At 34.3% G+C, this 69,340-nt stretch overlaps 6 protein-coding genes across 9 annotated transcripts in view; 1 reads left to right on the forward strand and 5 right to left on the reverse strand.

Annotated features, from left to right (window-relative positions):
* LOC134242150 (E3 ubiquitin-protein ligase TRIM23-like) overlaps positions 1 to 893 on the reverse strand; it is a 1,773-nt gene extending 880 nt beyond the window's left edge. Inside the window, exon 1 of the mRNA XM_062724192.1 lies at positions 1 to 893. This exon is cut by the window's left edge and continues 880 nt beyond it. Coding sequence (XP_062580176.1) covers positions 1 to 831 — 831 coding nt within the window. The 5' untranslated portion in view covers positions 832 to 893.
* A 5,416-nt stretch (positions 894 to 6,309) lies between these two features.
* Positions 6,310 to 12,087, reverse strand: LOC134242195 (uncharacterized). Of its 4 annotated transcripts, none has more exons than XM_062724295.1 (3): positions 11,853 to 12,087; positions 11,262 to 11,533; positions 6,310 to 6,379 (listed from the first exon to the last, which is right to left on the reverse strand). In XM_062724295.1, exons 2-3 carry the CDS (start codon positions 11,527 to 11,529, stop codon positions 6,351 to 6,353), a joined length of 297 nt encoding a protein of 98 aa, XP_062580279.1. In that variant the 5' UTR covers positions 11,530 to 11,533; positions 11,853 to 12,087; the 3' UTR covers positions 6,310 to 6,350. The 4 variants fall into 4 exon arrangements, with proteins under 4 accessions (XP_062580279.1, XP_062580270.1, XP_062580261.1 ...); XM_062724286.1 differs by lacking the exon at positions 6,310 to 6,379 and adding an exon at positions 7,149 to 8,999 and having other exon boundaries at positions 11,880 to 12,087; XM_062724277.1 differs by lacking the exon at positions 6,310 to 6,379 and adding an exon at positions 7,149 to 8,999 and having other exon boundaries at positions 11,874 to 12,087.
* A 1,889-nt stretch (positions 12,088 to 13,976) lies between these two features.
* On the reverse strand, positions 13,977 to 14,360 carry LOC134242167 (uncharacterized). Its single transcript, XM_062724231.1, has one exon. The coding sequence runs from the start codon at positions 14,358 to 14,360 to the stop codon at positions 13,977 to 13,979; it is 384 nt and encodes a 127-aa protein (XP_062580215.1).
* Positions 14,361 to 25,431: 11,071 nt separating this feature from the next.
* On the reverse strand, positions 25,432 to 26,592 carry LOC134242172 (uncharacterized). The gene has a single exon (XM_062724245.1). The coding sequence runs from the start codon at positions 26,590 to 26,592 to the stop codon at positions 25,432 to 25,434; it is 1,161 nt and encodes a 386-aa protein (XP_062580229.1).
* Positions 26,593 to 37,455: 10,863 nt separating this feature from the next.
* On the forward strand, positions 37,456 to 60,091 carry LOC134242182 (Bardet-Biedl syndrome 1 protein-like). Its single transcript, XM_062724255.1, has 9 exons — positions 37,456 to 37,534; positions 37,700 to 37,764; positions 38,186 to 38,349; positions 48,415 to 48,586; positions 48,975 to 49,133; positions 55,780 to 55,913; positions 57,600 to 57,734; positions 57,871 to 57,957; positions 59,936 to 60,091. Exons 1-9 carry the CDS (start codon positions 37,458 to 37,460, stop codon positions 60,089 to 60,091), a joined length of 1,149 nt encoding a protein of 382 aa, XP_062580239.1. The 5' UTR covers positions 37,456 to 37,457.
* On the reverse strand, positions 51,070 to 54,617 carry LOC134242155 (tripartite motif-containing protein 2-like). The gene is made up of 2 exons (XM_062724206.1): positions 54,589 to 54,617; positions 51,070 to 52,764 (listed from the first exon to the last, which is right to left on the reverse strand). Exon 2 carries the CDS (start codon positions 52,750 to 52,752, stop codon positions 51,070 to 51,072), a length of 1,683 nt encoding a protein of 560 aa, XP_062580190.1. The 5' UTR covers positions 52,753 to 52,764; positions 54,589 to 54,617.
* Positions 60,092 to 69,340: the final 9,249 nt, after the last annotated feature.

A 69,340-nucleotide genomic window follows, 5' to 3' on the forward strand; every position in this document is an offset into this window, starting at 1 on the left:
CATGCTGTAGCCATGTTTTTCTAATGTCATGAAACTTGGGGCTAAGACGCCGAAAAGTTTTCTGATCTCTTCTCCTAGGATTTTGCCAGGTGTAAATTTTGGTAACGACGGCAAAATTTTTTGCGGAAGATTTTTATATTTGTCTATTGTGGTTGTAAGATTAATTGCTAAGAGCTTTGTTATGTCATTAGAATCAACAAAAGCTTCAATCCAACTGATTTCATTCTTAATATCAGAAATTGTAACGGTTATTTCATCCAGATGTTTCTGCAAAGTTTTCAACTGTTTGATTTTCAAATCATGAACTTCATCTTGAAGGTTCGTCACATGTTTCCTTATTTCTCTGTGCAAGACATCTCCCTGTTCTTCTATGGCAGCTGAAAGATCTTCACAATTCTTTTCTATCTGACTTATTCTGTTTTGTATGTCAGAGGCAATGTCCATATATGTTGGACATATCGTCTCCTTTAGTTCCATTTGTTTATTCATAATCTTTTCCTTTCTTTCATCAAGAACTTGTAGGATTTTTGATAATTTATGGCCTAAATGTTGATCTGAAGCAACGCATGTGGCACACACAAGAATATCACATTGATTACAGTACATTTCACATTGTTCTTTGACATGAGATGCACATCCAGGGTAGAGGGGAGTGGTTTTGCGCAGATTGCTTGTAACAATTTCATGTTTCTTGGACTTATCAGAAATCGTATGTTCTCCCACACAGGCCTTACATAGGTTGACAAGACATGTATCGCAGTGCATCTGTACCACAGCGGTCTCACACAGGTCACATCGCATCACATCCTGGGCACTGGTACGGGGGTCCATGATTCAATTTTTTACCTAAAATTGAGGAAATAAATAACATCGTTAGGGCGTTAAATATTCTTATATCACCTTAAAAAATGATTAAATTAAATGACTAAAAATTGAAACGGTCTTTTTGTCTGTAACAATGTCTAAGTTGCATTAATACCTCCTGGTATATGTGCAAATTGAACTGATAAATGTAATGAAAAATTCAATAATTAAGGGTGTAGATGTTATAAACAAAAAAATTATTTACAGGGTATATGTTATGAACAACCAATTATTCATGTAATTCACAAATGTAATTCACTTAAATCCCTTCCAGGTTAAGAATCTGATAAGGAAAGTACTAGTCACGATTAAAAAGTACAGTTTCACTTTAACGACGGAAATCATTATGAAGAAATCAGCTGAGGAATATGAACCAAATCCAACCTCTTTCTAATTTGACATTCCTGTGAAATATTACAAAATCATTATATCCTCTCGAAAGGGAGTTGGAGTGAATAAATGATTTAAATTTGTGTGTGCTAGTTTGTGTGTGCTAGTTTGCTCTTTTACTAAACGGAATAGCCGTCATTGGGATCTATGGATATTTGCATTTAAGTTCTTTGGGATATTAAAAATGATCAAAATTGACGTATGATTTTGAAAAATTTCTTCATTAGGAAGGGAATTATGAGTATAAGTTTGATTACCACTTGTAGAATAGAATTAAATCCAATTTCTTCTAAAATACAATTTATATAATGAGCCTTACAAATGAAGACAATGTTGTTTCCTGCTTTTTTTTCAGTAGGGACCAGTACGTACTGATCATGTAATCTATCTAATTCTTTTTTCACTTCTGGATTATTGAATACAGAAGGATAGATTGTTTTCATTTTGCTCCTCAGTCTTTTAAAACATTATTTTAACATGGATCTGATTCATTTAATCCATGAACGATTTGTGAAATGAGCCCTAGGAAATAAACAAAAATGTTTGTATTTTTTATTCAGCTTTACTTTGATATTATATTTGAGAATAGCACTCTAAATCTCTAAATTAATTAAGTGATCCGCTAATCGCCATTGCCTTTGCTTATGCGGTATGAAAATTTCAGTTCTAGTATTTGAAAAAAAAAATGAAACGAGAAATAATGCTATTCATAGTGAATGAAACATGTAGCCACATTAATTTTCCTTGAAAGGTTTCAGAATGTTTATATGACCGTTGTTTAGAAGTGCCTTGTTCAGAGAATCAGGAATTTAATTTGTAATATATGCTTTGGTGTAAACTCCCAATTATGTTATTTAATAAATAATCTAATTTTTACATAAGAATTTAGAAACGCCTTTTATTAATTTAATTCAGTACAAGTGGCCTATTATATCACTTTTCAGTTTACAAAGTGTGGCTATATATGTACATGTAACCACTAAAATGTGCTTATCATAGACCAATTATGTCACTAAATAAGTTTAATTTGCTGAGAAAATCAAACTGAACTTAATCATTCTACATAAATATTTTCCTAAATTTTCCTTCATATTAATCGTAAATAATTTGTTATCTGATTTAAATTGCATTTTTCGCTTATGTATCCAAGACAGAACATCAAAAGAAACATACTGGCAATCTAGACATCGATATTTTTTTTTTAACCAAAACAAATTATCTGCACCGATTATTCATCTACACCGATATGTATTTATACTGCAATATGACAATTTTAGAGGTATTGGGTAAAGAAATAAACTTTGTCAATAATTCCTAGACCAACCTAGAGGATCAACTTTTTTTGAAATTTCTAAATAAGTGACGTCTTACAACTTTCATCAAAAGAAATCTCTAAGGCAGAAATACAAAATATATGGAAAATGTCATAATTTGGCGCTTTTCCAACAAGCTTTCAGAGTGTCTCTCAACAAATTTATTTTAAAACAAACTAGAAATCGCAATAAACATTCGATTTTTAAGCCAAGAAATTCCATTCAAGTAGAATTAAGATAGGGACTATAATTTGTGGCGGAAGGTTTTTTTACATGAAAATGATCAGGGTTTATTTTTCCATTTTGAACTATAACAATACTGTTAATTTTGGATTCCTATTTTTTCCTTCCTGTTTGCACAAAAAGCTGTTTTTGCAGTTAAATGTGTTATGCTGGTTCTGAAAATATCTATTAAAATATTTATGAATTCTATCAACAAAGTGTGACAAATATAGTAAATATATTCTGAAAATCCGGGAAATAATTGAACCAATATTAACGTAAAAATTACACTTTTTTAGTGATATCTGAAAATTTACATCATATACATGTACCCCCGCTTTTGATCTTTTCTAAATATTCAAGATAAATTTGGCTTCTTTGCTTAAAATCAGAAAAAGTTTCAGACTTTAAAATAATTTTCTTGCTTATTAAATTTTCAGTGCCAGAAAAATCACTTTTTATTAGTGCAGAAAGGTCAAATTATTGATTGTGCGAAGCAATTTAAAACTTTTTCTTAGTCACAATTTTTAAGTGTCTTTTCTAAACAAACTTAGAGTTCATTCTGTTTCATGCTTTAACTGGATAAAAATATTGGAAAGAAAACGTCAAAAATTTGATTTTTAATTAAGACACAAATTTCCGTGCAAAAAGGTCATATTAAATGTACTGTAGGGCCAAAAGAAGCGTATTGACCCCCATTTTTTGATTTGAATTTTAATTATGCTATGTATGTAAAAACTAAAAATATACTTGGCAAAAAAAGTTTAAGACTTTAAATATCAGGATTGAACGTCGTTAAATACGAGTGAAAGATTTCGAGAGGAACATTAAACAATAAAAAATACATTTTAGGGATTTATCAATTATGTCATTTCTATTCAAAATTAATCAAAAATATTATTTTTCTTTATTGTTCCAACTATCTGATTGGCTCAAACTGGATCAAATGACCAAGTATAAAAAGTTTTACAGACTGAATGTTTCTATTTTAAAAATTCATTAACCTGCTGTTTCTAAAATAAGAAACGTTCTTCTGTGAAGCAACAATAGTGCTGACGTCACAATAGTCTTTATAAACTGGATATTTCTAAAAACAGATACTGCAGCTGGTTTTCATGATTGTGACGTCATAATGCAAATGACATAACAATTCCTTGTATGAAAGGGTAATGTACTGAGTATTAGAAAGAAGGATTTTAAGACATTTCTTATTTACTGATAAAAAATAATAAAACAATTGTAGCCTTTTGATTCGGTACAATCCCTCGATATATAGACCTTAGAGAAAGCATGTCGACCGAGCACGGTCGATATGCTTTCTCTTAGGTCTATATATCGAGGGATTGACCTCAACAAAAGGCTATAATTGTATATTATACATAAATCGCATGCATGAAATTTCTTTGTGTTATTTATACACAGATAAAATTCCACATCTAAAACATTCTCCATGGCACCTGTTCCAACCTCTGATGTTTTGGAGGTCCGTGTTTGCTCTGCTCCTGTTTTGTATTGTTTTATGGACTTTTGATCTTGAATACCGTTCGTTATCTCCATATGTTTCACCCATCCTCAATTGTAAAATTTAAAATGCATATTGCTACTAACAATATCATCCAAAGGAAAAAAGCAAATTTAGATCAAAAATTATTTCAAAACTACAATAAGTATGAATTCCATTGCGGAAAAATTATTAATGAGTCAAAAAAGGAAATGAAATTCATGCTTTAAAATTAAACACATTTTAAGTTTTAACTTCCAAGTAACATTATACTCAAATAATTATATTTGAAAAAAAAAATCTTTTTTAAACTGAAAAATGAGCAATAATATAAATAATCTTTTAACTATTACCTGATTTTGATGTCTGCGTGTCTATCGTGTTCGTCAAGCTCTCTTTTCTCTTCACATGACCCACAAACCTACATGTATTTTTAAACTTCCTGGTCTATGAGTGGCTATTTAACATCCGAGTCACAAAGCAGACTTCATCATTTAATTTTTTACAGATTATAATTTATGTACTTATTAGGAATGCAAGTATGTGTTTACAAAGTAGCATATTCCGCTTCTGTAATATTTTAATATATAATTATGATATAAATTTCCTTGTACAGAGTTTATTTTGCTTTCTTTATAATTTAAAGACTCTCATAAAATTTTCCATTTTATGCCATTAGCGAATGTGCTCAGCCAAATTAAATAAAAACGTCTTGTTTTATCTTTTTTAACCCAATTGTAACTTCCTCTGAAAAACTGTTATGTAAACACCTTGAGATATAAAAGGGCTGATACCAGACGAAATTTCAAAAGGTTATTTATTTCTTTTCCTAAATTAGGATTGAAAAGACACTGTTTGGAAATTTTTGTGAATATTTTTATTTATATAAAAATTCCAAGGAACTTTTGGACCATTTAAAATCTCAAGATTTTTCCAAAATCAGCAGCTTAAAAACGACTTTTCAACTTTTTTATATACACAACCATTCCCAACGATAAATTTAAGTCCAGACTTTTCGATATCATTGACAGCTGCTTTTTCAATAAAAATAGAACTTGTAAATTTACCTACATTGTCATTCGTAATTTTGCAAAATTACAATGTATTTTGTTAAATACATTCTGATTGTACACACAAGAACCCTAAAGTTCACATCAGAAAGATGCTTCAGTTTCTGATTGACAATATCTATGTGTATTTTGAAATGTGACCAGGTTTTCCAACAATCTATGGAATTCCCATGGGTACCCAATTGCGCCCCGTTATTAGCAGACCTATTTTTGTATTCATATAAAGCAGAATTGTGCAAAATCTTATGCGTGAAAAGAAGAAAATACTTGCTGTGGACTTCAACTCGACATCAAGATATAGCGATGATAAATAACAATTGTAATTTCCATTCTTATTTCAATGATATATCCCGGTGAGAATGATATAAAAGATATCACAGAGTCTGACACATCTGTTTCATACTTGGATATATTACTTGAAAAAGACGTTAATGGTAATCTCGTAGAACAACATGACTTTATGATAAACGTGATGACTTTTATTTTTCTATCGTCATTGACAACTTCCCTTACTTATGCAAGTTTATTCATCTCATTTGATTCGATATGCAAGAGCATGCTCTACGTATGAACAATTTCTAAAAGGAGGTATATTATTGACAAACAAGTTGATGAAACAAGAATTGCGGCAGTTTCGTTAAAAGTCATCATTTCGTAAGTTCTATGGCCGATGCAATGACCTTGTCAGCAATTACAAGTTATCTCGAAAGAATAAGCAATTCAGAATGGCAGTATCTGTCATGGCTTTATTTTGTTTAAGATAGGTTATTACATAATAAATCAATGGTATCAAACAATGGACAATGATCAAGTATTATTGCAAGTGTCAATGAGTAAGCGCCGATCCTCAATCTGGCATTTGGCGCCTACGGTTTGCAGAAACGGAGCCATATGGTGCTGACAACCCTGGAGGGTAAACAGAAGTTGCCAGCGATGGCTTGTTGCAAAATTCTGAAGTTCGTCGGCATGGATTGCAGCCTGGAAGGATCTCTAAAGCCATGACGAGGGACGATGTTGCGCTGGAATCAGAAATGATAACAGCAGAAACACAGGAGAAAACTAACAATAATTGAATGCACAATATTTATGCCCTAACATACCTATGATAAAAATACTATATGTATGCATATCCGCGTACGTAACTGAATAGGGTGATGTATATATGTAAGCAGTTTTTATGGATGACTGGTATATGTAAACAAGTTTTATGGATGATCGGTGTAAAGGAAAAAAAAAATGTGTGGATTAGATGAGGAATATTAATCTACATAAAATGGTGGGGGCGGTTGGGTGATCAAAATCGTCGAGCGAAGAGGATGTGTGCGCAAGCGCATTTAAGGCTTGGGGCTATTTTGGAAATTTGGTTGAGGACAGGGGAGTTATCGCGCTTAGGCTATTCTTCTTCGATAACTGGCATTTACCGCACATGGCGGTAAATGCAATTATCTCGAAAGAATAAGCAATTCAGAATGGCAGTATCTGTCATGGCTTTATTTTGTTTAAGATAGGTTATTACATAATAAATCAATGGTATCAAACAATGGACAATGATCAAGTATTATTGCAAGTGTCAATGAGTAAGCGCCGATCCTCAATCTGGCATTTGGCGCCTACGGTTTGCAGAAACGGAGCCATATGGTGCTGACAACCCTGGAGGGTAAACAGAAGTTGCCAGCGATGGCTTGTTGCAAAATTCTGCCAAGTGGATTGCTGTGCACGAATTTCGAGACAGCAATCCATCCGCCAACAAGTGGCGGACAATTTGGCAAACAAGACATCATGTCTTAAGCAACGCAATGATTCTCAAAGCAATACAAAAACAATATGCAGGGTATCATCAATGAATAATGTGGCAAAGCAATATAACACAACATATCAAAGCATCAATCAGCATAACTGGGGGGAGGGGAGAGGGAAGGATGCAATGCAACTCAGTGCAATTGCGACTACTATCATGAATATGGGATGGTGTGAAGGTGTTTCTTTTACAAGCCATGCACAGATACTGTGTTTTATGGGAGTGTGGGGAAAACCTTTTGACTGGAAGTCAGAAACTTGGACAATGCCGTTTGAATTGTAGTTGTAAAAATAGAATTTCCAAGATCTGATAAATGAACACAATCGAGGAATAATTTGGGCTGATCAATTCTAATATCTGGGTAACGAATGAGGGCCCCATTTAACTTTTGCACAACAAAGCAACCAATGGAATTATTGATTCTTTTTCTAGATTTCTCTGCAGCTTCGCTCGAAATCATGTAACGCCAGTATTTGCGAGGAAGTATGTTTGACCATACAAGAAGAGTGTTTGGTAATTTTCTATGAATGGAGTCTAATAATGATTTCATGGCTATTTGTAATTTTTTAAGGGACTGAATGCCAATACTGTTGCCACCACAGTGAACTATTAGAACTTGAGGAATGATTTCATTGTGGCGATTTAACAAACTAGCAATGTGTTGATCAAGTTGCTCCCATTTTAGTCCCCCAGATCCGGACCAGGTTACATCTATGTTTAAGTGCTCCAGAGACAAGTTTTGGCCAATTGGTGAACGTGTGCAGTAATCTTCGGCTCGTCTGATGATGGAAGATCCAACAATCCATACCTTGCAGCGAGTTCCTGCAAACTTAGCTTACAGTTAGTAAGACTGACTATCTACAAGACTACAGTATTAGGGCGAACATATGACTTAAAAGCGTTGGATTTCCATCTACCCATGGTTTTGATTTCTTGCTCTGGAGTACCTTGCATATACAATGAAGTTGCAGCCCCTATGCGAAATGAATGGGATTTGAATGTTGATATATCAAGTTTGAGGAATGATAGAGCTTTCTTTAGTATTTGATTGAATTGATAGTAAGTCAAGGGTGAGCCATCCATGTGGCACAGAAACTGTGATGTTTGAGTTTGTGATGGTCTATGGGTCGCGTACTCTAGAATGTTGTGGAATAGGACTTGATTGTGCTTTGTACTGTTAATGTGCATTGTTGTGCCCTTGCCATGCTGATCTGTTTTAGTTTTCCCTAAAGTGATCTGAATGGATGATTGGGATATTGATACATTTTCTATTGATAATGGGGAACTGTGGGTATTTGCCCTAGTGGTGGTTATTTCACCAACTCGAAGTAAAGCAAAGAATGCGAGCCCATATGCTGAGGAGAACAGTAATTTTTCATAATAATTGCGACACACATGTTGCAGCGAGTCTATTAACTTGACTAATAGGGGAAATGTTATCGGGCTTCTTGAATCTTTTCTATGTTTTAGTTGTTTAAAGCCATTTAGCATTTTCTTGACTATGAAAAATTGGCATGGGTCTGGGAAATTACCAAGTTTTATGTTGAAGCTTAAGCCAGCTAGGTAGGTTTTGGCTGTAGAGTATGTTGTCCCCTTTGAGGATAGGTAAGCAATATAGTTAATTAATTGGTCTATGGGAGGGGGCCATACTTCTGTTAAGTTAATTTTTTTTCTAAATTGTGCAAATGAGTCAAGACCTTTCTGGTATATTTCTTGAGTGCTATGAGAGACTGATGCTGAGAGTAGTTGTTCTACGTCCTGCTCAAATGGTTCCAGAATTCCAGAGGAACTTGGCAGGGATAATAGTCTGCATGGGGGGCCAGCTTCCTGAACTTTTGCCACTGAAAACGAGATATGGCATCAGCTATAGAATTAGAATGACCTGGTACATGTTCGCAGCGGACTTGGATATTGTATTTTAATATTTTATAAAGAAAAGGCCTGAGGAGGGACATAACTCTTGGTGACTTTGATGTTTTTTGTTTGATTATCTCGACAACAGCCATGTTATCAATATGCAAGATTATTTTTCTGCCTTGTAGTTTGTGGCCCCATATGTATATTGCAAGGGCGACTGGGACTAACTCCAGATAAGTCAGATCTCTACAATCGTGTTGTGACCATTCTGAGGGCCATTGTAGGTAGGACCATTGTGTACCAAATATGACCCCACACCCAAGTGAACCAGAGCTATCAGAGGATATGTGAATAGTGTCTTTATCTGACCAGTGAATATCTGGGAATACAGTTGTGCCATTAAAGTCGGACAGGAACTCAAGCCATATATCTACATCTTCGCGAAGTGCCCTTGAGATAGTGATATAATGCTGTTGTTTGTATCCCTGTGATAGGCTGTCATAAAATCGCCTACAAAATGCTCTCCCTGCAGGTATTGCCTTAGAAATAAATGCCAAAGATCCAACTAATGATTGCATTTCTTTAAGAGTAATTTTGCGACGCGAGGCAACGTTTTGAAGTTGGGCTTTAAGGGCGTCGACTTTATCTTTAGGGACAAATATAGTTTGGGTGATGGTATTAATCCCTAACCCTAGAAATGTTAAACAAGTTGTAGGACCTTCAGTTTTTTCCTCTGACAGAGGAACGCCGAGCGTTTCACAAGTTATGTCAAATATTTGCATGAGGTTTTTGCACACAAGGGTGTTTGCAGGGCCTGCAAAAAGGAAATCATCAAGGTAGTGTACTAATGTGTCAATATTGGCTCGATCTTGAACAATCCAATGGAGGGCTGTGGCAAATTTTTCAAATGTAGCACATGCTATAGAGCAACCGAATGGGAGGCACTTATCGAAATAATAGTTGTTAAAATAAAAACCAAGCAAGGAAAAATCCTCGGGGCGAATAGGAAGGAGTCTGAATGCACTAGAAATGTCTTTTTTCCCCAACAAAGCTCCCTTGCCTAGTTCTTTTATCATTCTTACTGTCGAGTCAAATGATGTATAATGAACGGTGCAGAGATCTGGGTCTATAAAGTCATTAACACTATTTCCCTCTGGTGCAGATAAGTTACAAATCATACGCCACCCCCCTTGCTTTTTGGGAACAATGCCTATTGGGCTACACTTGATATTTGACATGGGGATATTCTTGAACGGCCCAGCTACTCTACCTAATTTAACCTCTTGATCAATTTTTTCTTGGAGCTGCTGTGAATTTGTTTGTGCAGATTTCATGTTTTTAGATTTTTGATATTCCCGTATACCCGAATAACAAATGTTGAAACCATATTGAAAACCATTGATTAATTCATGAGCAATATGTTGCAAGGGGTAGTCTTTTAGCATTGATTTTAGGATGTTAACGTTGACTGGGGTTGGGGCCAAGTCCCAGAGGCCTTGGTTGGTTTGGGGGGAACCCTCTACTCTGAAATCTGCTTGGGGGCTGGCGGGGATGTTCGGCTTGGGATGGGCGAAAGTTTTCTGTGCGAAATGCCTGACTGTTGTGCCAGCGGCAGTTTATGAGTGGGTGATTATTGGAGCATTTAATGCAAGCATGTTGATAAGAGCAGTATGGTCTTCCGCATGTGCCTTTGTAATTGAAGTCAAAGCATTTTGGCGATTTAGATGTATAATTTGGGGTTTGCTGTGATAGAGTGTTGTGGCCATGAGACACATACAAGAGCCATAATTCTGCGTCGACACACCCCCAGTCGAGAGTATGGTTCCTGGAGCGCTTTAGTCTAAATTGTATGTCATAATTGAGCCAGTTTAAGTTTGATGATCGCTGTGCAGCAGTGCGTATGATGTTAATGTATTTAAGGATTGATTGAATGTGTTCAGGGAACTTAGTCAAGTAAATGCTGCTGAAAATGAGGAAAGCATTTGTCCATGTTTCAATTGAAGTTATTTTGATTTCTTTATGCTTAGCCTTTAGCACTAATTCGCCGGCAACAAATGCGAGCTGTTGCTGGGGCTCGTCATTTGGTTTGAGAGGAAGTAATTTATGCAAGTGAATGAATGCATTATCATATATGTTTTGTCTCAGGTTGTCTGGGACATGGACGCCCAATGCGTCTGAAACGCCACATAATGAATTTGGTGTTGTTGCACTTGAATTAGATAATGTATTAGAGCTGCCTGAAGTACCTGGAGAAAGCATTGTTGGCGATGCCTCAAACTCTAAGGGGTCAGGGATGTCTATTCCTGAGGAAGTTGTAGGCTGGTTTGATAAGGCTGGAGGTATGGCGTCAGGAGTGACCTGGTTCGGTTGAGTCACGGTGCTTGTAGCAGTGGTGACCTGGTTCGGTTGAGTCACGGTGCTTGTAGGCCTGGATGCTTTGGCCTTTTTGGTGGCAGCTGGAGCTCGGCCGGGCCTGGCATATGGAGACTTTGTAGTCCTTTTTGCACGGAGCATGTTTCTATAAAACAAACAACTGTGTAACTTGTGTTTAACATGTACATAATTCATTATTATTATTATTATTTGCTTATATAAATTTTTACTATTAATTTTTTTTTGTTTGAATCTGAGATTGTAAGTTATTAACATCGTTTACTAATTATGAATGGTCAAATTATATGTAGAGTTAAAGCCCTTTTGTTTAACGTTTGGCATGCCGCCATTAACGGATGGTGATGATGAATATTGATCCAGCAAAATCTGCTGACATCTTAAGTGCTGAGGCAAGGGAAACGCCCAATTCGCTTCCAATGCTTCACTAGATGTTTAATACATACCGATGACCGGTGGAACGATACCTGTACAATATAGTAATCCACGTAATGGGTTGCAACTTGGAGGTGATTTTTCTGTTGATGCTGTCTGATCAAAATCGTCGAGCGAAGAGGATGTGTGCGCAAGCGCATTTAAGGCTTGGGGCTATTTTGGAAATTTGGTTGAGGACAGGGGAGTTATCGCGCTTAGGCTATTCTTCTTCGATAACTGGCATTTACCGCACATGGCGGTAAATGCAATTATCATTGGATCAAATGTTGATTGACGTTTTTCATACTAATTGTTAGTCCATTATTTTGAAAACTGAATTGACGACAGATTTTGCCGTTTTTCCCAAATCATGACAAGGAGCACACGGCGGTTGTGACCGGTAGGCAGGGGATGCTCACTCCGCCGTGGCACCTGATCCCATCTCTAATGTTTTGGAGGAAGAAAGAAAAAGAAATTTTGTTTAGAAAGATGTGTGAGTGCAAGATCATTTAAAGCTACAGAACTGTAGCACTCTGCTTGAGAATACTCTGAATGTGAATTAAAAGGGTATTATGTAAAATCAACCTGCATATAAATCTTTCCTTACAATTTTATTGAGTGATGTGTACAGCTTTTCTGATACCTTTCTGACAGCTGATAAATTTCATTTAAAGGTAACCCCTATTGATGTTCTAAAAATCAACATACCCGGTATTTGTAAATAGCTTTTCTAAAAATGTTTTATAACAGACTCTGGAAATATAGGGGACATGAACTCCATAAAAGGAAGCTGGTGATAGAAAAGCTGAAGTATACCAAACACACCTTCCCTCTTGTCCTTGGGCACATAGATCCATTGTGCCTTGCTTACAGCTGATGTTCTTTGAATACACTGGTATGAAATAATTCCTCCTTTCAATTTCCTGGCATTAAAAAGTATTATCATAAAATATTGTTAGTTTTGAATATACTAGTACTTGTTCAATATTTCCCAGAAAATAATTTTAATGTATCATTTATGTGTACAGGACTTTTGTAAACTGAATGTTTCTCCACACATCTCTTGCTCTGGATCTTTAGCTTGATTCAAACAATAATCAAGCTCAAAGTCCATGAAAACACTGAAAATTTGGAGTAGAGCAAACATGGGCTTAAAAAAAACATCAGAGGTATCAGGTGCTATAGAGGAGTGAGCATCCCCTGCCGACTGTTTACACTCGCTGTGTGCTCCTTATCATGATCTGGCAAACAAAAAAATCCGTAAATTCAATGTAAAAATAATGGCCTAAAACATTGTATGAAAAACGGTTATCAGCATTTGACTTAATGATAAACTGTATTGACCATTGTATCGACCATAGAACTTCCAAAATAATATTTAAAAAAAAACAGTAAATATTCTTATTTCATCAACTTATTAGTCGAAGGCTTGGCACGTGTTTGAAATTTTTTCGTCCATGGAACATTTTTTGCACATTGAATCAATTGAGAAACATTAACCCCATATAACAATTGAATGGTACATGTATATTGTTTCATAACAAAAGAACGTTGACGATAGAAAAGTTCAATTGATTAACGAATATCATAATTTTTTTTTTATATTAAGGTTGGATCTTCTTTTGTTTCTGACTAGATGAAACATTCAAAGTAGATTTGCTTAAATGTCTTATATATTGAGGTGTAAGGAATTTAAAAGACCATATTTTTTTTTCCTCGTCACAATTGTACAACTTTAAATAGGAATGGTAAACTGCGTTTGAAAACTAGCAGAGACTATATCAAGAAAACGTCTGGACAAAAAAACATGCGTACAATCGCAATATGTCGTTCCCGACTTCGTCTGGGGCGACATAATTAATTACTTCATCAGCAAACAGTGCTTCCATTAAATGGTAACATTTTCTTATGGTATTAACATGATTTAATGTTTTTTCTTTGTTATGGTTTCACAGCAGATATTTGATTTTCTTCACTTTTCCATTTCTAAACTGAGCAACGAACAGATAATCATTTGAATCTATACACAGTCCCAGGGGATCAATCAGACTACATTTTATATAATAGAGGAACTGTCAATCCTGGTCTATGATGTGGACACAGTGATTGTTATCATCAGCTGTAAGGATGTGACTCTGACTGTCTGTGGTGATTCCTCATGGACTGAATGGTCTGTTCTTTGGAGAAGGAGTATGTCCAGTGTACCTGAATCTCAGTTTCCCTGTCTGATTGACTACCACTATTACTTCAGCTTTATGGTCAGATACACAGATATCCAGGTTCCTGTTCTCAGTTATATGTCTGTAGTAAAAACCCGTGGAATAGAGAGGTTTACCTTGATCATCAAACTGAATCGTTTGCTTCTTTGTGGAGCCGCAGTAACGGACAACCTTTGATTGTTTTTCTCGAACATTATTCATGTACATGATAACCAGCAAATCAAAAGAGAGCGTTATACAGCCACTGTAAGGACCCCATTTCTGTGTTTTGATTATCCCTTCTATTCCTTCATTCTTCACAATATTCAATGTGTTATCCATGTGATCGGTATAAACTAGATCTCCATTTTTCGTTACTTCTAAGTCATAGAGTTTTTTTTCCTGACTTGGTTGTGATTGACTTGAGTAGTGATCCTTCGTTGATGCTGAAGAGTTTCATGGTGTTGTCAGTTCCATTTGCCCAGATTTCTTCATCAATCAGACAGGCCACATTGAGTAGATTTTCATATCCAGTGTGTATGGTGGTGACAGTCTCTGGTTTATCAAGCAACTGAATGACTGGAGAAGAGGATCCAGCTTCTGATGATTTCTGTGTTGTCCTCATGCTTTAGTCATGTTTTTCTAATGTTAAAGAACTCGGAGCTAAGACGCCGAAAAGTTTGCTGATCTCTTCTCCTAGGATTTTGCCAGGTGTAAATTTTGGTAAAGAAGGCAAAATTTTCTGCGGAAGATTTTTATATTTGTCTATATTGGGTATAAGATTAATGTCTAAGAGTCTTGTTGTGTCATTAGAATCAACGAACGTTTCAATGAAACTGATTTCATTCTTTATATCAGATATTTTACAGGTAACTTCATCCAGATGTTTCTGCAAAGATTTGAACTGTTTGATTTCCGTCTCATGAACTTCAGCATGAAGCTAATTTTTCTGTGCAAGGTATCTCCGTGTTCTATCACGGCGGTTGAGAGATATCCGTAATCTTTTTCTAATTGACTAATTCTGTTTTGTACATCAGAGGCAATAGCCATGTATGTTGGGCATATCGTCTCCTTTAGCTTCATTTGTTTCTTGGCAATTTTTTCCCTTTCTTTCATCAAGAACTCGTAGAATTTTTAATACATCATGGCACATTGTTTTTTTGATATGAAAATTACATCCAGGGTAGAGGGGAGTGGATTTTCGAAGACTGTTTGTAACAATTTCATGTTTTTTGGATTCATCGGAAATCGTATGTTCTCCCACACAGGCCTTACACAGGTTGACAAGACATGTATCACAGTGCATCTGTACCACAACGGTCTCACACAGGTCACATTGAATTACACTGGTACGGGGGTCCATAATTAAAATATACTTAAAATGGAGGAAAATTGTGCTTCTAAATATTCTTAAAGCCCTTCAAATTAAATGACTTAACTGTTTATTGAATCACTGTCTAATTTGTAGGGTATGTTAGGGTATTTACCATAGTTTAAAACGTGGGATAATTTTTATATCAAGCGAAGTTAGCATTGATATGTGAAATAAATTGTAGAAATAAAGGAAAGAATGTTAAAAGATTTAAAAAGTAAACACGAATAAACACAGAAAAAGTTAGAGGTACTGTGAACAGTGAGCTCACTAAATGATAACCCCCACCTCTCATATTACGCGGTTTATAACTGCAAAGTCCATTTTTTGACCTCAGAGACCCGAAGCAAGTGGCACACCAACAAGTAAAATAGGAGGTGCATAATAGCATTATGTAATAAAGAACAAATGCTTGTGAAGGTTTCATTATAATTGATTCATTGGTATAGGATGCGGATAAAAGATGGGTACTCTTCAATATAATTATTACAATATGGCAGTGTCGATGTTTTGAAATCGTAAACTCGAAATATGTTTCTGATTAAAAATGTTAAATAAGAGGTGCACAATGGCACTATGTAATAAAGATTCTCTAAAAATCTCATTCGAGATTTAAAATTATTTCACTAAAAATGAAAAATCAAAAAATGACATACAAAAAGAATTCTTTATGAGTCTAATAAAAAGGAACTGAAATCCATGCCATAGACCTAATTTTTACTCATGAAGTTAAATCTTAATGTTTAATTCAACGAAAAATAATATTTAAACTAATCATTTTTTATGTTGTTTTATTGAAAAATAAACAATAAAATGATAAAGCTTATAACCATTACCATATTTTAATGTCTGTGTATCTATCCTGTTCATCAATCTCTCTTTCTCTTCGTAATGGAATTACGTGACCCACATACTTAAAAGTATTTTTTTCAAAACTTTCCGGTATTTTAATATATCTGAGTCACAGAGCTGTCTTCTCCGTCATTTTAGATTTTTTTACAGACTTTGTGTACTTATAAGGATGTGTGTTTACAAAGTAGCATATAAGAGAAGGAATTCAAACACTTTATATGATTCATTATTCCGCTTTTTTTAAATATTATATTACTAAGTCATATATTTCCTTGTACAGAGATTATTTTGGGTTCCTCTATATTTTTAAGGAGCCTCTCATAAGAACCTGGTTCACTTGTCACAAAATTCGGCCCCGTGTCAAAATTAATTATATTCCTCTAAAGAGTGTATATTTTTATGAAATTACCAATATATACCTGTACAGAGCTTTATCTATGTTTTATATAGCTGTAAAGGTAGCATTGTTTAGGTTAACGTTGCGATATTTTGACGTTGATTTACGCGACGTTTATTTTCAAGAATAAGAATTGGATATAATATTTCAAAATATATCCAGCTAATGCCTAGGTCACATTTCCCGGCCGGTAGACGTAGATCGGTGGTAATCGGTAGTAATCCGTGGTGTTAACGATGCCCGAACATCGGTCCACATCGGCCAAGTAGTTCTTAAGGTATCAGTCACATTATCCAGCGATGGGTATACGATGGTCAACCAATGCGTTTTATGAGAAAAATGACGTGGTTGCCGACCGGACTTACAAAGACCCAGCAATGCAATGCTAATCATAAAACGATGTTCCAGGATAATCGGCCGATGTATATCACATCGCTCACACATTGGTGAACATTGTTCGTACATCGGTCGACTACGGGCCAATGTTTGGTCGAACATCGACCGATGATCGGTCGTTATCTGTTGAACACCACTAAACTCCCCGATGACCTCAGATTCAACGTATATTGGACGATGCTCGGCCATACATCGGCCGATCCTTGAAAGATGTCTTAAAGATGGGTTGCCGATGAGGAGCGATGTGAGGCATCGTTGGAGACATCGCTGAATTTTAACTACGAATTATTCCCTACCGATGACCCCACCGATTCGCAAAAAAAGACTCAGTCACCGTCCGATAACTAGTGATGCCCGGCCGGCAACCACGCCATTTTCATCAAAAACGCATCGGTTTCTCATCGTAAACCCCATCGTTGGATAATGTGACTTATACTTAACATGCATTTTTCATTATGTAAGTTCATGAAATTTTTCTCACAAACGCAAAATGCAATTTATTGTTCTACATGTGATAGTATACCATACTTACTAATTTATTTTTCATTATTAATGGCAAATATTTGATTCGTATTTTTGAAATCTTTTTTTTTTAAATCATATTTATTAGAGAAAATAGTTGTTTATTGGTGGATTTTCATATGTTAGTGGACTGATGCCATGAGATTCATGCCGCTAAAATATTTAAAAGAACTTGAAACAAAAAGTTACAGGAAGTGTTGAAAAAAGAAATCACCATCATACTTTAAACAGTATGCTATTTTATCGTTAGTTTGATGACCCTACTTTGTTTGTCGCCTTTGTTTGATGACGTCATTGCTTCTCTATCTTTCGTCCCTCTGCTCATTGCACTTTTTAAAAAGATATATCGTCGTGTTATTAAATACTGATTGAAACCAATTTTGCTTCTATGACTTTATCATGAACAGTCGACTTAACAAAATATTGAAGATGGAACTACGCCTAAGGAGAAAGATCCTCATTCAATTTTGTCGCTCGTTGAATACAATTTCTTATGTTGCGAGTAAAACTTTTCAACGTAACCGACTTTGAGATTTGAACATCCGGACTGCGAATCAGCACAAAATTATCTCTCCTCTACCTTAATCATTTGTTCTGCAGAGAAAAAAGTGTTAAATATGTATCTGGACTTATTTTGTCTACCTCTATTCGGCGGCAAATATACAGCTCAACAAACTTTTTAAGCTCACATGGTTTTTTGCACAATTTAAGGTCACATTGTTGTAATAAAAATAACCATTTTGGAACTACAGTACAATAGCATTACCCTTCGTTATATTACATACATAATGTCAAGCATAAATGTCTTTTAAAATCATTATCTTGAGTTTCCAAAGTGGATGTTTTAAAGGAAAATTTATAAATAAATGGTAGGATGTTTCGACTATACGATACTACCATAGGTTTTTACAAATTGTATAAAATGAGCTTTCCTTGATCCCATGTCGTTGAAATTTTCAATTTTCTTCTTAAAGGTGAGTATTTTTATAAAATCTTTGCTCATTTACCATACTCCTCTTTGTTTCGTCGAAATGTAGCGCCGAAAAGGGATAACATTGCAAAAGGAAACCATATTAAAGTGTAGGATAATGAAGTATTGTTTATTTTTTTGAATAGTAAATTCCTTCTGTGAAAAGGAAAATTCTTCTGCATTTACGGTTTGAAACGTTAAAATTTTGCAGTTGGATGAATCTTTCATGATTCTAGATTTTAGAAGTTGACTCTTAAAAATCCAACCTTATTAACATAGAAAGCTGCTAAACAGATGAAAAATACTGTTACCATCCCGAGTTAGAGAGTCAAAATGTACAGATAATACAAGTTACAGTAGCTGTACTGTATCCATGTCTACGTTTCTGCCAAGAGCTATTGCTTTCAAAAGAACGCATAAAAAGGAAAAGTTACAACTGGCAAGAAACTACAAAAATTCAAATGAGAATAGTTTTTATTTTTCAGCCATGAATATATCAAAGTTCTACCAATTGATTTGTGTGAATTATGTTTCAGTAAAATGAAATAAAACTCAAATTATGTAAACAAAATACTTTTAAAATGTATTTTGTTGTATCGATACACAATCTTATATCATAACAATGTGACCTTAATTTGTGTGAAAAACCATGTGAGCTTAAACAGTTTGTAGAGCTGTATGTATTTCCAGTGGGTTTTTTTTTACTTACATTTAAGATTTTTTACTCTCTGCCAATTAGTTTTCGTTCAGATTTCAAAGAACTAAGATATTGTGATTTTTACTACACATCAGTAAATGAAATTGATTATTAGATGACAAATGCTCACATTTAAAAATGTGTCTCCCCTACTATGATAAAAATAAGTCGTTATTTGAGATGTATTGCTTGATTATACCAATGCTTATTGAAACATTTTTATACGATTTATTCAAAGATATAAGCCGTATGTCTTATAGTTTAGAAGTGGAAAGAAAAGAATGAAGTTGTTTTAGGTTTAAGAATTTGTTCCTGTATAAATCTGTACGAAAAAGGTCTAACATATTTGATGTTTTACTGAGTGTACATAAAAATCGATGTTATACCTCTGAGTGAGATGTTGGACCTGTTGATGAAATATTAGACCGCTTACGTCACATTATGGGCGGACCTTAATCTCATTTGCTTCCGTTGGTGATAAACAGTGATGAATATGAAGTTTACATCAGAACGCAGTACAAGATACATTAAAAATTTATACATTTTTACCCAAGTTTGGATCTGCAATCCAACAAAATATAAAGTTGTTTATTTTTCCTCTGTAATATCCCATTCATTTAAACCTCCTATGTTGAAGAGTTCCACAATAGTCTGCTCTGAATTATTCGTTCTACTACTATTTCCTATAGGAATGAACTATAGTACGAATTATTCAAAGCAGACTATTTTTAGAGAGAATTTAATATGATATTTTCTATATGTACGAGCATTGTTTACATTATGAAGAGCTTTAAAGTTCTGCATCTCGTTAATTAATCAACAAGTGATATTCAAATTTTCACTGATCATTCGATGATGCTTTTACAAGTATTGTAATCATTAAAAGTGGTTTCAAAAATTCAGTTCAAGCTGTGTCCATGTCCCTTTAAGAAATTTTCTTCACATTTTGTACCATTTTAAGACAAATATTACACAATAAGTCATAATAAAGATTAAGAGGTTTATATAAATTTAGAAATAAAAAGAGTCTTTGTAACTTTATTTCCTGTTACATATAATTTAGTTTAGCTTATGAAATAAAATAATAGAACGGATGAAAAGTTTATGTGCATGAATATAATATAATATAATTGTTATTATTTTTCACTGTAGATTACAGCTCTGTGCATCATCAGATGTAAAAACAGTTTTCATATAGGGCCTAGATATTAGTTAAGGTATTTTCGCTAAGATACAGTGCCCTCCATATACATATACATGTACATATACAGCAATATCCTCGCCCAAACACACTATGTAAAACATATTAAGCAAGAATACAAATTTTCAGGAGGAATTAAACAACCTTGCATATCTATCCTTAAATAAAGTTCTCGTGTATAAAAGTGTGTTTTATTTCTGACTGGTTTTAGTACAAAGAAGAACTATGTTTGTACATATATGAGCATGTTAAAGCTTATCGAATATACAATCTATTCATGCGATAAAGTAGATTGATTGAATGATTGAATGTATGTTGTTTTACATCTCATTCAAGAATGCAATATATTTATATAACAGAAAATTACGATATGAACATGATAAATACATGTAAAAAGGTAAGGAGACAGTCTATGCGGAAGACACTGTCATAGAATTTACTTGTCCGTAGGGCATTAGCGTCTATAATCAGAAATACAAATGATTAAAAATTAGAGGACTACAAAGCGGATGCCCCCTTGAAAAAGAGCATTTTTATCTATAAAAAGCAAGCTGCTAGGCAGCATTTGATATTGATCCCGATGCAAATTACGTAACTTGCGTTTCTCACAAAGACAAATTACACGCACAAAAACACACACAATTACGCGTTACTATATTTTCCTTCTCCGTTGCAAGGGGATAGGAAGATTATGACAAGAATGTTTGCTGTTGGCAAGTAACAGCATAATCATTCCAGAAGGCATCCATTCAATGATCACGTGTCGCTTGATTATCAACCTTGGAGAAGAAAATATATATATGAGTATATCATAGAGCATCTCTCTTAGTGTGAAATTAGTCATCAGTTTAATCACCGGCCTTTTGATTTAATCTCAAGTGCCTCAACAGCTTCAAGGGATGTTTCCTTTCATTTCACTGAAAGTGTCATAGTTTTGGACCCCAACATTTAGTTACAGTGACAAATATATAAGTATTCATTTATATATATTTACATTTGCAAATGTTTCCTTTAAATAACACTACTGAAAGCAATGTATATCTATAACTGTATAAATACAGGTACGGGGTCTAGAGGTCATAGATGTGCGTATGAATAAACGTTCGACGTAATTTCTCTGTGAAGTCATAAAGTGTCGACGTGCGTTCAATGGATTATATTCATGCCATTGGATTAGCAAAATAACGCATTTCACACGTTAAAAGTCACAATCAGGCAAATAAAAAGTATGAATAAGTCACAAATGTAAATATTAGTAATAAGATATCACTTAAAACATATATCGGGATATAAATACGGGTTGGTACGAGATTAAATTCATCATAAAATGGAATTTAATCTCGTGACCAAACCGTATTTATATCCCAATAGATGTTTAAAAATAATACCTTATTTCTTAAATAACTTTTTAGTCATGGTGCATTTGAACTGTATTTACATCTACATATACATGTTTATGATGTTTCATTATTTAGCTTTATGAAATTTCTTATAAATGTGCTTACAATATCACTTAGTATTTTATAACGGATAGTAACAAGAGGTATGGAATGGTGTACAATCTAATCTGGATGTGATTGATGAGGAAGTTCGAATGAAATTTCTTTTTTAAAAATGTATCAGAAGTAATCATAAAAAATTGTTTTGTAATATAGTAATTGCAGCTTAAGCTTAAAACTTTAGTTTTTGACATTAAATGTAAGAGGGCTAAATGCTACATCTCTACCACAGTATATCAGTTTGGTAAATATTTTGCGAATCACAACCAACCAAGCCATATGATAAACGTGATGTCTTTAACTTTTCTATCGTCAACTTCCCTTACTTAGGCAGCAATACCGTATACCTTTATCACCTGCATAGGGAGTATATTTATCTCAGCTGATTCGATACGCAAAAGCATGCTCTACGTATGAATAGTTTCTAAAACGAGGTAAATTATTAATAAATAAGTTGATGAAACAAGAATATCAGCAGTCTCGTTTACAGTCATCATTTCGTAAGTACTATGGTCGATACAATGACCTTGTCAGCAAATACAATTTATCATTGAGTCAAATGCTGACTGACGGTTTTCATGCTAATTGTTAGTCCATTATTTATACACTGAATTGACGACAGATTTTTCCGTTATTTCCTGATCATGACAAGGAGCACACAGCGGGTGTGCCCGGTCAGCAGAGGATGTTCACTCCTCCATGGCACCTGATGTCACCTCTGATGTTTCGGAGGTCCGTGTTTGCTCTGCTCCTATTTTGTATTGTTTTATGGACTTTGATACTGAATACTGTTTGTTATCTCCATATCATTTTTCATACAACCGGGTCCCCTGGTAAACAAAGCTTAGCAGAGTGTATTTTAGTAGGTAAGGGTGGATAACTGATTAGTATATCTTGTGAGGCAAACCGTGACAAGTATGAATTAGTAATCAGGTATGATCTTGTGCCCAGTGCACTACAAAACTTTCGTGATTTCATCTCAACAATGAGATAACATTTAAACAATCCTCCAACGTATCTATGTTCTTCTTCACCCTACAATTAGGTGAACCTTGGGCCTCTTAAGATACTTTAGTCCCCAGGTTCTGAAAATGTGGCATTAACTGAATGAAAATGCTACCAAAAATATCCCTAAATTCTCATACAAATGTGTTTTTTCTTCAAACTTGATCTTCAAAGTTTATCATATTATGTAGGGAAAATAAGTAAATATCGAATAAATTTTCAAAAAAATGCGACTAAAACCACCTATTATAATCCATTTTCTAAATAAAATTTGATCAACAAATACACTTTAGAAATAAAATTCATAGTAATCCAGGCTTTTGAATAAATTTTTATATACATAATTTACTTTTAGTTTCTTCTATTTATTTCGATATATTTACAAAGCAAAGTATATAGAGATTTCCCTATCATTGCAAAAACACTATAAATCACTTCTAATTTCATATCATTTTAAAGAACCTCAATTTCTTTAAATATCTAAATTTAAATAATTTGACTTTTTATAAGACTTTTCAGAAAACCTCAAAGAACCATGAAGCAGACTGAGTGGTATAAAATGAAAAATACGAGGGGCGTTCAATAAATAATGTCATTGGGGCTCGGAAAGAAGTAAAAAGATGCTTTTCTATGATTTAGTCTGAATGATCTAACAAAAATATTCTCTTTTAATTAAAACACGTGTCCGTAACATTTTTATTCAATTTCTAATTGTTTCTAGAACACATTTTTGAGTATGACCTTCGTATACTGGAAAATGTCAGATCCTATGATTTGCTGTATTTGTTTTTTATAGATGTTTATCTAAGTTTGGGAAATGAAATAAGTCAAAGGTTGAAAGATCTGGCAAATTTTGTTGGTGTGACAAAACATTAACTTTCTGTTTATCCCAAAAACTCCTTTACTCTTCATAGCCTGTGGGTTTGGGCGCTGTCATGAAGAAATTTAATATAGTGAATTCCTCATTCTGTTTCCTTACCCTCAAACACCTTTCATTTTTTGGCAGAAAAATTGTTTTCTAGACTCCTCCAGAAATTGAACTTCCTCCCCAAATATGAATTTGAACAATAAGACCGCTAATATTTAAGAAAATAGCATATAAAAGTGTTTTATGTTCTTGCAATTCTTTGCTCTTTTTAGGCATTTGCATTTTTGTCAAGTGCATGTTATTTTAAATTTGTTCTGAGGGTTTAAAGCAAAATGGATTCAAATTTCATTATCTATTTGAATTTCAGACAAACGTTGATAAGTGTAATTTTTGATTTTTTAAAAATATAATTGTTTAGATGTCGTTTTCACTATTTTTCAAATTATAGGGGGCATGCTTGATCGGTAGCTTGAATTTCTGGAATTGGAGGAATTACAATCGGAATTCAATTCCGGCTCAGTTCTATCAATTCCGTATTGAGAGGTGGTGTGAAAGCAATTAAAGATGGCGACTACTGTGTATTTGCCGAGAGTGCCGATTAAAACATGTATGCAGTTTTTCCCTGTATTTGGACCCTGATACAGTCCTATAGACCTATTTGCAAATTAAAATTTAACATTGTTCTCATAATATTATTCAAATCATGTTAATTGTTAAGTTCTCCTACTAGCTGCAGACAGCAAACATCATGATATTCTGTTCTTCACAGCATTCACTCGCACTTTTATCCTGACCTCCATAAATCATTTAATAAGAAGAAATTCTTTATTTGTCGAGCTACAGCCATATTGTGAGTCTGTGAACTAATTCCAATTCCAGTTTTACATGATTGGTAGAATTTTTGGAACTCTCGGAATTGAAATCTGACTTTACAATCAAGCACACCCAGGGTGACCTTTGAGAATTAAATATTTTTACTATCAAATGTTTCTTTAAAACAGTGTGAACTATCACCAAAATGATTTCTATCAATTTTGCTATGTGTCTTAAAGTCAGTAAAAAATATTCAATGATAATTTGTTGAATTTTCGCAAATATACATTGGTTGTTGTAAGTCCTTGTTGCCAAAGACGGTATCCATTTTTGATGCCCATTAAATAATTTTTGTATATTGAAATCCATCCGTTTACGTGGCTATAAAACAAACATTGGTTGCTGTAAATATCACATATTTCAGTTGATATATTTTTGGAGAAGTAGCAAGTTTTACACCTGCTTTAATGAAGCGTTTAATTTGACACTAGGTTTCTGATTGTTGACCATTAATTTTTAATGCAGTGTTTGGAATAACCCTTCCTTTCCAGCTTCCCACGATGAAATAATGCAATGAAAAGTGGTCGCAGAAACTGTTATCAATTCATTAAAGATATAATGAGAGAAAGCCAATCTTAATGTCATATATTTCTATGTTGTATGTCATCGAGCTAATGACATTATTTATTGAACGTCCCTCGTAGTTGCATAAAAGTTTTGATTTTCATGCTTCATTTTGAGAGGTCTTGAATTAAATTATAATCAATAAGTTATCTTTCCTGACTGAGGATAGGAGTACATTAATTAGTTTTTGTTTTGATTCACTGCAGATATTTGATTTTCTTCACTTGCATATTTCTCCATTCAGCAACAAACAGATTATCATTTGTATCTGTACACAGTCCCTGGGGATAACTTAGTCCACAGACTATAAAACGGAGGAACTGTCCATCCTGGTCTATGATGTGGACACATTCATTGTTATAATCAGCTGTAAGGATGTGACTCTGACTGTCTGTTGTGATTCCTCGTGGACTGAATGGTTGGTTATTTGGTGCAGGAGTATGTCCAGTGTATCTGAATCTCAGTTTACCAGCATGATTGACTACTACCACTGCTTCAGCTCTATAGTCAGACACACATATATCTAAGTTTCTGTTTTCAGTAATATTTCTGCAAAAAGGTCCAGATGAAAAGAGAGGTTTGCCTTCACCATCGAACTTTATGATTTGTTTCTGATTGAAACCAGAGTAACGGACAACTTTTGTTTGTACGTAGTCATCATTTTCCATGATAACCAATAGGTCACCGGAAGAGGTACTACATGCAGATCGAGGTTTCCATTTCAGTAGTCTGATCACCTTCTGAATCTTCTTATTTTTCACAATGTTCACAGTTCTATCATGGTAATCAGTATATATTAGATCTCCACTTAAAGTCACTGCAATGTCATCTGGTGCTTTCATTGACGTAGTTGTGATTGACTTGAGTGGTGATCCCTGGTTGATGCTGAAGAGTTTCATATTGCTGTCATCTCCACTTGTCCAAATTTCTTCATCACTCATACAGGCCACGTTATGAAGGTGTCTATAACCTGTATCTATATCTATGGTGGTGACAATCTCTGGTTCATCAAGCAGTTGTTTAATTGAAGGGGAGGATCCAGCATCTGGTGATTTTTCTGTAGTCTTGAAGCTGTACCCATGTTCATCTGCAGTTAAAGAACTCAGTGATAAAGTTCCAAACAGTTTGACAAGATTTTTTCCTTCGATTTTCTCTGGTTCAAATCTTGGCAAACATGTTACAAGCTTTTGTGGAAGGTTTCTATATTTTCCTACAATAGATTTAATTTTCAACAGCTTTGAAATGTCTTTAGAGTTCACATTTTTTTCAACTGCATTGATTTCATCCTTAATTTCAGATATTTTCTTGCTAATTCCATCCAGATGATTTTGTAGAATTTGTGACTGTGTGATTTTCATTTCATTAACTTCAGCTTTAAGTTTCTGGACAAGTTTGTCAATTTCTCTGTGCCAGTCCTCTCCATGTTTTGTTATGGCTGTAGAGAGATCTCCATATTCCTTTTCTAACTGACTCATTCTGTTTTGTACATCAGAGGCAATGTCCTGGTAGGTTGGGCAAATTGTATTAATTAATTCATTTCTTTCTTTTATAAAAATCTCTTTCCTTTCATCCAGAACTCGCAAGATTTTAGATAATTCATGACCTAGATGTTGATGTGATTCAATGCAGCTAATGCAGATAGGAATGGCACATTGATTACAATACATTTCACATCGTTCTTTGACATGAGAATTGCATCTTGGGTAGAGAGGGGTAGATTTTCTAAGAGCAAATCTGACTATGTCATGTTTTTGGGATTCATCAGATACCATATGATCACCAACACAGGCCTTACACATGTTGACAAGACATGTATCACAGTGCATCTGTACCACAGCGGTCTCACACAAGTCACATCTTATCACATCCTGGGCACTGGTACAAGGGTCCATGGTTATATTTTGCCTAAATTGAGAAGAATATTGATAATCGCTCATTATATATCTACATGTATACATTCCAAATGCAATGATTAGGATAATAAGTTAAATCTTGGTGAAGAAAATGAACGGAAATATATGATTTATGAATCTGTTTCCTTAAATTTTAATTTTTGAGAGGGTGAATAGCAAATCATGAAATAAAGGAATAACTTTTGACAAAATATTAAACTAGTTTAACAGTACATTTATAATATTCCAGAAAAGAAATTGCTATTCATGACTCCATCTTCACTGATGAACAACATTGTTTAAAATGTGGATGTGCTTTATCTTTAAAATCCTCTGACCTCTCACTCTGGAGATATTCGGACAGAAAATTAAAATTTCAAAGTTAAAGAAGACTGCTTTGGTTTACTCTGCTTTCCGATCAGTTCAGGGTAGCATATGTTAATGCTTGTTAAAGTTTTGACTTATATACTGAAAGGAAAAAGAAACGCAGGGTAGCATAATATTCGAAAAAAAAATTGACCGCATGACCGAAAATAACGAAAATTTGTCAGAAGAGAAATTTAGTTTCTATGTACCTTAATCAGTGTTCAAAGGTACTCAACCGTAAAATGTATGACATCATGTAGGGAAAACGCGAAAAAGCCCAAAACACGTGCAATTTGATGACGACGAGTTTGTCAACAATTTTTGTTGCACAATTTGATGCATCTGAGGTATACACATTGTTTTTCAATATTTAAAGACGATATGAATTTCTTGCAATCTTGGTACAATGTACGGAAGTTCCATGGGGTATGGTTTTCGAATTGCCTGAGAAATAAAAAAGCAACAACTCAATAACTAAACAGTTTCTTGTGAATTTACCTCATAAAACTTGTTACCCGTTGTAAGAGAGGACATGGAATGGTTTTCAATCAACTATGACGATGACGTTAACGCGAAACAGAGTCATGTTACGAGCGGATTATTCGTCCTGCCATCTCTTAAATCGCAATCCTACTACCACAAAAACCGCCTTTTATACAGTAGACTATTGTTATCATTACATTCCCCGAAAAAAAGAGAACAATTTCGCAATTTTGGCTTTTTGAGACAGTCAGCTTACTGTTGTGTTCCTCTCACTGGCGCATGCGCGTGTCGTATGACTAATTTTTTGGCGTGGTTACCCATGTCCAATATTGCCAGGGTTTAAAAAGATACTCACTCTCATGAATTTTATGGAAAGGAGAAATAACGCTCATGAGAGATGTACAGGAGAAACATTGAAGATAACGTTAGCTTTCGATTTTCACTTTTGGGGGTATCGTCTTATGAGCTTCAATAACACATGAATTATTAGACAAAATCAAATGGGATTTTGGATATGTCTTTTGAAAGATGATTTTAAAAGTTAGATAGGAATAATGAAAAAAATTGAAAGAAAAATAAATTTATTCACCTCAAAAGTTTACCCTACGTTTCTTTTTCCCTTCAGTATGTACAGGTTTACATACATTTATAGATATGGACTCTTCCATGTAAAAATTATATACTGTATGCTAAAATTGAGGTCATATTTGAAATTAATATTTCAATTTATACATACTGTCATTATATGTATGTCATCATTCTGTCATCATTTAAGTTATGGAACAAATACTTATTATATCTAGTATATAAGTCTTAAGTGGGGTGAATCAATACAGCCTACCTGTTTGTTCAATAAATGGTCTCAAGTTTTTAATCCCTCTAATCTGTAGTGTGGAAAGATATTTTAAAATGACATCTAATAAATAAAAAATTATAAAGTGAATCCCATAATTAATAAGATGGCTTTAATGACGTCTTTCCTGCATGTAAGCCAAATACACAAGCAGAGTCTCTTTTATCACTTAATATTTAGTGTTCAAACTTCCTGTTTTAGTTTTACTAAGAATTCGGGTCAAGTATCTTTTTTTCAATCTTGCAAACTGATACACATCTTAAATAACAAATAGTTATATTTGGGCACACACCATTCATCATCTACGAAGATATAATTCCGCACAATTTAAAAAAAAGACGTGTTTTCATAATATATGAAAACATGATAATCATCAGCTAAATAAATTTACACTAGTTATTCGGAGAAGATCTAAGCTACCGAATATTTTTAAGAATGGAGGCTTATATAACAACTTTGCTACATGCAATATATGGAGATAACAAACAGTTTTAAAAACTCAAAGTCCATTCAAGTAATACAAATAAAGAACAGGGCAAACACGGACCTCTAAAAAATTAGAGAATTATGAGCACATTACGCAAATACAAAATACTCCTGAAAGATCAGGAACTCGTGATCAAGATCTCGTGAAAAAAATAATGTCGGAGAGATTGCATTTTTTGGGGCATTCAGATGTATTAATAGATATGATCAGAAAAATGAAAGATGGTTTTTTTAGATGTCATTCATAAATTTCACACAGTAAAAATCATAAGTTGACCTTAGCTGGTTTCATGTAGCACACCACCCGAAGGGCATTTTTATTTATAGCAGCAAAAACTAAATGATAATCTTCATGTAAATTCATGTAAATTAGTTTAATCCAACTTTTTAAAAACACATTTTCTCTGAATATGAAACCATGCCTTCCGGTAGAACAACATGGCTTGACGAGGGGTGGTGACTGCACAGTTTAAGTGTAATCAGTCACTGTTAATTTTTTATCATATGTGTATGTTTACTCCTTTATACAGATGATATCGCTCATATGATATTGTTTATCTATCAACACGATCTGATCAACAGTTGTCACAATGCTTCAATGCTTTTTACATGAAATAGATTGGTCAAGCAAAGTGGATTCATATAAGTGACTGTATGTGTTAAATAGATGTTAAATAGGTGATCCGAATCTCTCATTGTTTGTGGTTGTGTATCAGATAACATGTTTTGTGTTTTCCATACCCTCGCAAAGGTTTTGAGATAGAAAACACACAACTGGAATCATATATACGTACCCAACCACAAACTATGAACATCCTCTCTGTTTAATACATTCAGTAAAATATGACAAATATTGCATGTAGATCCGGTGCCGTGGAGGAGTAAGCATTTTCAGGCCGACCGGACAAAACCTCGACAATAGCTTGCCTTGTTTTTAAAATTGTAAATGTGAAAGATTTCTGATATAGTGTACATTCAAGATGGTTAAAATCCTAAACTACGAAATAAAATGAGGAAGCAATGGGGGTTATATTCTTACTTTAAAACAAACAACACGAAATCATTTTATGTGTAAACGGATGTTTAATCTTTGCAAATAATATGGCCTCATATATTTATAAAGTGACGAAGTTTTACAAGATGCATGTATGTAGCAAAAAAAATCAATGTTTTAAAAACATACATATTCTGACGATGAACAGCAGAACAAACCTTACACAGAGAATGTATATAAATTTTAATCATAGACATGGAGACTGCTTCACAGTAAACAACTGGACAAAAGATATCAATACACTTAAAAAAACAAAAAAATCTTGCAAATTAGTTTTCCATTTATTTGAAGGTAAATTTTAGACCAGTGCATATCTTAAAAACTTGTGTTGGATCTAAAATGTTTCGATTAATTCGATTTAATAATTTATGACATGAATGTTTTAGAGTGTATTCAGATTGATTCAGCAAAGTAAATCCTATTCCCCTTCAGCAAAACAATATGATTTTTCTTTCATTTTCATAGTCTCTCACATTCATTTGACAAAAGTACATATTTTCATGAACTACATGTGCTTAATTTCTTTATTTATGGTTTCACATTAGAAATTTGATTTTCTTCACTTATTTGCTTCTATATTCAGCAATAAACAGATTGTCATTTGTATCTGTACATAGTCTTTATGGTTCTGAACTGTCCATCCTGGTCTATGATGTTGACACACTCATTGTTTAAATCAGCAGTAAGGATGTGACTCTGACTGTCTGTGGTGATTCCTATTGAAGACTGAATGGTTTGTTTTTAGAGCAGGAATACAGATGCTTCTTTGTTCTTCTAGGTACACCTGATCCCACCTAGGAAATTTCCTGGGGTCCATAATTTTGCCCTGTCTTCACATTTGTATAGTATATAGATTTTGTTAGATCGATCAATGTTCGTTATTATCATGATGGAGAGAATTTGAACTTCCTTTAATACCATTTTTCCAAACACTACCACTTACTCCTTTTTGACCTAAACTGTGTTCTGATTATTTACGTCAAATAAGGAGCCAGATGCGACCGCTACCATAGATTGTCTTTTGTTAATATCTCAACATATGTGTTTTTCTGAAGAATGTCTGATTATTTTATTTATAAATGAGAGAGACAGAAAAGATGGGAGATACCTAGTGCCTAAATAGTTACCCATTTTATAATAAAGTTGACGGACGTGTGTTACATTCAGAATATGAGAAGAAATACCATATCGAAGAAAAGATGTTGCAAAAACTTGACCCCTTTGTAGAAACTGGATTACGGTGTCACAGCTTGTGACTGCAACTGTGCATAAATAGATATGCATGATGTTGTTTCATAATAACATATCACAAACATCTGCTGTGCAATAATATGTTTGGTCTGAATCAGTGAAATTCTTTTACATAGCCAGTTATAATTATTGACTCAGTTTGTAAAACTTTGTCGTAGAAATTACGAGTATATACCTTACGCAGAATGAAAAAATCTCATCTTACACATAAGACTAGATGCTGTCATGAGACAGTAATACCCGCACTAAGGTGCTAACCTTTAAATGCACACACCTTTAAATTGGGTTTTACCAAGGAAAAAGTCTATATAATTCAATAATGTAGATAATACATGTATTCATCAAATCGAGCATAATATCCCCAGGTGACCATGTGACCCATGAGCTTCTTATAGGTATTTCATATCCTTAATTCATTACCAGTCTGAAAATAAACAACAGAATTTAATTGATAGGTTTGATAAAAGGGGGGATATAAATTTTGGCCCATAATTGGAACTTTTAAAATCTATTTTCCCAAATAGATCAACAACAAATAATATTAGTCAAATTAGTGTACAGCGTCTTTGATGAATTTTTCAAAATGTGCAAACTTTTTAAATATTTGTTTAGGCAAAAACCTCCTTATATATACCCAATCAATTTAGTCATACACCCCCCCATCCCTCTCTCATCAACACACATACAAACACACCCCATTCCATTTGCCTGTTTCTGTAAATATGTCTAAATGGCAAAGTTAAGATAAAATATCTTTTGTAAATGAACATAACCCTAACGATGATTAGGCTACTGCTTAAAATGTAGGAGGAGTTCAGGGAAGACGGGGCTTTTTGCATTAAAAAACATTATTTTTCGACCCCCATTTGACCACTCGGGGCAAAATGAAAATTCCTTAACCTTACTGCACATCTCCAAAACACCACCAACTATCTCCCTAAAGGTGATTAGGCTACTGCTTAGAATGTAGGGGGAGTTCAGGGAACACGGGGCTTTTTGCATAAAAAACGTCATTTTAACCCCCATTTGACCCCCTTGGGCAAAATCAAAATTCCAAAATCTTACTGCACATCTCCATGACACCACCAACCATCTCCCAAAAGATGGTTAGGCTGCTGAGTAAAATGTAGGAAGAGTTCATTGAAGTCGGGGCTTTTTGCATACAACAAACAAACAAATGACATAAAAAAACGTCATTTTTTTCGACCCCCATTTGACCCCCTGGGGCAAAATCAAAATTCCAAAACCTTACTGCATATCCAGATGACACCACCAACCATCTCCCAAAAGATGATTATTGAGGCTGCCGAGTGAAATGTAGGAAGAGTTCATGGAAGTCGGGGCTTTTTGCATAAAAAACGTCATTTTTCGACCCCCATTTGACCCCCAGGGGCAAAATCAAAATTCCGAAGCCTTACTGCACGTCTACTTGGCACCACTAACCATCTCCCAAAAGATGATTAAGCTACTGTGTAAAATATAGGAGGAGTTCAGAGAAGAAAAGTGTGACAGACGGACGGACGGACATGAGTTACAACAATATACCCGAATTTTCTTTAGATTGATTGATTGTATATTGTTTAACGTCCCTCTCGAGAATTTTTCACTCATATGGAGACGTCATCGTATGCCGGTGAAGGGCTTCAAATTTTGACCTTTACTCGGCACTCAGGGCCATTGAGCAGTGAGGGATCTTTATCGTGACAACGCCTGCCGCTGACACGGGGCCTCGGTTTTTAAGGTCTCATCCGAAGGACCCGCAACTTTCACTTGAAAGTGCCGAGCGCATGGCGAAGGAACAGTTGCTACCCACTTTAACGACTAGGTCAGTTGCGGCCGAGATACGAACTCACGACCTCCCGATCACAGAGCGAGCGCTCTACCGACTGAGCTACTGTGAACGGTAACTTTCTTTAGAAAGTGCGGGTATAAAACTATTCTTTAACGCATACATTCTGCCTTCTTTAAATTGTCTAACTATTTGGGATAATGCATCAAATGCTAGCATTGACAGAGTTTTTTAAATTGCAATAAAAGGCAATTGCAAAATTATTTTCTTAAAAAAAGATTCTGATTGTACACACAAGTACTCTAATGTCGACATAAAACAGATGCTTGAGTTTCTGCTTGACAATATATAACTATGCTGTTTTTTGGAAACCACGTGTTCCAACAATCTATTGGAAATTCAACTCTATGATGAACGTGATGACTTCAACTTTTCTATCGTCAGCCTCCCTTACTTATGCAGCAATATACATTCATCACATGCATAAGGAGTTTATGTATCTCAGTTGATTCGATACGCTAGATCATGCTCTATAAATAAACAATTTCTAAAACGATTATTGACAAACAAGAATATCAGCAGTCTCGTTTAAAGCCAAAGTCATCATTTCGTAAGTTCTATGATAGGTACAATGACGTTGTCTGCAAATACAATTTATTATTGAGTCAAATGCTGATTGACGTTTTTCATACTAATTGATAGTCTATTATTTATGCACTGAATTGGCGACGGATTTTTACGTTATTTTCCGATCATAACAAGGAACACACGGCGGGTGTGACCGGTCGCAGGGAATGTTCACTCCTCCATGGCAACTGATCCCACCTCTGATGTTTTGGAGGTCCGTGTTTGCTCTGGTTCACTTTTGTATTGTTTTATAGTCTTTTGATCTTGAATTCTGTCCGTTTTCTCCATATGTTTCATGTGGTTTATTATGCCCCTTCACTACCATTAGTGTGAAAAACTTGGATGGCTGATCATACATTAGTTGATTGATTTTCATAAAATGTATTACTGCACAAAACACTTCATGGTATAGCACTAAGTAATTAAGAGACTCTTTTTTAATTTTCTTCTAATAGTAATGTTCTACGAAACCAACTACATGTATTGTACTTCATCTACTGAAGTATCGAAGTTATTAATTTAAAAACTCGTTATTCCGAAATTCATTTAAGGAGAAAACGTTTTTCCCCAACTGTTCACACATTTTGTAAGAATGTAGAAAAATTTATCATAAAGTGCCCGCAACTAAAAGTAATATAATCCCATGTCATAAAATTTTACATGTACATGAATTTGCATTTTTTACGTCATATTACTTATTATTGACAATGCCATTTCTCCCAAATATGAAAGAAATTATATTTTTATTTTTTTTAATTATGTGCATAATAACTTTAATTGCTATTCATATCCCTCTGAATTGCAAAAATATTTAGTTAATAACAAAATCTATCCCCTAGCTTCCAAAAATCCCGCTACATTTCGCACAATTAATCTTATATCTTAAAAAAACTAATAGAGGTTAGTACGTTTTTTTAGGAATATAATTTTGTTTACTACTCTATACCTTGCAAAACTTCTACCAATTATTTTGCTTTTACCAATCATTAAACTAAGTATAAATATTGCATATAGTTAAGTGTAACATTGAAAATTACATCCCAAGAAAAATCATTGTCAAACGAGGTGCAGCATAAATTCTGTACAGTCAAAATTTTTTTGAATATCACTCGTCGTTATGCAATGTTGACTGTTGCTACGCTGGAGAGCGTTGCTTCATTATTCAGCGGGTAAAAATGTTATTCAACAAATGTGTCTCGAACAATTAGATTGAACCAATTAACATGAAAGTATTATAAATATAAAAGATATATTGTTACTATTTGAATATTTGTTCCGTTATTTAATATAGGTAAGTTATAAGTCTTAAACTACATATTGATAGCAGGTGTTCCCTTCTTCAATTTCCAGCACTATCGTTTTTGTTTTATTTTAACGAATAAAAACCCAAGTTGAATCTAAATCTATATCTGATGTACTTGGACAACAGGACAAAGTAAGTCACCATAGTAAGTCACCATTTCTTGCATTTCTTAGACTTTGGTTTTGTTATCTTAAATATTCAAAATTCAAGAAATTAAAAAAATGCTTTCATTGCAGGTGTAGAAATGAAACCGTAATTTAAGAGATCAAGGCAAATTAAGGCAATAAAGAACAATTCAGACTTTGATTTTGTGGTAGTATATGCTGTTAGAGTAATTTGCTCTAAAAGAAAACAGAGTGAAATCTTAACTTAATCCAAGCAATACTTATATTTTCACAAGCCAAGATAAATAAACTGAACATTTTATTTGCATATATTTTACCATTCAACAAGGCAGCAGTGATTATAATACTATTATCTTTAGATATTTAACCCGGGAATGCTTCTGTAGATTGACTGTTGTTTTAACATTTAAGAATTTTCACTCATACAGAAACTTCACGTATATATACCACTAAAGTGCTAAACTACACTATTATACCACAATTTCTTGAGGTACGGAATTGATAATCAGTAAGAAAAACATATTAGTGAATATATATATATATATATATATATATATATATATATATATATATATATATATATATATATATATATATATATATATATATATATATATATATATATATATATATATATGGTGTTAGGGGGCAATAACTGTTTGTTATCTTCACCTTTAATATCTCAAGATAGATCCTTGGACTAGTCTATACTGGAATATTATAAATGAATTTAGGGTAGCCATTTAATTCATTTCTTTGTTATACCATTGTGTATTTTTTTCAACCAGTACAATATGACATCCTTCGATCAACTTTAATTTTGCTACCTGTTCGTTCATAAACTACTTTTCATTCTCGAAGCGTTCGAATTGCAAGCTACTTAATATGCTGATATATGATATGATGATTACACAAATTCGTCAATTAATTATTACAAAATTGAAAACCAGAGTTGCACAAACATTTTTAATAAGTCTTTAGGGAGCATGTGCGCCTAGCCTTGCAAGGTTCTTTTTAGCCCTAATTGTTATTTTGGGGTCCACAATTTTTTTTTTCACTTCGTGAAATTGTTCTCATTTTTTAAAAATTGTTTTTATCTTTGAGTCGAATACCTTACTGTCCACAGTCTTTAATGAATAACATAACATAAACAGCGTTGTTTTTTTTTTATTTTTGAGAACTCTTAAAGTTAAGTAAATCAAGTGCCTAGAAAACAATTTTAGGTAGGAAAACAGTAAATTATATATGAGAGTTATTTTTTAATAGAAGCATGGTCAGGTTTTGGAAATGTTCGAGTAAAATTTCTTACCTGCCATGTGGATATGGTTGCAAACAGACAAAGTGATTAGAAGGCGAATGATTATTTGCAGCCCTGAGTTAAAAATCAGAAAAACTTTCTTGTTTTGCTTATGTTTTCTTTACTTTCTGCACACTGTTTACGTGAGGGTAATAAAACATTTTAGTCACTTTAGAATTAAAATCTTTTTTGCATTTTATTTTAACAAGTACAAATTAAACTATTTCAGGTCATTAAAAGATGAGTACGTCATTTATACCACTTTACCTACTCTCTTGCATAGCTGTCACTGGGGCACTTCGTGAAACAACATCAGACCACAAATTGTTGGCTAAACGAGGCTCTGTCAACCAGCAATGTATGTCATTACAGTTTCAGTTCAATTAAAAAACGTTCAAATAACATTTCATTTAGAGAAAACCTTCAATTCTTTCAGTGGATAAATTACTTCTGAAATTACTACGAGATTTGCTTTTCCCTTGATAAAAACTGGTTCAGTTGACATTTCAAAGTAAGTATTGGTTTGTTGTGCAGTTGGACAAATTATTAGCTTTCAAAAGTATCACAGTATATTCTGTATCCATAATCTTAATCCAATATCTAAATTACGAAAGGCTTTCAAAAAATGTCAATAAAGTCAGTCATTTTCAGTTTACATATAAAGAACATAAACGTGACCAAAACGAATCTCCAATTTATGAATAAAAATCCTCGGACTCTGCGATGTTCCCTTAAAGGAGCTGGACTCGTTGTGGGCTTCAAGGTCCACAAGTGGTAAGATAATTTTATAAATGTTGTAAATTAGACTTAAATTTCGATTTTGAAAATAAATATACAACAAAAATACAAAGTAGTAAAATTATCACCATGATTTTTTTTAAAAAATCAGCATTTGCTACTTTCACCTACATTGTACACTTTTGATTCTTTTTTTTTCAGGTCAATTAGTAGGGATGTCATTCTTGGCGCACGACATCTTGGATTTAGAGTTGATATCACGAAAGGTAATAATATGCAAGTCTGAAGTGCAGACAAAGGAGCACGAACACTATGAACCAATAATCAGGATAATGCTGTGGTCATAAACTGGTAGAAATGCATGTAAAAACGATGTATACGTTAAAACAGTACAACCCTAAGGTATTTAATACCTAAAAGAGAATGAATTGTATGTCCTTATTTTTTTACTTGTATAGGATCAGGAAAGCACATTTTACTATTAATTTGCTTTTTTAAAGTATCAAATTAATACAAAGGCAACATTCCGTAATTTTGAAAATGTTGACGCTTCAAACTCAGAAACAAATTTATTTAAACCTATGTTAATATATTTGGGGGGGGGGGGTGCTTCCTTGTAATCAAGCAAAGAGGTAGATCTGCGTAACTGTGTAACAAATCAAAGATTACATATTTGAGTATTTTTAGATGAAAGAAGTGGTTCCATAAAAACATCTGATTGCGAGAGTCACAAGCCTTCAATTACAGCAAGAATTATCCGGAAACCCTTCATTGATCTTATTGCTTGGATATTTAATCCTCTCCTGTCCATGGTTGAACATAAAGTGGAAAAGGAATGGCTGGTCCAAATAGTATTGTAAGTATTGTTCAATCTTGATTTTTTTTTCTGCTTTATACTTTATACTGGTTATGAAAAAGAAAGAAAAAATCATTAAGTTAGAAAAAAAATGCTCGTTAGAGATACAAATTAGCTTACATTTATTTTTGCCCCGCAATCGGTATAGTTGGCTATGCATAACCACCAAATTATGCTTTATGGTAAAATACTGGTAGCTTAATTCTCAATGCTTCAAGTACTACTTTCTGATGGATGAGTACGTGATGATATGACGTTCTAATTGTCTAATCTTAGATATGTTCAGTAAGTAAGTAATTGTTTAAAATGAATGAATATTAGGATTATGTTTTGTTTCTTCTTTTTTACTTATAGATTTGCAGAGAGGTGAAAAAATTAATCAAGAAAAAAGAAAGTGATATTAAAACTCTATTTGATGAATACCAAGGTAAGCGTTTAATCTAACGTACTGTTGCCTATTCCAAAATTATGAGGTGCTCACCATCAGCTTTATAAACTTTTTTAGAAGCTGCTAAAATAGAAAACACCAACTTTATAAGATCTATTATACATGTGAACCAATCAGATAGCTGGCAGAAGTTGAGAGAAATAAATGAAATAATAAAATTAATAATCAAAAAAGACATATTGGTCGTCATTCTTTTAAGTTAAATTATGAAGATAACGAACAATAGCCATTGAAAAAATACAAAATAAGAGTAGAACAAACCTCTGAAAACATCAGAGATGGGATCTGGTGCCATAAAGGAGTAAGCATCCCCTGTCGACCAGTCAAACCCCCTGTGTGCTCCTTGCGATAAAAGGTAGACAATTCAATGAAAAAATCTCAATCATAGATAGAGGAATTCTTAACTTATGACCGAAAAATCGCGGGTTGAAAAAACGTAAACTGTCACAAAGTACGAGGGGTGATCAAAAAGTTCGCAAACTAATTTAATAACTTCCATACAAGAAACAATATTTGGTTTTAATGTTAATTATATTTTTAATTAATCCTCCTCGATTTTAATGCACATTAACCACCGTTCTGCGCATGCGCGAATCACGTGATATTGGCGGTCACGTGACCCCCTCCGTAACGCTCTGTCACAAAAGTTAAAAGATTTTTCCGAGTTTTATATTTCTTTCCATGTGAGTTAATTTTTATGACAAGAACAGTGAATTTGTCAGAAATGATTATATCTCAGCAACAGAATGGGTGGATAATAACATCCTTTCCAAAAATTAGCATGACGACCATTAAAACACAGATCTTCTGTGTCAGAAGACTCCTTTATTCAAGGTGGATAGAGAATGGGTGCATCCTTTTTATCATATCTAATATGTTTAAAATGTAAAGTAAACGATATCTTAGGTATTCAATACTTATATCATTGTTCAAATATTCAACTGTTTTTCAAAGTGCTAATTGGAGGTCTTTGATAGCAAATTGCTTAATCAAAAATACATATCTTTTCAAACTTGCTTTCACTGGGCAAGATGAAAAGTATCATTTTTAACCATCAGCCTTCCTTCACTAAAACGATTAATCCAATCATTAATTGAATTTATAGGAACTCATTTATCTCAATAAACTGTGTACAAATTATTAAATGATACTGTAGAGGGATTTCTAAGATATTACAATAAATTGTACAGTCGTTTGTTGAACGAGTGCGACTGAGACAACCATTTTTCGTCGCAATTGACCTAAATAGTGACGTCATTTTCACATTGTGACGTCACAAACAAGGAGAGAAACTTTATTCAGCATATGCTATTTATAGACCTTGTGTATGGCTATGTGTGTACCGAATTTCATTCTAATCTGAATTGTGGTTTTGTAGATATAGAGATAGTTTGCGAACTTTTTGATCACCCCTTGTATGTTATATCGTATAGCTTAAATTGAAATTAGCTTCATTCTTTAATTATTTTTTTTCTTTATTGTTGCCAGCTATTTAAATGGCTCAAAATAGATCACATGATCAAGTATAAAAAGTGTTATAGGCTGTTTGTTTTTATTTTATGCTTCTAAAAAAATTAAAACCCATTGTTTCTTAGATTTATATGATATATTCGGCACAATCCCTAAATATATAGACACAAGAGAATGCATATCGACTAAGCACGAAAGGCTATAATTGTATAATTAATGTCTCCCTTCTGGTTTGAAAATGTTTTAATGTTAAAAGAATCCGATACAAAAAAATATTCAGTTCTTCAATTCTAAGTTAAAAAGTATGTTGTTTTTATAATATTTGAGATTCACGGCCAATGATTTATATTTTCTTGACATCATAATGAAATAAAAAAAGATAATGGACAATGAATGATCTAAAACAGTCCATAAAGATAAAAAATATCCATGAACAGGACATACACTGTAAAACACAGTGCGCAGGAAATTCCATTTTATTATGTATAGGTAGACATTATGTTTTGAACTATAAATAATATGAAACATAGTATCAAGTATTAGAGAATTTATAAAGTTTTGCAAAATCCATAGTCCCAATCTTCATGGTTTAAAAAGCAGTTTTTTTAATGAAGCTGAATTTGTGCAAAATTGTATGCGTGAAAAGAAGAAAGCATTACTGTGGCCTTTAACTCGACATTTAGATATATCGACGACATATTGTAAGTTAACAATGGTAATTTCCATTCCTATGTCGATACGATATATCCTGGTGAGCTTGGGATAAAAGATACCACAGAGTCTGACACATCTGTTTCATACTTGGATATTTTACTTGGAAAAGACGTTAATGCTAACCTAACAACCAAATTATATGATAAACGTAATGATTTTAACTTTTCTATCGTCAGGTTCCCTTATTTATGCAGCAATATACCTGCTTCACCTGCATACGAAGTTAATAAATCTCAGTTGATTCGATATGCGAGAGCATGCTCTACGTACATGTATGAACAATTTTTAAAACGAGGTAAATTACTGACAAACAATTTGATGAAACAAGAATATCAGCAGTCTCGTTTAAAATCATCATTTCGTACGTTCTACGGTCGAATCAATGATCTAGCTGTCAGCAAATACAATCTATCATCATTGATTCCGAAGCTGACTGACGTTTTTCATACTAATTGTTCGCCCATAATTTATATACTGAATTGACTACGGATTTTCCCTTTATTTCCCGATCATGACAAGGAGCACACGGCGGGTGTGACCGGTCAGCAGGGGATACTCACTCCTCCATGGCACCTGATCCAAACTCTGATGTTTTGGAGGTCCGTGTTTGCTCTGCTCCTATTTTGTAATATTTATGGATTTTGATATTGAATACTGTTCGTTATGTCTAAAGACATGGCTTAATAACATAAATTATTCCATATTATTATCACCAACAACATACAACAATAAACAACAAACTACTAGGTTATAAATTTGCAAGATGAAAGAATGTTTTGTATAGAAATCAAATAACTTTTATTTGTAAAATTGTGCTGCACTTTTGACGTTAAATACAGGCCGATTCTGTTATTGATAGATTCATGTTGTTTTTTATTTAAAATGTTCTTTGTGATTTTATTTTTTAAAAAGCAAAGGATAATCGATCACACACTTTTCGACAAAAACATCATATACTCGAAATTGATTACATGACCCATGTAACATTTTTCCATGTCTCTTTTATTGATATCTTGAAATAATATATATTTATTATATTTACTTGATTAAATATTCAAAATTTGAATAAATTGATATTAATTTTATAACTACTTGATTTTAGGGTGATTTACTGAATACATGACGTCCATGATATTAATTCCTTGTATGGTGGAATCAAATTGTGTTTGTAGAAATAAAATCTTAAGAAATAAATAAAATTGCATTTATAATATAATTTCACTGGGCAACAGCATTGTGTGTATTACTTCACAAAGCAATTCCCCTACAAGGATAAGATATTGGTCCTCCACAATAATTAAATACACATGATATATCTGATGTATGTATTTTTAGATTTTTGTTCTTTTAAGATATTTGTACTTAATGATGTTGTATATTAACATAATATTATTGATACTGTTGTGAGGTGTGTTGTATTTGTGTTGTTTCATCATGTAAGTGGTCAACATGTTCGGTCATTGTTTCTAGAACATTCCTGATATAAATTATTACTGTAAATAAATTATTTTTAAGTTTAAACTGTGTGATTGATCTTTGCTGTAATATCATGGCATATTAGGGTTATTTACTGGGATATAATTTCACTGGGACATTGTGTGCAGCAACGGACACTCTGATGTATGTATTTTTAAATTTTTGCTAAGTTTGTACTTAATGATTTGTATATTACTGTAAATAAATTATTGTTAAGTTTAAACTGTGTGATTGATCTTTGCTGGCATTTAGGGTTATTCTGACCCATAACAGAATTGGGGGCTCGTCCGGGATAAAGAATTTCTTGCACTTTTGCAGTTTATTGTCAAAATTTTGTTTATTGAATTATTAAATTTGACTATAAGCCAGCAAAAATCAACATGGTATTTTCGGTCACAGACTTTCTTAGTTCACCAAGTGTTCAGGTTTTTGATACGTTAAAAAAGGATGACTTGATCGCGTTAGGTTTGCATCTTGGGTTAGAGGTTAAATCTTCACAGAGAAAGCAAGACATTAGAATAAAGGTTGCAAACAAACTAGTTGAAGAAAACATCTTTGGAAAATATGATCTTCCAGATTATACACTTAAATCAGAATCTTATAATATGTCAGAATTTCAGTATCAAGTAGAGTTGGAAAAAATGAGATTTGAAGAACGAGAGCGTGAACGGAAATTTGAATTAGACAAATTAGAAAGAGAAAGAGAAGAGCGAGAAAGAGAAAGACAAGAGCGAGAAAGAGAGCGTGAAATGAACTTTGAATTAGAGAAATTAAAATTACAGAACCAACCAGGACCGTCAGTTGTCAAAACTGAATTTGACGCAGCAAAAAATATCAGATTAGTTCCAAAATTTCAAGAAAAATCTGTAGACAAATATTTTCCCCAATTCGAAAAAGTCGCAGAGAATCTTAAATGGCCACGAAATGTTTGGTCAACGATGTTACAAAGTGTACTGGTTGGCAAAGCAGCTGAGGTATACTCTGCACTAGGGGTAGCTGAAAGTTTAGACTATGAGAAGGTCAAAGCAGCAATATTAAAAGCATATGAATTAGTACCTGAAGCGTATAGACAAAAGTTCAGAAAGTATAGAAAGTTTGATAATCAAACATTTGTTGAATTTTCACGAGAGAAAGAAGATTTATTCGATCACTGGTTTAGATCTAAGAAACTTGATAAAACTTTTGCTAATTTGCGCCAAGTCATCCTGGTAGAAGAGTTTAAGGAATGTGTTCCTCAAGATTTGAAAACACATTTAGAAGATAAGAATGTGAAAACTCTTGAAGAGGCAGCAGTCATATCTGATACTTATGCTCTGTCTCATAAAAAGAATTTTGTATCAAGATCTCAGACTAGCAGTAATTCTACCAATTCAGACACATATAAAAAGAGTGGTTCAGGGTCTCAGTCTTTCACAAGTTCCCAGTCTCCATCCCAAGGTGGTTCTAAGTCCGGTCCAGGACGTTTTGAAGGATCCTCTGGAATAGGGTCGCTTCCTACTTGTAGTTATTGTAAGAAAAAAGGTCATCTGATCAGTGAATGCTTTAAAATTAAGAGAAAAAATGACTTTGATAAAACTCAACCACATGCTTGTGCGGCAGTTAGAGGTGATAGAGAAGCCTTAGTTTCGATTTGTTCTGACACTCCTGATGTCCAGGGTTCACAGTCCAGTTCTATTGATTCTATGGAGGATTATAAGCCCTTTATGTCTCAGGGATTTGTTTCACTCGGTGACTCTAGCGAAATAAAACCTGTCCAGATTTTGAGAGATACTGGTGCTGCACAGACGTTATTGTTAGAGGGCGTGCTTCCTTTGTCTGAGCAGACTTCTACTGGTGGGTCAGTTTTATTACAGGGTGTGGAGCTAGGCGTCATTGATGTTCCCCTGCATAGAATTAGTTTGAAGTCAGATTTAGTTACTGGACCTGTTATCGTAGGTGTTCGACCTACTCTTCCCGTTCCAGGCATTTCTTTGTTGTTAGGCAACGATTTAGCTGGTGGGAAGGTTGTACCTGATCCTATAGTTTGTGAGAAAATCACTTCCAATGTCATGTGCGATGATGAAGATGATGACATTTATCCAGCCTGTGCTGTTACTAGAGCGATGGCCAGAAGACGAGAAATGGAGGCAGACCATACTCAAGCCTTTGACGAGACAGATTCCTCTGTTGATATTGATTTGAATGACACTTTCTTATCTGACCTTGATGGCACTCAAACAAGCATGGAACCACACAATATCAAGAAGCAAGAGAAGAAAGAACTTTTACCAAAATTTGGTGGTGAGGATGATGAGTTGCATCCACTAGTTAACCAAGGCAAGGACATCCTCAGCCGAGAACGTTTACTCTCTGAACAACATAAAGACCCAGATATCCTTCAACTTAGTAAGAGGGCACTTCCACCAGAAGAGGCTACTAAAGTTGGAGAATGCTTCTATATAAAAGATGGCATCCTTATGCGAAAATGGCGACCACCTGACGCTTCTCCAGATGAAGTGTGGCGTGTTGTTCACCAGATAGTGGTCCCAGCTGCTTATCGTCGAGATGTGATGAGTTTAGCTCACGATACACCTATGGCAGGTCATTTAGGTGTCAATAAGACTTATAATAGGATTTTGAGTCATTTTTATTGGCCTAAGCTAAGGAAGGATGTTTCTGAGTTTTGTAAGTCGTGTCATGTCTGTCAGATGGTAGGTAAACCGAATCAGAAGATACCATCCGCCCCTCTCCAACCAATTCCAGCTTTTGAAGAACCGTTTAGTCGAGTGTTGGTGGATTGTGTAGGACCTTTGCCTAGGACCAGATCTGGGAACCAGTATTTACTTACCATTATGTGTACATCCACTCGATTCCCTGAAGCCATACCTCTTAGGAATATAAAGGCAAAGAGCATAGTTAAGGCCCTAACCAAGTTCTTCAGTTTTGTAGGAGCACCAAAGGCAATTCAGTCGGATCAAGGCTCAAATTTTATGTCGGGGTTGTTCCAGCAAGTCATGCATGAGTTGGGTATAAGGCAATATAGATCAACTGCTTATCATCCTGAGTCCCAGGGGGCGCTAGAACGTTTTCACCAGACCTTAAAAACAATGCTGAAGACCTATTGTTATCAGTATGAGAAAGACTGGGATGATGGGGTTCATCTTGTACTATTTGCTGCACAAGAAGCAGTCCAGGAGTCTCTTGGGTTCAGTCCTTTTGAATTGGTGTTTGGTCATACAGTTAGAGGTCCTTTGAAATTGTTGAAGGAAAAGTGGCTGACTGAGACTAGTGATCTTAATCTTTTAGATTATGTGTCTGATTTCAAAGAAAAACTTTACAATGCTTGTAAATTAGCACAAGAAAATTTGAAGAATTCTCAGATGAAAATGAAAATGTGGTATGACAAAGATGCCAGAAATAGGGTGTTTAAGCCAGGTGATAAGGTTCTTGTATTTTTACCTATTCCTGGTCATCCTTTACAGGCCAGATTTCATGGCCCTTATGAAATTGAAAGCAAGATTAGTGATGTAAACTATGTAGTTAAGACACCAGGTCGACGTAAAGAGAAACGGGTTTGTCACATTAACATGTTAAAAGAGTATTTTGAAAGGTGTGACCGAAATTCTGTAAAACCAGTTTCCACTTTAGCCAACGCTAAGACTGTTCAAAATTGTATTGAGAGTGATACGAGTGTAGAGATGAATGAGAAAGATTGTAATCAGAGTGTCCGCTTGAAAAAACTCAGAAATTTTGGCGGATTTTGATGCCAAACTTGGACATTTGAACATTCACCAAAAAGAACAAGTTAAAAACTTGATGAATGAGTATCATCAAATCTTCTCGGATGTTCCAAAGAAAACTAATGCAGCTTGTCATGATGTTATAGTTGGCGACGCTCTGCCTATCAAACAACATCCGTACCGTCTGAATCCAATAAAATTGCAGTACCTAAGAAGGGAAGTGCAGTACATGTTGGACAATGACATTGTTGAACCTAGTAAAAGTGATTGGAGCTCACCGTGTATTCTTGTACCAAAACAGGACGGTTCGTACCGATTATGTACAGACTTTAGAAAGGTGAATTATGTTACCAAAACTGATTCATATCCAATACCTAGAATTGATGACTGTATTGACAGCATTGGAAAAGCCAAATTTGTCAGTAAATTTGACCTGTTGAAAGGCTACTGGCAAGTGCCGTTAACAGAAAGAGCAAAAGAAATATCTGCTTTTGCTACACCAGATGGACTTTACCAGTATAAAGTAATGCCTTTTGGCATGAAAAACGCACCGGCTACATTCCAAAGGATGATTCACTCCCTTCTTCAAGACCTTGAGGGATGCGAGGCCTACATTGATGATGTCATCATATACAGTGACACATGGGACGAACATCTCCGAATCATGCGTGCTTTATTTGACATTTTAGCTAAAGCAAACTTAACTGTGAACCTTGAGAAGAGCGAATTTTGTCATGCCTATGTAGAGTATTTAGGTCATAAAGTAGGTCAAGGTTATGTTACACCCATAATGGCTAAAGTGGAAGCTATTGCAAAGTTCCCGATTCCTACAAACAAGAAAGAGTTAATGAGGTTTTTGGGCATGGCTGGGTTTTACAGAAAATTTTGTCCAAATTTTTCCTCAGTAGTTAGTCCACTTACAAATCTTTTACAAAAGAGGGTTAACTTTGAATGGACAAAGGACTGTGAAAAATCCTTTCATAAAATCAAATCTGTCCTTATGAGCAACCCAGTTCTGTCAACTCCAGATTTTTCTAAGCAATTTAAGCTTACTGTTGATGCTAGTGATGTTGGAATCGGGGCAGCTTTGTTTCAAGAACATAGTGATAATGTAGATAGAGTTGTTTCTTATTTTTCAAAGAAACTTACAAAATGTCAACAAAACTATTCCACCATTGAAAAGGAATGCCTTGCTTTGTTGTTAGCCTTACAGCATTTTGATGTTTATTTGAATGTTACTTTGCATCCAATTCTTGTATATACGGATCACAACCCCCTGACATTTTTGCATAAATTGTCAAACAAGAATCAAAGACTGACTAGATGGAGTTTGCTGTTACAAGAATACAACATAACAATTAAGCATATCAAGGGCAAAGACAATGTTATTGCAGATGCCTTGTCCAGAGTATCATAAACAAATTAGATTTTTGTATTAATGTACATATGTTTTACAATTTAAGTTTTTCATTGACATTCAAACTTTTTAAGGGGGGAGGTGTTGTGAGGTGTGTTGTATTTGTGTTGTTTCATCATGTCTATTATTAGTAACATTAAGTTTCTTGAACATTCCAGAGTGGTCAACATGTTCGGTCATTGTTTCTAGAACATTCCTGAACTTTGTGTATGTCCAGAACTTTCCAGTAATATCATGTACTTACAATTTCTAGAATATTCTAGATTTATAATACTGTATAAATACCCTGTCAATTCGATGCATAAAAGATTGTCGTATAAGCATCATTGAGGTATTACTGGGATATAATTTCACTGGGACATTGTGTGCAGCAACGGACACTCTGATGTATGTATTTTTAGATTTTTGCTAAGTTTGTACTTAATGATTTGTATATTACTGTAAATAAATTATTGTTAAGTTTAAACTGTGTGATTGATCTTTGCTGGCATTTAGGGTTATTCTGACCCATAACAATACATATTTATAAATACATTTTTTAACGTGAAAGTTTTTATACAAATTTAAATTTTAGATGGAAGAAGGATATGTTTTAAAAATAAAAGGACCATTTTGTAGAGCCCCCCCCCCCGCCCTTCCTGAAAATGAAATTCTTTTAAAAAAGGTGCTTTACACTTAGCCATATATACTATCTTATTCCTTGAAACATGACACACAAAATGGTATATAGGTTATGACCCAGCATGTAATCCCCAGCCCTAAAACTGGAAATAGTTAAAAATCCACTGGAGAGTATGACGACTATGGAGGTGATAGACTACAAGACTAAAGGACTTTAAGGCGGTGATAGTGGCCCTCAATAACTGTCAGGTCCACATCTACAAGGAGAAGTACCTCGTCAACGTCATCAAGACGGACGACGTCGTCACCGGGCTCAAGTTCGGACAGTTTGGCCGGGAGGAGGGAACTCCCATAATGACCCTGAAAGGTACATAGCTTTTAAGAATCAAAGCTGTGTTTGTATTAGCACGTGTAATGAGTGGGGCAAAATAACCATTTGCACTGCAAGCTCCTATGGCAACACTGTAAAAAGTTCACTCTTAAAAAAAACTCATCCTGCTTTTATTAAAATAACTTTAGATTAAAAATGTATTTACTAAAGTGTCCAATATAATAAATACAACAGTACCGAGTCAAGAGGTACATCATTAAATATTTTGATTTAGTATTAATTTTTCTCTTAATGAGACTTCACTCATCAGGCTAGCTTCTTAAAATGTTCCATGGAATGTTAACTCTGCTTGAAAAACATAACATTCATTTTTTTCTGTTCTGACGTCAAGTTTTGACTTTTTTGTTTGACTCTATTCCTGTAGGTGGAGGATTGATGATTAAGATTCTGAAGAGGAATGCCACGTTTGAGGAGAAGGATTTGTCTGGAGGTCCCCCCGCCGCTCAGAACTCTCGCCTCAACGTCCCGAAGAAAACCAAGCTGTTTGTGGACCAGACCATGAGGGAGAGAGACAGTGCTGTCAGTATGTATCACTCAGAATAAAGGACCATGAGGGAGAGAGAGAGTGCTGTCAGTATGTATCACTCAGAATAAAAGACCATGAGGGAGAGAGAGAGCACTCAGTAACAGGGTAAACACCAAATTTTCCCATCACATAATTTTGAGAAGATAGACATTTACTATTTATAAGCAAAACAAATTATTCAAAGTCATTTTCATTTATATTCCTTATGACAAAACTTTTTTGGAGGGTACTCACATTTTTGTCATCATAACCTTGACCTTGGAGTTTGATCTACCGGTATAGAATTTAAACATTGACCATAACTTTTTAACAGTTTTTAGTAGGCTTTTCATTTTTTCATTTGTGTGTATTTCATGACAAGACCTTTCTTTGAGTACCAAAAATGTATAACTTGAATTTCTGGTTTGACCTTTTTTTGAAAAAAAAACACTTTAATTTTGGCCATAACTTTTGAACATTTGTTGGTAGGGGTTCTAAATTACATTTGTGTTGTCTATAATCCTTGTGACAAGGACTTTCTTTGGGTTTCAGCATTTTTGACTCTGATTGAGTTTAACATAAATGTACTTTTGATAAATATGCCAGATGTGGCATCAATGTTTTACAAACATGTCAGTGGTTTGTCTTTTATTATCAGTAAACTTTAAGATACTTTACTTCTGGACACAGTGTTGCATATGTGTGCTTGAAATATGATTGCAATTGCTAGTTAAATTTAAGGAATTCTTTTATACTGGAAACACATTAAGACTTCTATAGTATTATCTCTTATTACATTGGTTTTATCAACCTTAATGATTTTGAATTCTTCCTTCATCTTCCATGTTTACAAATTTGAAGTATTTGTTTATTTAGTATCACATGTTGGAACACAAAGATTGAAACTGTGATATAAAATCCCATGGTCCTCCATAAAACCTAGACTAATTAGTCTATTATCAGTGAAACCAGAGGGGACTTTACCTTTCCTCTGAAGCTGTCTGTCTGTCCCACTTAAATTGGTGTTTGCACCTTTTCACTAAATGCTTGCGATATTGAGCTGATGTTTGATAAGTGAGTTTATCCTGATGAGTTACATTTTCATTTTGCTTCATTGATTTTGACAGCACACTGTATTATTACAACCGTTCAATTTTAAAGGGTTTTCAGCATTTTTTCCCACATGCTTGCAAATATTGAGCCGATTTCTGGTATGTGATTTTACCTTGATGACTTATGTATCAAGTGTGCATTTTGTTCCACTTCAAATATTATTTTTGGAATTATGGCATTTTTCAATTTTAATTGGGAACTAGATTACACCTGCTGTTATGGGACTTGTATTGCTAAGGCAATACTGTGAGAGTGTTTGTTTCTTACATGTACTTAACTATCTACGTTCTTCATTTATTGTGACAGTTTAAACTTACATAAATATTTCTCTTGTCAACATTGACATCACGTACTGTATCCTGCAACTACCCCTTGCATTGACCTAATAAAGGTAACCTAATAAACCAAAGCTTTATCCGGTCACTGCCCTAATAAAGCCTCGTGCATGTATTCCGACGCTCTAAAAGCATTGTGACGTCATATATATTGCAATGTTTACGCCATGGCGTCATAGTTATCACTGCAGAGATGTGCCTAAATATGTCAAAAAATAGCTAGTTTTGGATGTTCAAATGTATAGAATATGTTGCAGGATAAACAAAATACATGGAAACTCACAGTCTTGAAATATTAGTGATATTTGGGGCTCGGGTCGAAAACGTAAGAGGGCTCGGCAAGCCTCGCCCTCTATCACGTTTTCTTACCCTCGCCCAAATATCGCTTATATTTCAAGACAGTAACCATGTATTTTAAATAAATACACCTGGGTGTCTTCAAGATTTTCATGTACTGTTTGATTGTTAGAATCTCAGTAAAAAGTTTTATCCATAGTTATACTTTTTCATTGCAAAAGTTTTATTTTTTTCACTTTCCCTTCGTGATTTTCAGCAACAAACAGATTGTCATTTGTATCTGTACAAAGTCCTATTGGATTATTTAATCCACAGTTTATGTAACGGAGGAACTGTCCATCCTGGTCTATGATGTGAACACAGTCATCGTTACGATCAGCTGTAAGGATGTGACTCTGACTGTTTGTGGTGATTCCTCGTGGATAGAATGGTAGGTTCTTTGGAGTAGGAGTATGTCCGGTGTACCTGAATCTCAGTTTCCCAGCCTGATTGACCACCACTACTACTTTAGCTCCAAAGTCAGACACACAGATATCCAGGTTCCTGTTCTCAGTTATGTAATCAGAATTAAATGAATAAAGAGGTTTATCTTGATCATCAAACTGAATGGTTTGTTTCTCTGTGGAGCCAGAGTAACAGACAACTTTTGTTTGTTTGTTATCATCACTGATCATGATAACCAGAAGGTCACCAGAGGAGGTACTGCAGACACCGCGAGGTTTCCAGTTCTGTAATCTGATCACCTCCTCTATCTTCTCATTCTTCACAATGTTCACAGTTCTATCTCTGTAATCAGTATAAACTAGATCTCCACTTTTTGTCACTGCTATGTCAGATGGTTCGTACCTTGACTTGGTTCGGATTGACTTGAGTGGTGATCCCTGATTGATGCTGTAGAGTTTCATGGTGCTGCCATTTCCACTCGCCCAGATTTCTTCATCACTCACACAGGCCACATTGTAAAGTTGTCCATACCCAGTGTCTGTGGTGGAGGCAGTCTCTGGTTCATCAAGCAGCTGTTTGACTGGAGGAGAGGATCCAGCTTCTGGTGATTTCTGTGTTGTCTTCATGCTGTAGCCATGTTTATCTGAAGTTAATGAACTTGATGATAAGATTCCAAACAGATTACTTATATCTCCTCCTTGGATTCTGCCTTGTGTAAATTTTGGTAAAGATGGAAGAATTTTTTCAGGTAGATTTTTATATCTTTCTATATTAACAGATTTTAAATTAAAAAGCTTTGAAACTTCATTAGACTCTACAACAGTACAGGATGTATTGATTTCATCCTTGATGCCAGACATTGTCTTGTTTATTTCATCCAGTTGTTTCTGTAGAGTTTGTAACTGTGTGTTTTTCATCTCATCAACTTCAGCTTTAAGTTTCTGGACAAGTTTGTCAATTTCTCTGTGCCAGTCCTCTCCATGTTTTGTTATGGCTGTTGAGAGATCTCCATATTCTTTTTCTAACTGACTCATTCTGTTTTGTACATCAGAGGCAATGTCCTGGTAGGTGGGATAAATTGTCTCACGTAATTCACTTTGTTCTTTGATAATTTTATCCTTTTTTTCATTTACAACATTTAAGATGTCAGAAAATTTATGACCCAGATGTTGATCAGAAGTAAGGCACTCTGAACAAACAGAAAGTTCACATTGTTTACAGTACAATATACATTGATTGTAATGCAAAATACATGAAGGGTAGAGAGGGGTGGATTTCCTGGCCTGAAATTTGACGACTTTGTGGTCCTTGGATTCATCAGAAATCATGTGTTCTCCTACACAAGCTGTACACAGGTTGACAAGACATGTATCACAGTGCATCTGTACCACAGCGGTCTCACACAGGTCACATCGCATCACATCCTGGGCACTGGTACGAGGGTCCATGATTTAATAAACCTAGCATGGAAAAAAAAAAGGCATTTCATAAAACATTTTGATATCACTTCAATAAAATAAACAGTGCCAAAAAAAATTACCAGTGATCAATAATTTCTCATTTCTCAGGCATTGCTGCATCAGGACAAAATCTACCGCATGAATCATTGAAAAGGGAAATGACTCAAATTTCTAGTTTTCAAAGTTAAAAAAAATTTAATTACATGTATTCACCTTTTCACAGGTGCTTAGATATATTTTCTTATAAGTAAACAATATATTTCTTGTTAATTTATAGTATTTAATGCATTAAATTTAAAATAAATGTTTGGAATAAAAATTGTAAATCTTGAATACATATTTTATTTAATGAGAACAAAAATTTAGAATAAGTTGATATCATCAATGTTGCCTGCATGGCGCAGTGGTTAGAACGTCTTACTCCAGAGTTGCAAAGTAACGAGTAAACCCTTACATCGCGGGTTCAAATTTCACTGTGAGACATGGAGACCGCTCCTTTGGATGAGACTGCATATAAAGAGCTTTATTCGGTAATAATCAATATTTGCCCCCCAAATCAAACTTTGATGGAGATATATTTAATGAAGTTCGTAAACAGGGGAGTATATGCTGACTTCAAAGCACTGAATATTTTCATAAGTAATGACGCCATATGTACGTAATGACGTCACAAACATGACGTAAATTTCAGTTTTTTATGAATTTTACAGAAGAATGTACATATTTCGTCGATATTTTGAGTAAAAGTCAGGATCAATGTTTTGATATAATGTGTAGAATGATGATATAAATGAAATATGTTAATACTGTTCCTGAACAAACTTGCGCTCTATAAATTTTAAAGCTAAAATTGCTGAAATTTTGTTCATTTTGTCCTCTTTCTGAAAAAGGATATAAAATTGGACTGGTTTGTGACTTCATAAAAACAAAAATTGTGAATACACTGCTTTGACACTATGATATTTTCTGTAAATTTATATTTCTCATACGATTTATTTAAGTCAGCACATTTCAGGAAGATTTCAAAATTTGACTTTTTTGGGGGCAAATATATGCAATATACCGCATTTAGTTCTTTAATAGAGGTCCCTTGTCACAGTAGGTGCTGGCTGGCATGAAAAAGATCCCTCACTGCTCAATACGGCCCTGCATGAGTGTCGAAAATTTGTAGCTCTCCATCGGCAAGTGGAGGCATTTCTATAAGAGTGAAAAATTCTTGAAAGGGACGTAAACATACAAAATCAATCAGATGAGTCTTTTTGTTTGAACGTCTGACATGAAGAAAAAGGTATAACACCACCCCAAAAAAAAAAGAACTTTCCTGTCGCAAATGTATGAAGGGTGTTTAAAATTTTTGCCAAACTAATTTAATAATTTCCATTAAAAAAAACCAAATCAGGTTTTAGTGTTTTCTTCTGAAAAGTAAACTTCTCTTTTTATATTACATGTATACAATATATGTATACATGCCTCTGTTCCACCCAGAGTGGAGACAGTCACATGATATGCTCCATTATAGCATACTCGTCACATCATCTCAAAGATTTTCCAATGTCCTACCCGGCATTTTTTCTCAAATATGTTATTTTGATAATAAGAATAATCCACGCATTCCAAAGTACTGAAACACAAGTCCCTGAGACAAGTCAATTTTTTTAGCTTTAAATAATCCTTCTTTATGGGTATACAATTCACATTAATATTAATTTGTAGACTAGTACATGAAGTTACAATGCATAATCATTTTTATTCAGTTTATATATTTAAAAATTATCTTATTGTTATAAACAAGATTTATCAAATAAATTCATCCATGAATATTACCTGCAGATTATAATGGCACCTGTCTTGTCAAATGCTTGTACAATGTCTATCTCTGATCTGTACAGGTATCACATGATCCACCTACCTGTGTTATCTACCTTTCTGGTATTTTACTTCCTGGTCTACTTGCACTGAGGATTTAAATTAGCACTCCTTTTCTTACTTGGCTGTATTCTTATTCATTGTTATTATAAACTACTAGTATCAAGATTACTTCTCTTAAGTACATATATTTTTTAGTTGAAAATTGATAATTAAAAGTGAACATTCAATATAATTTATTTTTAAAACTTATTAAAGTAGCCAGCTGCCTTGTTCATATAATTTACGTACTGAATTGATTAATGAAAATTTATTAGAAGGTCATTTCCCAAGGAATATACCTGTGATGTAAGAGCTCTTATAGTTATAACTGTTCAAAAGTAACTGCCAAGGTTTTTTTTTTAACAAGAGGGTTAAACTCTAAGGCCAAGGTCGAAAGGTCAAAAATAGTTATACCAATTGAAAGGTCTCGTCACCATGAATACACATATGAAGTATGAAAGCCCTAACCACCAACAGTTCAAAAGTTATGTCAAAGTTTACTGGTTAAGGTTTGGTATTTTTTGTAAAAGAAGACCAAACTCCAAGGTCAAGAAATAATATTTGGTGGTACCAAAAAAAGGGCCTTGTCACGTGGAATACAAGGTCTGTGAAATATGAAAGCCATACCTAGTCCAAAATTATAGACAAGCTTAGTTAAAGTTTTTGTAGACAAACACAAATAGATAAACAGACAGATGTACAAAACAAAAACTCATCTACCCACAATTTCTCCATTACTGGGGCATAGTAAGACACCTATGGAGAAACCTTCCTCATGTAGTACAAAATAAAGTTTCTCTAAATCATGTTTGCATCTAGAAAGGAATGTAACATGAAAGGACTTGCTTTTAATTTTCAAAAAATCAAATATTAATTGCTTTTGAAAAACAAGATGACCATATACTTTGTAATGTTACTTTATTAAAATAAATTCCATTTATAGTGAAAATTCGAATTTCTTTGATCATGGCACAGTTGGGGGGGGGGGGGGGTTAGTTTGACATAATCTCAATGAAAAATAACAAAATTGTCTTTTGGATTGTATAAATAATTAAATATATGCATTATGTGCTACAAAATGTGATCTTTATCATCAATCTTTGTCAGCCATGCACAGGACATTCCAGAGGGATTTGTATCTACTGAGGTTGAACACACTGAGGGAGTACGCCAAGTCTCTAGACAACAGCATGAATCCCATCTCATCTGATCCCACGGAGCCTCTCAAACTCAATGCTCAGGTCTGTATTGTGTTATAGTACAAGTGATCTCATCTGATTCCACCGAGCCACTCAAACTCAATGCTCAGGTATGTATTGTGTTATAGTACAAGTGATCTCATCTGATTCCACCAATCCTCTCAAACTCAATGCTCAGGTCTGTATTGTGTTATAGTACAAATGACACCAACACACTCAAACTCAATGCTCAGGTCTGTATTGTGTTATAGTACAAATGACACCAACACACTCAAACTCAATGCTCAGGTCTGTATTGTGTTATAGTACAAGTGACACCGAGACACTCAAACTCAATGCTCAGGTGTGTATTGTGTTATAGTACAAGTGACACAGAGCCACTCAAACTCAATGCTCAGGTCTGTATTGTGTTATAGTACAAGTGAGACCGAGCTACTCAAACTCAATGCTAAGGTCTGTTTTGTGTTATAGTACAAATGACACCAACACACTCAAACTCAATGCTCAGGTCTGTATTGTGTTAAAGTACAAATGACACCAACACACTCAAACTCAATGCTCAGGTCTGTATTGTGTTATAGTACAAATGACACCGAGTCATTCAAACTCAATACTCAGGTCTGTATTTGTGTTATAGTACAAATGACACCAACACACTCAAACTCAATGCTCAGGTCTGTATTGTGTTATAGTACAAATGACACCAACACACTCAAACTCAATGCTCAGGTCAGTATTTGTGTTATAGTACAAATGACACCAACACACTCAAACTCAATGCTCAGGTCAGTATTTGTGTTATAGTACAAGTGACACCAAGACACTCAAACTCAATGCTCAGGTCAGTATTGTACATAGTCGTATATACATGTATTATACAGCATTGCTATTGGACTGAAGGTCGAAGGTACAATGCATAGCTGCATGGTTTTAATTCTGAATGATTCCTGCAATTGTCAGGTTTTTCTGTCCTTAAACCACAAAAGTAGATCTATTATTTCCAAATATCCCGTATATTGAATTCTGTTCTTTAAATTATCCTTACTTTTAAATTAATTATAAAGAAAAATTATTCTGAGACTAGTAAAGGGATTAGTAAAATATAATGCAAATAATTCTAAATAATAAATAGAGGATATTCAATGTTTTGTCGTTGAATATGGAATTTATTTCACGAGTGGGACAGGATTTTTGATATTTTCACGGATGCGAAGCACGAGTGAAAATATAAAAAAAAATCCTGTCTCACGAGTGAAATAAATTCCATATTCAATGACAAAACATTGAATTTTCTATTTATTACATTTAAAAAAAAATCTTTGATTTTTCCTTAGCCTAGAGCTGTCTTTTTGTAAGAGTCATAGATTCGTGACGTCATAGTTGAGCGGTTGAGACGTCATAGCTAAGTGAGGTGAAAACATTGTAAACATGGATTTAGTAACATATTTTTGGTAATTTTGACAGGTTTATTCGCTGTCAGAATGGTTTATTTATTTCCATCTATCTTATATTAGATCAAGGAAGATTTTTTTACAGCAATCTTCGTTATGGGAAGGGAAATCGAGAGTTTTCCCGCACTTATGATATTCGTCACACTGTGACAGGATATCATTTTGATATCCTTTCACACTGTGACAGGATATCATTTTTATTCCATGAATAAATTACAGTATTTCACGGGTAAAAATGTAATAAATGCTTATATTTGAATGAACATGTTGCTTTCAGGTACAAGGAATCGGTCCTACCTTCAAACTGACAGTCAATCTACAGAACACGTCCCTCAGTCAGCCCTCCACCAGTTTACTGATTACATTCTTATACGATGAGAAACTGTACTCCTTCAAAAAATCCTTCATTGAGGTCTGTATTCTCCTATAATTTTCATTTCAAACTAAGATCTTAATAAGAAATTATATTTTTTGTTGTAAAATTACAATGTATGATCAGATGAAATCTAAACATTTTTTTATACTAAACGTCTTTCACTGTTTATCAGGTGCCTTTGCTGGTTCCCGGCCTGAACTATGCCTTTGAGACGTTTGTTGAATGTTTGAGTGACAAGGGGGTCTCAGACAATATCAAGGTATGAAAACTGAAATTTATTAAGATTTGTAAAGCAAATTATATGTACATAGAGCATACAGTGGGTGTTACCAATCAACAGATCTAAAGGATGCTTACTTCTAAATGGCACCTGATCCCACCTGTTATGTATTAAGCGGTCTCTGTTTGCTCTGCTCCCACTTCGTATTGTTGTCAATGGACTTGACAGTACTGTTTGTTATCTTCATATCTCATTGTATTTTCATCTTTCTGTTTAAAATTTAAATGTTCATGAGTCATGTTGTTTTAACATGTTTAAAAAATCAATTCATAATTAGACTGCTACTTTAAATTTTAGAATTCAAACTTTTTACATGTTACATGTAACTCTAAACAATTGCAAATAACCTTGAACCAGCCACATTTATAACCTGTTTTGGTCAGGCGTTTGTTTTAAAGGAAGGTTCTCAGGTCCCTATAATCACAGGGGTAATTAGCATGCCCTGCACTGATGTGGAACCTGTGTCTAAAGTCTGCATCAAGAACGAGGATCTCTTTGAATAAACAGTAAAGACTGCATAACATAACAGCATGTCAATAGAAATAACAATGTAACTTAGATACCGGAGACTTGCGTGTAGTGTTGAAAGTAACATTAGGAATACTACATTTTTTAATATTTCGCAGAATAGGTAAAAAAAGACAAAGAATTAAAATTAATTAGTAAAAAATGATCAAAACAAGATGTGTTTGTGAAACACTATGCGCCCGGCGGCAACCATTTTTTTTTAAAAATAGCTATTTTTAGCATATATGTCACAGTCAAGGTCATTGACCTTGGTATCATTTGAAAGAAATTGATTAGAAAAGTATGGATACCAAATATGAAGTCTCTACATCTCTTGTGGTTCAAAAGTTATGGCAAAGGTACGAAAAAACTATTTTTAGCATGAAGGTCACATTCAAGGTCACAAGGTCATTGACCTTGGTGTAATTTGAAAGAGATTAATTAGTGGAGTATGCATACTAAATATGCAGTCTCTATTTTCTATGGTTCGAAAGTTATGGCAAAGGTACGAAAAAACTATTTTTAGGATAGAGGTCAAAGTGAAGGTCACAAGGTCATTGACTTTCATGTCATTTGAAAGGGCTTTAACTAGTGGAGTATGCAAGCCAAATACGAAGTCTCTATCATTCATGGTTCAAAAGTTATGGCAAAGGTTAAAGTTTGCAGATAATTAGTTATTTTTAGCATACAGGTCACAGTCAAGGTCAAAAGGCCATTGACCTTGGTGTCATTTGAAAGAGCTTACTTAGTGGAGTATGTATACCAAATATGAAGTTTCTATCTTTCATGGTTCAAAAGTTATAGTGAAGGTTAAAGTTTGCAGACAAACAGACAAACAAACAAACAAACAGACAAACAGACAGACAGGACAAAAACAATATACGCCCCGGATCTATCGATCCGGGCGCATAATTAAAGGTACTGAGAGAGTGCATGCAGATCTCTGCCAGACCTAGTAAACTCTGAATTCCTAGAAATAATATTTATTTACCTAAACAGATGTGTGTTCTAATCTATGCAAAAAAAAAAAAAATTAAATTAACATTTTCATTCTTGAGGAAACCTTTTCTAAAGTTCTTCCTTATTCTTGAAAGAAGTGTTACATGAACTTCTATTAATGTTTAAATAACTTATTGGAATCTTAACTGGAATTATTGAAAAGCTGCTAAGTTACAGTTTTAGGGGTTTGTTGCAGTAAATTTGTTGTGTATTAAGCAAATGTCCGTAGGCAGGCAGTATATTAATTTAATTTGTTAGATAGCTTACAGTTCTCCTAAAGATCGGATGATCCCCCCAAAAAATCTGCAAAATCATATGAGTTTTTGGGGGGTATTTAGTTAAGTAGGAAAAAGTTTATTTTTCATTGCTTTCAGTTACTGTTACTCAAGTGTAAGATGAATCATTTCTTTGTGTGTTTGTTAGTAACTAATACATTTTTGTATTATAACAGGTGTTTGTTCTAAAGGATGGGAAGAGTGTTCCTATTATTACAGGCGTCATCAGCATGCCTGTCAGTGAGGGATTGGTTGTGGTCTGGGGTCAACAAAGGTCAACTAAGGTCATACATCTACTCCCGCACCAAGATTATTTTTCCTTTATGATGTGAATTTTTGTCAGTGATGTATTTTGTGAATTGTAAAATTGAATTTTTATTCCATGATGGAAATATTAATTAACATTCTGTGCAATGATAAAATATTGAGATACTTAATTTGTAATATTTATTGTTTTAAAGGTGAATGTAATCTTACCTTATTGAATTGAGTGGAGACAAATGATTTTTGTTGGCTTTTTTATAGTTTTTTTTCAGTATTCCGTCCATATTTTTTTTTTGTTACTCTATTGTGCAACAAAAAATAAATAAATAAGAAGTCAGTAAAGATTGTTCATATTTTGCATTCATTTTGTAAAATAGATTTGATACACTATTTTCCTTTGCTAATTAAAATTAAAATTTAACATTTATTTCTTGTCCATTTTATGTGTATGTTAAATAAGTCTGACTCATGCATCAAGTCTCAACATAGCCTGAAAAATAAAGGACCTAGCTGGCTCCTGACCTTAAAATTTAGCTGAAAACAAAAGTTTTAAGATCTAGTTCGACTTGCAAGAATTGTGGGCATGAACTTAACAAACACACATGAATGATATAATTTCTGAAACTTTTTCCGTTTGTGTTTTCAGATGCATCAAAAAGAAGCATAAAGGATGATATATTCAAATAAAAAATTTGTAAATCCAATGTTCTAGATCACCGGATCAATTTAAAATTGTTTGTTTTTAGAGACATTAAGAGATCTTAGTACTCAATTAATATTTTAGTATCAACTTGAAACAAGTTAAATTAAAATATGGAAAAAAAAACAAACGGTAATTTAACTCAAAAGTCTAATGAAACAATACAAATCGGTGGCAGAGCAATAACGAACCTCTAAAACATCAAAGATGGGATCAGGTGGCATGGAGGAGTAAGTAACCTTTTATCTGCCTCACCTACCACGTGCTCTTTGTCATGATCAGGCAATTAATGGGAAAAAAATATGTTGACAATTCAGTGTGTACGTAATGGCCTAACAATTAGTATAAAAACGTCAGACAGCTCATTACTTTAGGTCAAACAACACGTTCCTCGAATATGTGTGTTTGTATCTCTTTGTACTATATTAAAACTTATTCATATTCGTCATTCTCATCTGATTTCTACATTGTTTTCATGCAGTTGTTTTTGAATACAACTATATCATGACATAGGCCCTACAGAAGATTACACATAAGGTTTATATTAGAAATATGACCCTTTGGTTTCTGGTCCAATAAATGCCTGATAAGTTTTCCTTATTTTTGTGAGGAAACCTGTTTAAGCATGTATACTTCAATGACGAATTTTTAGGAAATATTATTTATTTTTGAGGAAAGTGTCGTCTTACCTTAATGATAGATTGTATTAAATTTTGCATAAAGGATCATTGTGTAGACTATAAAAATTATTCAAGTTTTACGATGACCTTTAACAAGACTGCTGTTATTTTTGTTTCGTCAATTTGTCAATAGCTTCCCTTGTTGTTTGTCAATAGCTTGTCTTGAGTGTCATTAGAAATTGTGTAGAGCAAAGAATCAACTTGAAAACATCGAACCCAGATGGAAATGGTAAGGGTATACTTCTACATAAGGAACAGGAGTTTAAGTCATCGTGTTTATGATAAAGGTTTGCTGTTATGTTATCATTATCTCATCTAGTAAAATATAAAACAGATGTGTCAGAGTCTGTGGTATCTTTTATTTGGGTGTACACACAAGTACTCTGATGTTCATATAAAATGATGACCGAGTTTGGTTGACAATACCCCGGTATATAATTTTTCCCCCAAAAAAATCCTATCGGAATCCCCTTAGGCACATGCACGAACTATGTCCTTTATTAGCAAGCCCATATTTGTTTTCAAATTAAGCAGAATTTTTTTCCAAAAAAACTTACACATGGGAGGAAAAAGAAACTCACTGTGGTATTCATTTTGACATTTAGATATTTTGACACGTATCGATAAGCAAAAGTTACTGTCATTGATATATTGACGAGATTCTGTTAATGTGGTAAAGTTGAATAAAAGATGCATAAATGCACATGTATCGCTTCTTTGGAAGGTTTATCTTGCATTGTTGATTAACAATATAAATGTTATAACTCCTCTTCATGGACGTGCATCAGTACTGTACCATTATAAGCACATAGCCCAGAAAATTACGTACATGCACATTTTTTTGCAATAAGGAACGGGAGTCCACCCCAGTTATAGATTTTTAGCTCATCTCAACCAAGTTTGGGAGCCTATGTGATACCGTCGGCGTCCCAGGTTAAGGTTTTTGGAGCAGTTTTCTTTTTAAAAACTTCCTTTATATCCTTACATTCATCAGACATGCATGGAGGACGCTTCTAAAGTGTTTCATTTGTACAGTCAAGGTTTCAGATGCTGCAATTTCAGCAAAGGAACGACCAGGTTTATGTTTATGGATATGAATAAAATTTTTGCAATGATGGTAATCTAACGATATATACTACCAAGCTTGCCTGAGATGCTAGTTCTGACCTACATTTTCCGGATGAGTAAACTGTTAATGTTTTTGGTGTAGGTCTCATATCTAAGTAACCGTGAGCTCTATGATGATCAATCTTGCATGGATAATACATTTACAGATGCATATTACGAGACTTTCTTCGGATGCTGGAAGAATTGTTTTTGGTGTAAGTTAAAATTTTTGGTGCAGTTTTCGGTGTCGTTTTTTTTTCTTCCAATTTCCAAGTAATTATAAGCCGTATGCTGACCAAGATTACATGGATGACACATCTATAAGGGATCATACAACCTGGCTTGCTGCGTGTGCTGGATCTGACCTACATTTAATGGATGAGTGAGCATGCAGATATCCTCGTTTTTCCAGATATCTGTGTTGGATAAACCAAATTTTTACTGTATATTGTATAATTCACGAACTGATCCCTTGGAAGTCTTAGCGCTTTACAGCAAGACGAAGTAACCTTTCAAATGAATTTTATTTTGTTTGAACTGAAAATATTATTTCTCTCTATACTTTACATTTTAATTTAAATAAACGGCGAACAGAAGATTATAGAATATCTCATATAAAATTCTATTACTTAGGGTAAGAAGTTGTGGAGGGTTAAGGCGTTGATAGTAGCCCTCAATAACTGTCAGGTCCACCTCTACAAGGAATACTACCTCGTCAACGTCATCAAGACCTACGACGTCGTCACCGGGCTCAAGTTCGGACAGTTTGGGCGAGAGGAGGGAACTCTCATAATGACCCTGAAAGGTGTGTAGCTTTTGATTATGGAAGCTGTACAAGTGAAACAAATGGGGCAGAAAAAACGTTTGCAATGCAAGCTCCTATGGCAACACTGTAAAATGTTCACTCTTAAAAGATACAACAGAACTGACTCAAGAGGTACACCATTAAACATTTTGATTAAATATTAATTTATCTTTTAATGAGACTTCACTAATTAGGCTATAGCTTCTTGAAATGATCCATGGAATGTTAACTCTCCTTTAAAAACATGCCATTCATTTTTTTTCTGTTTTTCTACACTGACGTCAAGTTTCGACTTTTTTTGTTTGACTCTTTTCCTACTCCTCTATAGGTGGCGGGTTGATAAAGATTCTGAAGAGGAATGCCACGTTTGAGGAGAAGGATTTGTCTGGGGGTCCCCCGCCGCTCAGAACTCTCGCCTCAACGTCCCAAAGAAAACCAAGCTGTTTGTGGACCAGACCATGAGGGAGAGAGAGAGCGCAGTCAGTATGTATCACTCAGAAAAAGGCTATTATATTGTATATGATTATTTCTCATGACAAAACTTTTTTGGAGGGTACCAACATTTTTTACCTCATCACTTTGACTTTAGAGTTTTATCTACAGATATAAAATTTTCAAAGCCTTGACTAAATTTTTGAACAGTTTGTGCCAGGCTTTTCATTTTCTCTAATGACAAGACCTTTCTTTGAGTAACAACATTTTATGACCTCTTGACATTGACCTTAGAGTTTCACCTATTTTTTTTAAAAAAAAAAACATTTCACCCTTGGCCACAACTTAAGAGACTCCGACCCTCAGCCAGGAAGGACAACTCTTTAATTAATAATTTAATTCAAAAAGTCTTTAAATTTAGCTTGAAAATAAAATATTTTCATGCAACAATTTTCATTCTTTGCCTCTAAATCTGCTTCAAGGTTCTTTGCAAAGCTAAATAAATCACTTCTAATTTCATATCATGTTAATAAACATTGGTATCTAAAAATGCTTTTTCGGGATAAAAAATTCTACTTTTAATTAGACCTTTCAGAGAAGTTCAAAGAACCTTTAAGCACATTAAGAGGCATGTAATGAAAATTGTTGCATGAGAAGATTTAATTTTCAAGCTTCATTTAAAGATTTTTTAAATTAAATTATAAATTAAAGAGTTGTCCTTCCTGGCTGAGGGTCGGAGTCCCTTAAAGGGCATAAGCATTCAAAAACCCAACAAAGGTTTGCCTTCTGTCATTAGTGAAGATACTTCATTTTTTGGCCAAGTGTTGCACATGTGCAAGCGTTATTACCGTGAATGCTAGTAACAGGAAGTCTTCTTGCACTGAAAACACATTAAGCCTCTTTCATCTGAAACAATATGACCAATTTTACAAATACTATATATTGAAAACAGGGAAAAAACTTTTAGTATTATGTCTTACTACATTGATTTTATCAACCTCAAAGATTTTGAATTCTACATTGAATATTGAAGTACTCCCAGGCGGCTGTCATTACGGTTGGTGGCAATAATTATGCCAGATTGACCAGGTGATAAACAAAGGTGTGAATATTTAAGTTTTCACCTATGCATGTGTTTTTATACTGCATGTTCTTACGAAATATAAAATTCTTCGCTGTTAGATTCTTTGCGTCCATGTATATAATACGGACATATCGAGGCTAAACAGCTAAACGTAATATTATAATAACAACCCTCACAGATCTAGAAAAAAAAATCAATAACTTTGAAATCAAATGCATTCTGTAAATGACTATTGGTATGCCTAAATTCGAAATAACTAAGAGATTAACCCGAGTACACTTACGATGGATTACAAGCAGTACTCAACCGTTTTAGTCCGGTGAATTTTCTCCAAAACGCAAATAAATGAAATCAGGGATAAATAATGAGGTTGAAGATTGTCTTTTCAATGTAACAGAAATAAAACTAAAAATATTTAAATTCTCAAGGACTCATATTCTATGTTATCTGTCTATAAATAGAACAAAGTTAATTTGTTTGGGTTTGTTCTTCTTTATTTTAGATCGGGATTGAACTTGTAAAAATGGCGGCTTCACGATTTCGCTTATATTGAATTACGTAAATATATTGAAATAATTTGCATGGTCCCCTATGAATTCAATATATCCGCAAGTTAGCTGTATTTACATTTGCAAATGTTTTCCTTTATATAACACTACTGAAAGCAAACGTTTTTATAACTGTGTAAATACAGGTATGGGGTCAAGAGGTCATAGATGTGCGTTTGGATAAATGTTCGACGTAATTTCTCTGTGACGTCATAAAGGGTCCACGCACGTTTAGTGGATTACATACATGCCGTTAGTTTTGAAAAATTAAGGCATTTCACACGTTAAAAGTAACAATCAGGCAAATATAAAGTATGAATAAGTCACAAATGTAAAAATATAAGTAATAAGGTATCATTTTTTTAGGTTTTATTGAGATGTAAAACGGGTTGGCACGTGATCAAATCTCATAAAGCCCAAAGGGCTTTTTGGGAGATTTGATCATGTGCCAACCCGATTCACATCCCAATAAAACTCAAAAAAATGATACCTTATTTCTTAAATAAAAAGACCTAAAATCATCTTCAACATCTTTGGCATGACATCGATATAGCTGACCAGCTGTTTTGCGTCTGGTTGTGCATAACTTGTAACGATGGACTTTATCATACCCGGAAGTGTAAAATCTAGAGGAGTTCCGTCAGAGTATTCGATGCATTGGACATTAGTAGCGAAACAGGTGCAAGTGTCCTGCTGTTTCGTTTATTTCAGCAGTAATAAAACAGGATTTATAAACTACTGACAATTCTACCATGTTTCTTAATAGATTTGCTTCATGATTTTCAATAATGGGGTTGCAAATGTTAGGGCGAATTCTCAAATTTGCTTTTCACTAGAAATCACGGCGAAGTTTGGAGCCCGAAGCGACTATTTCGCCTCAGTCGCCCCCTGGCTTGGTCTCATATTCGTAAAATAATATTGCAATATGAATGTTATGGAAATGTGAAAACTCCAAAAGAATGATTTGGAATGTGCCCTAATTGTAGATAATAAGGTAGGCATGGTAGGAAGCAGTCAAAGAGTCGTTCCGGCAAGAAGCACCACTCCAGGGAGGATCAGTATAGGTCCCGCTCTCGGTCCAGGTCCAGGGAGAGGAGGTAGGTCAATGTAGATAATACAGGAGGGGTCAAATGTGTTGATGCAAGAATTTATTGACTTAAATCTTCATTGATTTATTTCAGCAGTAACAATTTTAATTAGGTTTAACTTCTGTTTAATGAATCTCTTAACCTGCAGGCGAGCTTACAGTCCCCAAAAAGTGGAGATGGAGGACGATTTCTGGAACTCTTCCACCCATGTTATACTGGACAGATGTAAGGCCAATACAGACTTGTTGAAATTTTTTAATCACTGTCAGACATTTGGTCTGACTCACTGTCAGACATTTGGTCTGACAAAGTCGAATGTTCTGTCAGACCAGTCAAACTTTTGTCAGACCAGATACTTGTACATTATTTTGATGCTGATAGAGTCATATGAATAACAGCACCAAAATGCCCTTTATGACTCACCTGAGCCGAAGGCTCAAGTGAGCTTTTCTGATGAAAAATTCTGTCCGTTGTCTGTCTGTCGTCGTCGTTGTTGTTGTCGTAAACTTTTCACATTTTCATCTTCTTCTCAAGAACCACTGGGCCAATTTCAACCAAACTTGGCACAGAGTATCCTTGGGTAAAGGGGATTCAAGTTTGTTCAAATGAAGGGCCACGCCCTTTTCCAAAGGGAAATAATCATGAATTTGTTAAAAATTAATGGCATTTTAAAAAAATCTTCTTCTCCAGAACCGCTGGGCCAGGAAAGATGAAACTCATGTGGAAGCATCCTCAGGTAGTGTAGATTCAAGTTTGTTCAAATCATGACCCCAGGGGCAAGGGTGTGGCCTAAATGGCTCTGCACTTGTTCACATAGGAATATATAGGAAAATCTTTAAAAATCTTCTTCTCCAGAACCACTGGGCCAGGAAAGATGAAAATCATGTGGAATAATCCTCAGGTAGTGTAGATTCAAGTTTGTTCAAATCATGACCCCCGGGGCAAGGGTGGGGCTAAAAATGGCCGACCAAGTTTTACATAGGAATATATAAGAAAAATCTTTAAAAATCTTCTTCTCCAGAACCACTGGGCCAGGAAAGATGAAAAACTCATGTGGAATTATCCCCAGGTAGTGTAAATTCAAGTTTATTCAAATCATGACCCCCGGGGGCAAGAGTGGGGCCAAAAATGGCCGACCCTAGTCTTCATAGGAAGTATCCAAATCTTTAAAAATCTTCTTCTCCAGAACCACTGGGCCAGGAAAGATGAAACTCATGTGGAATCATCCTCAGGTAGTGTAGATTCAACTTTATTCAAATCATGACCCACGGGGGCAAGGGTGGGGCCCAAATGGCCGACCAAGTTTTACAGAGCCAGGATATATAGGGAAACCTTTTAAAATCTTCTTTTCAAGTACTTCAAAGCTATGATTAGTGATATTTATATTAATCATCCCCAGAGGTAGTGTAGATTCTAATTTGTTCCAAATGATGAACGCCTGGAAGGGGGGGGATAAATTCAAGCCTGGATGTGCTCAGGTGAGCGCTGTGGCCCCTGGGCCTTTGTCAACTTCAATAGCCTTTAGTCTAACAAGTTTCCTTTCTTGGGATAGAAGTCTTTCACACTTTACAACTTACAAAATTGTTATGCCAAATAAACTGAATCCTCACATCATAGAAATATTACGTTACCATTTCCAAGCAGTTTCCAGCAGGATACTAGTTTCTCTAAAATTTTAGTGTAAATAATATCCTGACGTAATATTTTAATTAGAAAATAATTTTTCTTATTTTATGAGATTAAGCAAGTATGAAATAGTTGGAATTTGGTAATAAATTGAGATTGTACCACCTTTAAGTGTTGCAAAACTGACGTGATTGCGGCAAACGGTAAATGCGTGATTTTGCGTCAGAAATAGGAAATGGTATATGCGTTAAAATGTGTGACTGCAGGGAAGGGGGTTAACATAGACATAAATGACAAGTTTTATGACATTGCTGTAACAAATTTTCCTGAGTCATCGTCAACATGCTGCATACGCGGCCATTTTTTCTGTGTTTGTGACCTTTATCTACGCATCCTGATCCCAACCTTTATTAAATTTGCATTACGCTCAATTTTTTTCAAATGGTCATCTTGGCACTCGACGTTTTCTTTAATGTTATCAGTCCAAACAAATTTTTACTGGCTTTGCCGACAGGACCAATGGATTTCGACAAGTCTACCAATACAGTGTGTTACTAAATATATTACCTGTAATTATAAATGATCTAAATTGTCCACATTGTAAGAATTATGTTGAAAACTTTAACATTTTTTTATACTTTTGTTTGAAAATCATTATTTTAAAAAAGTATTTATGATGTTTATCTTGTAGTCAATTCTGATTTGAGCCTGAAAACAGGCTGGATAAACTGAAATGTTACAACAGCAGTGGATTTTGTCTACACAGCTGTCCTAATTATCCCCAATCACAAAGTCATTAACAGGAAAGACAAAAAATGAGAGGGAAGGGAAGCACTTACCAGAAAAAAGAAGGACCAGGGGGATCAGGAGAGAGTAAGAAAATTAAACAGATGGATCCATGCTACGTATTAGTAAAAGACATAGAAAAAACTGAGAAAAAAACCTCAGGAAACCAAAAGGAAACTACCCCTGGATGATGGAAAAGGCCCAGAAGAAGAAAAAAGTGGAATAAAAAAAAACCAGGAAACGAAGAGGGAAATGACCCCTGATGACTGATAAGGGACAGAAGAAAAAGAAAATTGATGTATTTTTTTCATTCTGAATAAAAATTGCCTTGTTATTGTGTGTTAGTGTTCATGTCTTTTTTCAGTAAAACCAGTTCAAATCGGTTAGGCTGGCTAGATCAGGCTGTCTAGACTGTGAATGAAAAAAGTGTGACGATGATGTCCATTGTATTTATACAGTGG

Source organism: Saccostrea cucullata, unplaced genomic scaffold, assembly GCF_032062105.1.
Source record: "Saccostrea cucullata isolate Sc308-1 unplaced genomic scaffold, CSIRO_AGI_Scuc_v1 ctg5895, whole genome shotgun sequence".
In the NCBI taxonomy this organism is placed as follows: Eukaryota; Metazoa; Mollusca; class Bivalvia; order Ostreida; family Ostreidae; genus Saccostrea; species Saccostrea cuccullata.

What these genes read in the sequence shown, in the direction of transcription:
- LOC134242195 (XM_062724286.1), bottom strand. Translation starts at nt 11,529, where the DNA reads ATGCTCCGTGCAAAAAGGACTACAAAGTCTCCATATGCCAGGCCCGGC. An exon ending in GCCAACAATGCTTTCTCCAG is followed by an intron (nt 9,000 to 11,261) that starts GTACTTCAGGCA and finishes TCTCGTTTTCAG; the next exon opens with TGGCAAAAGTTCAGGAAGCT.
- LOC134242167 (XM_062724231.1), bottom strand. Translation starts at nt 14,360, where the DNA reads ATGGATAACACATTGAATATTGTGAAGAATGAAGGAATAGAAGGGATA.
- LOC134242172 (XM_062724245.1), bottom strand. Translation starts at nt 26,592, where the DNA reads ATGAAAATCACACAGTCACAAATTCTACAAAATCATCTGGATGGAATT.
- LOC134242182 (XM_062724255.1), top strand. Translation starts at nt 37,458, where the DNA reads ATGAATAAAAATCCTCGGACTCTGCGATGTTCCCTTAAAGGAGCTGGA. An exon ending in CTCTCAAACTCAATGCTCAG is followed by an intron (nt 55,914 to 57,599) that starts GTCTGTATTGTG and finishes TGTTGCTTTCAG; the next exon opens with GTACAAGGAATCGGTCCTAC. An exon ending in GGGTCTCAGACAATATCAAG is followed by an intron (nt 57,958 to 59,935) that starts GTATGAAAACTG and finishes GTATTATAACAG; the next exon opens with GTGTTTGTTCTAAAGGATGG.
- LOC134242155 (XM_062724206.1), bottom strand. Translation starts at nt 52,752, where the DNA reads ATGGACCCTCGTACCAGTGCCCAGGATGTGATGCGATGTGACCTGTGT.